This window comes from Artemia sp. Qi Xiang Cuo, chromosome 19 (assembly GCF_049724085.1).
Source record: "Artemia sp. Qi Xiang Cuo chromosome 19, ASM4972408v1, whole genome shotgun sequence".
Taxonomy (NCBI): domain Eukaryota; kingdom Metazoa; phylum Arthropoda; class Branchiopoda; order Anostraca; family Artemiidae; genus Artemia; species Artemia sp. Qi Xiang Cuo.
Genome location: NC_142812.1, coordinates 13824069 through 13896157, shown reverse-complemented (window position 1 = coordinate 13896157; position 72089 = coordinate 13824069). Strand labels below are relative to the sequence as shown.

The window sequence follows — 72089 nt, the reverse complement described above, 5'->3', positions numbered from 1 at the left end:
TACCTTAATAACATAAGAATATGTGTCCTTTTAAGCCCCTTATCGACCCAAAATTTCATCATGCTTAAAAAGGAAGAAAGATACACGCCGACGTCGAAATTTTATTTTTTCGCCATCCCTCCCCCCCCCCCCTCTTGGAGTTTTGCTTTCCAGATGCGTCAATGTTCTGTTACTGAAAATCTGATAGATGGTTAAGAGAGAGTTTTATAGATAAAGATAGTTTTTCATATTGTAGAATAAACTGCTTACCTCCTTCAAAGGTGATTTTTGAGATGGGGGTTGCTGCTCCGGTTTTCTAGCTTTTTAGCCAGTTGTCCTGTGACGAAAATGACTATGTGACTAAAAATATTTAGAGATAATATTTAAGTTTAACTTACTCAAATAATTGTTTTTTTTCAAGCATCATTAAATTCATTTGAATGATTTCATACTTTTTTTGAAATTTCTTCAAGTTTATTTTCATAACTCACAAACATTGTTTTGTTGGTTGTGTCCAACAGTTACCACTCTTGAATTGGATTCTATTCTGAAGAACATTGGATTTTACTCAGGGAAAGAGTTTGTTTACGTATATTTTTTACTCTCGTTTATTGGGGGCCGGGATTTGCCAGTAACCCATGATTTATGAGGTTTTGCTACAGCACTATAATATTGTTATTTTGTTACTTTCCTTTTTATTTCCTATAGTGAATAATAAAAAAAAAGTGACTGCACAATTAGAATTTCACCCCCCCCCCTTAGTCACGGCCAAACTGGAGGACTCTCGTGGAGGTAAAATATAAGGAAACGCAGTGACGAGGACCTATGCAGTCCCTGTGACTCTGTTCTGAATGCCTGTGAATAGTTTCTTTTTGTCACTTTCTGGATGGAAAAGACACTTAAACCAATTTCCTTGTGCATCTTGTTCCAGCCGACTCCTGCTATGGATTCTTTTTCTTTCTTTTCTTAGTATATAAAATTATCTCTGTCTCTTTAAATATTAAAATATAGCACGTATTATCATTATTAAAAAATAATGAAATGACCTATTTAAGTTTTCCCTCTTCAAATAGTAATTGATTTTAAAGCATTATTAAATTAAATATTGATAATAAAAAAATTTAACTGTTTTTTTTTTTTTTTTTTTTTTTTTTTTATATATCCTGAAATACCTCTAGGAAAGAACTTAGCCAAATTTACCACAAACAGAGATAATATTTAGGAAAGGCGTAACTTGCAGAAATGATTTTGAAAAAAAATATTAATATTTAAGGGTATGCCTTACACCTCTACTTGGAGTCTCTAATATGCATCCTTCGGTTCAAAATTCCTATCTTTTCTTTATAAAATTTGCTGTTATCAACAGTCACCCGTACCCATAGCTTCCTCACTTTTTATTTGAAAGTTTCAAGATGGGGTAAATATTTATCATACTCCTACCAAAGCGTATGCTACGTTAAATAGCAAAGGTACTCTGCCAGGAAGAAGTGGTGGGGGGGGTCAAAACTTTCTTATGTAAGATTAGTTTGTTTGAGTTTATCTAAAACCTAAATACTTAAAGTTTCATTAAGTTCAAAAATATGAGCTCAATTTGTAATTTCGTACAGAGTTTGTGCTGCAGTGCGTTGTGAATTTTGTGCTTTATTTTTTTAGAATAGCTGCAAATATTTTTTATGCCCGTTTGAATTGAAATGTTGTTTAATACCTAAATATCCGAAAATTTATTTTTATGTGGTGAATTTTTGTCACAAAGCATCTATTGTTTTTTGTTTTTTTTTTGCTTTTGAAAGAGTATTTTTTCTATAATTTTAATTATTTAATAAAAGCTTTTAAATTTTTGTATAACGAAAAAAAGGAAAGTCAGCCATCCTTCCCCCTCAAAGATATCTGTCTTCCTTTTTTGAACTTATTTACCATCAAATCATCGTCTTAAATCATAAAATCATCGTTTTAAATTTCTTATCTAAATTCGCCTTAAATTTTCTTTAGAACTTGATGATGCACTACCAAATGATGATAAGAGTCTGTTTGGAAGTATTAATCCTTCATTTATGCGTAAAGAGGAAGTTCTCATCCAGAAAAGTTTTACTAGAGACGGATGTGCAATGCCTGAACTAGATTGCCACCCTCTTAAATTAGAACCAAATAGTAATATGGACGATGGTATGTTTTTTGTATTTACTTACTCATATAATATATATATATATATATATATATATATATATATATATATATATATATATATATATATATATATATATATATATATATATATATATATATTCTATATATATATATTATATATATATATATATATATATATATATATATATATATATATATATATATATATATATATATATATATATATATATATATATATATATATATATATATATATATATATATATATATATATATATATATAACAAATTGCGTAAATACATGAAGTATATTTATTTGACTTAGGGGTTTCGGAGACAAAAGTAGTTGGTACATGTCATTTCTTTCTCGAAACTTGGTCTTTTGAAGTAAAACTAGCTAAAATGCTGAGACTATTTGTCTTATTTAAACTCTCTTATAATGTTTTGAAAACATATGATATAACTACAGTATAACCAAAAAAAAGACAAAATGTCTGGAACTGTCTCTTAATTTGAGGAGGGGTTCGCTCTCTACTAGGTAGTATTTTTTTCTTCAACCTTGATGAAAAAATATTTGATGAGACTTAGTAATTTCCAAAATTTCTTATGTTTGAAAATCTATCTCTTGCTAATTCCTATTATTCTTGCAAAGTTCCTTAATTTTCAAAATCATATCTTTTTCAAACCCTAAACTAATCTACGGATTTTCTATATAAAATTTCAAGACCTTCATAATGTTGTATAAATAGCAGACTTATTTTTCTTATACATGTTTTTAGGTTATTTTTATTGTTACTTTTGCAGAAACTGAACATGCCTCTTCAAATGATGATATAGTATATCTATATTGTCATACTATTCTTTATCCTATAATGTTCATGAAAGATACAGCCAATTTTTTGGTCAATTCCTATTGCATATCTGCTAATTGTAAATCTAATTGTCACCATCTTAAAACTAAGTCGAACATCAGTAATATCATTAGTATGCTTCATATAAACTGAGATTCTTCTGTTCATTTCATTATACAAAATGAGAAAATATATCCAACAATTCCCTTGAAATTATGGTCGGGCAGGAAGAATATGTTTTTTATTCGTTCAAGTAAAATGACTGTCTTTGAAGAAAGATGCCTCATCAATAAGAGTCCCGTATGCTTTCAATTATTAGGATATTTAATTTTGTAGCCTGGTGTAATCTATGAATAACAGGGAAAACTTAGTTTCATTTGGAATTCTTGTTTTTCTAAGAAAATGTTCTGCTCTTTGAAGAGCAGAATATTCCTCTTCAAATGCTAGCACAATATCAAAATACTGTCATATTAACAACTCACTGCAGCACTAAGGCACCTGAGGCCAAAATAGCTACGCATGCTTCTCCATTTAATTCTATTCCAATCCCCCCTCTTTACACCATCCCAAGAAGTTCCTATTTTCCTAAAATATTTTGTAACATCCTCAATCCAAACTGAGAATTACCTATTTTTTTGTGTGGTCCTAGACGGTTGTCCGACGAGGATGATCTGTGGCATTCTATCATCTTTCGTTAGCAGAAAATGTTCTATGCATCTCAACCTTTCTCTCATTGTAACCCTAGATAGCGACATTGACCCGATTTTTGGGGTCAACTTACTGTTTGAGATACAGTCAGTCAGTCCGATGACCAAAACAATCAGTGGACTGGATTTTCTCTGGAAAACATCTGGAATATCCTACTCCGTTTTTTGAAGATTCCACGCTTCAGAATCGTAGCTAACTACTACCATCACTGTTATTTTCATTATCAGAAATTTGATGATTAGATTTATCTTTCCAATCTTCCAAACTATTTTCAACTGTGAAAAAATATACCGGGCCTTGACTATTCTACTTTTAGCATATTCACTGCAACCCTGTCTTTACAAATAAAAGTACTTAGGTAAGTGAAGCTGCCAACTTGATTTATCTAATTGTTATCCAACATCACCTTTTCACCTTCACTCTTTCCTTGTATTAGCGACTTCGTCTTCTCACCATTAATTTTCAAACCTATTCTTCCAACTCAGAATTCTTGTACCTTAAACTCTGAAAACCTCATTCATTCTGATAACATTCTCAACTAGAATGTTTAAATCATCAGCATAAATTAATTCTTAGAAAATTTACTTCCCCAATTGAATCTGTATTCTCCCATTGCCTTGCTTTGTTTATTATTATTATGTTGCTCTCAATATGTTATCAATCTTATATTATTAATGAAAAATGAAGCCAAATTTTTGCAATTTCTAGTATATCTGCAGATTGTAAATCTCAATCTGACCATCCTTAACTGGAGTTGAACATCGATAGGGGCAAAGGCATGAATCATGTATGCTAAAATTCTTCTCAATATTTAAATATGCAAAATGAAAAGGCGTATCTTTCACTTCCCTTGAAATTGTAAAGGGGCGTGAAGGATATGGTTTTATTATTTTTGTGTTAAATGGTGGCATTTTAATAGTTATACTCTGCTGATAATTATCTTGGAGTGTTCCAATTATTAAGATCTAGGATTTTTAATGTCTAAATGAACTCCGTGATAAAGCGACAAACTTAAATTTATTTAAAACTCTTTTCAAACTTTTTATCTCTATACTCTCTTACTATTATCTCAATTTTAATTTTTCTAATTTTAAAAATATGAAATATCGCATTAACTTGTAGTGCAAGGATTTACTTATACTTGAAAGTAAATAGAGTATTAAATGATTACTTATATTTACTGGTATGTTTGCCTTTTATCTACTAATATTTGAATAAACCACTTTGTAGTCATATATTTTTTTACAAAAATGGAAACACATTAGTTTCTACTGATTTCAACAAATACAAAAAGCTAAAGATGGACCAATAATATTAGGGTTTAGCCAGATGCAAAACAGTAAAAATCAGGTGCATTAAGGCTAAGACTAGGGTGCAATGAGCCTTAATTTTATAAGGAGGATTTTAATAAAAACAGGGAGTGTTCAAAAATTTTTGTTTTTTTTATAAAAAAACTGGAGTGCAACCTGAACTTTACGTGGCCAGGATGTCTGACAGAGATTTGAATGCAAACGTTTGGTTATCTTCGCCAGTGGCTTAACCTTGCTCTGTAGTTTCTTTTATCGCCAAATTTGATGGAAGCCTTAGAATTAAGACAGGGAGGAAAAATTTTGGATGTTAGGATTGTAGATTTAGCAAAATGCATAATTTGGAGATGTTATGTTGTAGATAGATGGTATTCTCTGTGATTTTGTTTCGCTTTTTCTTTTTGGCAACTAGCATAAATTATGTGTTTGCTGTTTGATCACTGGAATTGACTTGAATTCTACCCAAAAAAGCTCAAACATATGGGTGGGGTGGGGGGCACACTAGGTCATCTTTTATGTACAACTAAGATAATTGAAAAATGCAAAACAAACGTGATTTTGGAAAATTTAACTTAAATGAGCTTCACTATAAATTTTTTATTTGCTTTAAAGATAAATGTTTGATTATTTTGACCACCCTTGGCTAAGTCTTTTGATATTATTTAGGAAAAATTCTTTTGATATTATACAACATTATTTAAAATATTATATACCATAAAGAAAATGTCAAAAATTGCTACAAGTCAGTATATGGTAATTATTCTGTGTGAACAAACTGTATTAATTGACTAAAATAGAGAGTTATGATAGTCCCTGAAAAGCATATAGTAATATCTAATAGGTGACCCCACTTTTAGGAAGATTAATTCCTAACATTAACAGCATAATTTTGAATGGGTGCTGTGTTTCACAAGTTATTCTTACACTGTTAGAAAAAAAAATATATTTTGGCTTTATTCAGTGTCAGATGAATAAAGAGTTCGTAGAGGAGTCACAAGTTTATTTCCACATATACATTTATAGACTAATCAAATGCTGGAGTGCCATTAAAATTATTTTTATCATTGTGTAAAGGAAAAATGCTTATAGTGAAGTGATTAATTCTGAAAGAAATGCATTATTTTTGTTCTTTCTGTAGCAGTGTCCTATGATAATGGTATCATGTGGAATCATGTGGAATGTGGAACATCTAGCATGCCTGGTCTGACAAGAATATGTCGAAAAACAGAAACGAATTTTTATTGTCAACGTGAGATAACAAGTAAGATTAGTGTATTTGCTGAAGATAATGTGGCAAAACATGAGGATTTTATTTGTGAAGAAAAATCTTTCAAGCGTAGCGTTTGTGAGAAAACATTCGGCCGAAAGTCCACCCTATCTTATCATCAGAAGACTCATACTGGAGATAAACAGTTCAAATGTGACTTCTGTAAGAAGCGTTTTAATTCCAGTTCCAATTTAAATATTCATCAGAGAACTCATTTTGGAGACTAACCTTTCAAATGTGATGTATGTAGGAAATGTTTTACTTCTGGATCGTATTTCAATTTACATCAGTGAATTCATACCGGAGACAAACCTTTCTAGTGTGTTTTATGTAAGAAATGTTTTACTTTTAATTCCAATTTAAATATACATCAAAGAACTCATACTAGAGAAAAACCTTTCTGCTGTGATGTGTGTAAGAAATGTTTTCCTTCTAGTGCCAATTTAAATTATCATCAGAGAACTCATACTGGAGAAAAACCTTTCAAATGTGACGTGTGTAAGAAATGTTTTACTACTAGTTCCGATTTAAATAGACATCGAAGAATTCATACTGGAGAAAAACCTTTCGAGTGTGATGTATGCAAGAGATGTTTTTCTTCAAATTACAATTTAAATAAACATCAAAGAACTCATACTGGAGAAAAACCTTTCAAATGCAATGTATGTGAGAAAGCATTCAGTCAGAAATGCAATCTATCAGTTCATCAAAGAAGTCATTCTAGAAAAAAATCTTTCAAATGCGATGTATGTGAGTAAGCGTTAAGTCAGAAATGCACACTATCAACTCATCAAAGAACTCATTACGGAAAAAAATCTTTCGAGTGCAACGTATGTGAGAAATGTTTTACTTCAAGATCCAATTTAAATGTACATCAAAGAACTCATTCTGGAGAAAAACCTTTCGAATATGATATATGTGAGAAAACATTCACTTCTAGATCCAATTTAACTATATCATCAAAGAACTCATTCTGGAGAACATCCGTTCAAATGTGATGTCTGTAAGAAATGTTTTACTTCTAGTTCCTATTTAAATATACATCAAAGAACTCATTCTGGAGAAAAACCTTTCGAATGTGACGTATGTAAGAAATGTTTTACTTCTAGTTCCTGTTTAAATTATCATCAGAGAACTCATACTTGAGAAAAAAACCTTTCGAATTTGTTAACAATCAATAAACAATCCTTTTAAAATCTGCTCTAGCTTATCATGATTAATCTCATTTTGGAGAAGAAGTTTTCGAATGTGACAAATATAAGGAACATTTAGAATTCATACGTGTTAAAAACCGATCGACTATGATCTTTGTATGTGAGAATCCTTTTGTTTCAAGCTGTAATTATAGTGAAGCAAATTGAGGGTTAGTCGTACAAGTCCATTCTTTGTATTTTCAATGTGAATTTTTTGTTGCATTCTATTGGACTATTTGCAGCTTACTGTGAAATTAACCAAATTTATAAATTTCAATTTTATTAGAAATTAATGAAAATGAAAAAAGACAGATATTCTATTTTCATTAATGCCGGTGAATCTGCTGAGAACGTTTTTTTTAATATATTTACTTCTAGCTGTAAAGTATGTTATAGTAAAAAAACTCAGGTTCAGTTGTATGAGTATATTATATGGCCATTTTCAGTGATTGGAATTTTGATGTTTACGAGAGGGCTTATTTGACGCTACTTGCAAATGTTATGACTGTGAGAATTAACCAAAGATTGAGTAAAGCTGTTGCATGCCTCGTGTTACCCATATAAAAAGATATAATTCTATAGTTCATTAATGCCGGTGAATCTGCTGAGAACGGTCCAGTAATTTATCTTTGGATGAAATGATCCCTTGTAATCTCAGTATAATGAATTAAAGTGTATTAGTTTGTTCACCGTACACACATAGTATACCTGATCGCGAAATATAAAATAGTTATTATTGAAAGTGGCATTTTGGTGTAGGAATGGTGTCCTTGAGCGTTATAAAGAAATTCCTGGGGTCTGATTTTCCATGGTAAGGTACTGGAAAAAATCTCCGGCCAATTTTATACAGTAAGCGTGAAAGGATTTCTTGTCAAAATTTGAAAAACAATCAGAAATTGTATTTGTAAAACAAAGATTTAAGCTTAAGAGAAGCGAGAGTTATTTTAAATATGAGTGGAGCTGCTCCTTTCTCAACCCTTGCTCTTTAAGCTAGTTAGTTTTCGTTATCGTTCTATGACTCGTTCCTTTAAGAATGAGTCATAGAACACTAGGGCCGTTGAATTTGAAGTATTTTTAAATAACTTGCTTTTTAGAGGAAGGATTGAGGATGAGGCTGTAACGGAATAACCTCTGATTCCATTTTAAGGTTTCCAACCTTGTGTAACTTCTATTACTTTCAGTGTTGAAAAAAGTTCAACTTTTTGTTATAACCTTAGTAAGACTTTGTTCTCAAATTATTATTAAAAATTGATTTACTGAGGGAGGAGAAATATATGTTATTTTATGAAAACATTTAATAAAGTATCAATAACGATATTAAATTATATAGTAGGGTAAAAGGAGTTTTTGTAAGTGGAATTAATTAGATTATTCAGAACAAATATACTTGTAATCGTTATTTTGAATAAAGTAAAAAAAAAAGCTAAATATAGTATTGGGCATAAGTTTGAATACAATATAACGAATTGGGTTTTTGAATGAAAGGAACGACAGTTATCAAATCATAAATTAACTAGAATTTTCTTGCAAATGAAAAGAGTCAGTTACAAACCTAAGCGTTTTATGATAGTTTGTTTTTCCCATTACGACTTTTTGTTATTCGTGTCATTTTAAAAAAATAAAATATGTGGTTTGTTTTGGAAGAGAATCAATTACCAGAATATTTTTAATCATAATTATTCTCAAATTCTCAACGTTGCAACTATAATCTACTTAATACATTTTTGACATTCAGCGTCTTGGATGGTTTTAAATTGTAAAAGTTCTTATACTGCTTTTGTTAAAGAAGTTTCGCTATGTTATTTTGGGATCTAATAAAATGGAAACATCATTTTTAAAATAAAAACTATCCATTGATAGAATTTCATTGCGATGCTAAATCTTCACTTATCCTTTGCCATAGCTATATTAAAGCTATATTTTGTAGTTTGGAATTTTATAAGATAAAAACAGTAGGTTCGAATAATTATACTGTTTTAGCTGATTTACTACTAATTGTTGTTGTTATCAACTAGTTTTTACTTTTACCTTAATCCAAAGAGCATGTTCTTGCATGTTCATTTTCTTCATAAATAACTTATTTATTTAACACAAAAATATAGAAAAATTATGTGGAGAATATTTGTTAGTTGGAAAATATCGATTGGACTATATTACAAAAAGATGTGTCTCTGTTTTGCTTTTTTATTCAAAACTATGTTTTTTTATTTACAGGAATGATGTTTATAGAAATAAAGTACCTGCCAAAAAAATATTCTGTTTTTTTTTGTTTTTTTTTTGAAAACATATTTATGAACATTTAGTTTGGCATCCAACGTAATTAACGTATAAAAAGACTATTTATATCGAATGAACAAATTTTTTGTCATATCTATAGTCTATTAGATGCTGGATATATACAAAAATTCATTTTCTTTTTAATTCCCACAATATTAAAAAAATTGAAATGGAAAAATATGGACTAAATTGCTTTGTTTCAACCTTTGATTCTATATCTGAATGTCTTCCTAAAAAGTATTTATGTTAGAAAAATAACCCTTATAGATGGCTTTTTTTACAAAACATTAAAACCACCCATTTCATTGATCGAATTTAATTTTTTTAATATTACAAATATATTTTTTTTGAACATATGATTTCCTAATTTGATTTTCCGTTTTGAAAGCTCATCTTTAAGCTAATAAATCAAAACTAAAATAATCAAAAAGCCAAAAAAACACAGCAGCTTCTTTATAGTCTTTTGCTAAGCAAATGACATCATCAAAAAAATGTGGAACTTATAAAATTTCAGATAATAATCTTTTACTACCGTCCTAGGAAACCTCTATTCATAATCATGCAATATTTCATTCTTCATTCATTCTTTCCAGTAATCATCCGTGATCTTTCTGAATTCCTATACTCTTAAAACATTGTTATTAATTTATTAATTGCTTCAATAGTATCAGAAACTAAATATAAGATTAGGTAAAAGTCTGAACACAACGCAGCGAAGTATATTTTTGATTTAAATTAACAACAGTTATCAAAACATAAATGAAGAGGGGTTGTCATTCAAACGAAAAGTGTTAGGGTTAAAAACTTCAAAGCTCTTTATGGTAGTGCTTTTTTCACTATAGGAATTTTAGTCATTAGTATCTGTTTTATACAAAATAGTTAGTGGCTTGTTTCAAATGAGAATCAATTAAAAGAACACTTTTAACCATAATTATCCTCAACTTTTCTATTGCTCTTTATTCAAAGCAACGAATCTGTAACCATCTAAAAAATATTACTTACTGATGTTATCGTAGGCTTGTGCTTTGACAAAAACGGAGCTTTGATGGAAACTAAACCCTCTCTCCCCAAAATACATGTTTTATTTTGCAGAATGTTTCTCAAGTAACCCATAGACAACAAAGACTAAATTGTAAAGTGACGATCTAATAGGGTTCTGTTTATTGTTTTTTTTTCTACAAAGATGTATTTTGGCATACGGGTGTAGAAACAGAAACTTTCATAATCCAGGTTATCATTTATTTATTTATAACGTAAACTACGAGTACTTTGAAATTCAAAAACGTATAATCTAGGAGAAACAGCAAGGACTGTCGCATTCCGCGCTGATATAATGTCATAAAAAAATTAGATACTTTTACGAATGAGCGAAATAAAACTTTTTTCTTATTTCTATCTCTTATTATTTTTCTATCAAAGTTCCTAATTCAAAAATTTTTTTCATACTGCGTCAACTTTTCCATAATATTATACGGAATTCATTGAGGGGGGTAACGCAAAAGTATATTGAAGCCTTGTGCCATTGACGGAAAGTTAGAGTAACTCAATAACCGTTTTGTATCCGCTTCTTTCTGTTGTAGAATTGTGTTTAATCTCATTACCTCTGTTTCACATTTTCATGGAAAAAAATGTATTCCTTAATGTTTATCATTGTAAGCGTGTGGATGACTATATATGAACTAAAGCACTATATCTGAACTGTTCTAAAAGTACGGAGAACATCAAACTTCAAGCATTCTTTCCTCCTTGGTTCCATCTTAGGTCTTATCAATCGTTTCCTTGGGTGGTTCCTTGAGACTTAGGCGGTTTCCTTTGGTGCATTATAATGTTTCCAACTGTTGGCACTGGGCTGTTTTAAAATTATTAAGGCTAGAATCCTTGCTTAATGTTTAACCAAACTAAAGTATTTTTAAGTAAATTAAGTCTTATTCAAACGAAAGCATTATTAGGAGAATTTTTCAAGCGGAATCGTCCGCAAGAAATTTTAAGGGGAGGATTTACAGAGAGGATATAATTGTCCGGAGGGAATTTTACGGGGGGGGGTGGTAGTTTACATGGGATAACTTTTCAAGAACAAGTTTCCCATGAATGAAGTGAATTTTTCATGGAGAGAAAACCAGATTTACCGGCATTATTTGAAAAATGATCAGAAACTTAATAAAAAAAGTAAGGAGCAGCCCTAAACTAGAAACAACGGAAAATTAGTTCATGTGTTAGTGATTTAAACTATTTGTCCCAACTTTTTATGAGTGACACCTGAAACCAAAAGCGTAAGATAAAATAAGATAAAGGATTTGGGACTAGAACCTTAAGGTCCAACCTGGCGGTGCTGATCTCCGTCTCAAGGCCCTTCAGCCAGGAAGTGCAATGGGGGGATGAAGGCCAAAAACAAATATCATAAATAGCAAGGTATCGAGGAGCAAGGTAAAGATCAAAGTTTCACCCCCCCCTTATTCATGGAATAATTCCTGTTTTATGGCACAGATAAAGGAATACCATTACAACTACCTCTTTATATGTTATAAATTCTTCATTTACAAAGAAGTTGAAGCTTAGAGTAATAAAACAGTGGAACTTGAACAGTAAATAAATTGGATCAAAGAAACAGGAATATTATATAGTTGATATGTCTTTCTTATAGTCAAATTTTATAGAACATAAAACATACGCATTTTTAAACGTTAATAAATAACTCTTATTATGACAATATTAATTAAATCTGCTTATTCCAAAAAGTTCATTAAGTGGACACACACGTTCGAAAGTATCATGGGATCTATCGTTTCATTGCTCTAGTTAATTATGGAGAAAAGAACTGTATAAATAATGCTTAAAGTTAGCTCCTTAGAATATATAACTTCTTAAAATAAAATCCTGACACGGTAAAAAAACGAACAAAGATATGATTAAGCCTGAAAACAAACAAAAATAAGCTGTACATGGTTTTTTCCCTTTAAATTGATAATAGAAAGATAAGAAGACGTAAACTCGTTGAGCTTGAAATGTGAAGGATTTTTTATAGTTAGGACTTGGGAAATTGTTGTCCCCTGGTTTTTCTGACCTCTCCGCTGTCTTATATTCTTTACCTAAATCACTATTTTCGGGGTGGCACAATGCAGTAGTTTCACTTCTATATGATATTTGGTACAAAAGGAAGATATGAACCTTCTCGTGGCACCGTATACTTTTTGCTTCTCACAAAAAAAGCTAGGCAGTTATTTTTCATTGATTGGCTTCAAAGTTATAGATAATAACGATCAGATTTTGATGTGCATTTGCCTCTACGAAAAAAAACCCTTGACTTTGACTCTTTGCGAATACAACCAAATTCCTCTTGTATTTAACATAAACAGGGACAAATATTTTTTTTTCGTTTGGTGAATAAAAGAATAAAATTAATTTCAAGAGGGTTTTTTTAACAGCTTTTTTAAAGGCTTGGGTTTCAACTCTTGAATCTAAATTTTTGTTTCGGAACGTGTCTTTGTTTTTTATGATAAAAATACTGTTGGAACATACCCTTGAAAAATTTATGTCGCAATTTTATATATACAAAAATACAAAATATCTTCGATACAAAAATCCCCATACAAAAATATCTTCGATTTTGAAGCAATTTTATTGAATATTATTACAATAATAATTCAATTTATTTTCCTCGATACTATTTCACTAGTGTATCTAATGTAACTTGAAGTCTATTCATGTGCACAATGTTCAGTTTCGCTAAAAACCATAATTACTCCTCTAATTTAACTTTGATAAATGATGTCACAAATCTTGCGTACATATCGCCTCATTCAAGGGTTAGTGTATATTTTACATCCTGTAATTTCCCATGTTATGCTTGTTCTTTTTGTCAATTTTTCAGTATTTCACTTTGCTTCCCCACCGAGCTCTAACAGTGTAGACGTACATCTCGTTTTCTTTGCTAATATCTTCTAATATAATAATAAACATGTCTCTCTCTGAAATTCTATTACTAGTATTAACTTCAATGAACATCACTTCTTATATTTGAATCCACTTACTACACTGATCAAATTAACGTATATGGAGTACCGTTAGTAGAAACATCTCTGATTGGCCCAGAAAATAGGTGTTGCCTCAGAAACCTGTCTGGTAAGGCATGTACCGTCTGTATCAATAGATGACTGCCCGTGGTAAGCCATGTACCGTTGAAACTGTAGACATATTCATGCTTCCGGCTTGTAGGTTTCCTTTTTGGGTTGAAACCCTGTACAAGCTTACTACTCACATATTATAAAGAGTGATTCAAAAATCTGTTAGTTCCAATTTTCTCTGCAAATAAAAAGAAAAAAATCTGTTAACTTTAAAGTTATACTCTGTGAAGTTCGATGGGTATCCATAGGCTTATGGTTAGGGGAGGGGGGCTTACTTGGTCTAAATGGCCCTACACTAGATGTATAATTAAATTAGAAATCCAAAATATTGTAATAAGGATGAAAGTACTGCCCAAGCAAAGAGTGATGTGGGTACAATATATTGTTGTGCTTTTTAGTCCAGGGCATTTGTTATTGAAAGAAATGTCATAGGAGCATTAAAACGAGCTCATGGAGGTAAACCAGTTATAGTTCTTTTTTTAATTATAGTGTTTGTTTTAGTGCTTTTTTACGAAATGGAATGTCAGTCAACATGATCGGAAGACACAAATCCCCCCCACACACACACACACAAACAGTGCGTTTTCCCGAAACGCATCGTATAGAATTTTAATATGGTTGTTTGTTGTCATATAAACTTCAAAAAAGACTTCAGAAAGGGACACTGGGCCTGTCAAACCCTCAAAATTATGTCAAACTAGAATCTTATAGAAAAAAACGGAAAGATATAAGAAAAAAATTTCATGAAAATGACCTTGTCAATAAAAAGCAAACAGAAATTCATCTGAAAAACTTTCCATAAAACAAGTTTTTCAAAGAAAACTAAAGAGCTCCATTAAGAAAAAAATGGGCAGAAATGAAGTCAAGTAATCCTCCAAGCGTAAAACTATCACAAATCACTACGTATAAATACCTGAAACTAAAAATGAACAGAAATTGGAATAAATAGCCGAGTCCAACTTGAAACGAGTAAAAATTAGCATCGATACGGCTGATAACCTCCATGCCCTCTCAAGACCAGAAAATAATTTGTGTTTCACAGAAAACAAAAGACGTTTACATGTTTTCACTTTTTTTTACTTACATAAGTAAAAAGACTTTTTTTTCACTTATTTCTGTTTACCTTTCTTTATTTTAAGGAATAAATATTGGTATTCGTATATCAAACTGACAATCCGAGGTTATTTTTTTTTCAGTAGAGTCTAATTTATGTTCTGTTCTTAAGAAGAAAAAAGGTTTGTCAGCACTAGTAATGTCAATTTTTGGTCGTGTTTAGTTTGATTAGACTATTTATTATAATTTCTGGTTATGTTTGCTTTAATTTATTTAATTATTTTTTGATGGTTATTTGTTGTAGTTTTTTGCCTGGAAGAATATTTGATTTTATTTCTGCCCATTTTTGAATTGTTAGAACTCTTTACTTTTCTCTAAAAACTTTTTTAATGGAAAGTTTTTTAAATGAACACTTATGTATGACACCGTCATTCAGCCAGGAGGGAGCTGGCGCCCCCCTCGCCCCCCTTATGGGCTCCCATGTAAATTGCTAATGAAAGAACTTCATATTAATGACTATTTGGCTGAGACAGAATGTCACAGAAAAGAATCATATTTGGCAACCGCAAACAGCAAGAGGAAATAAAATTCGCAAAAAAATTAAAAATTGTAAATGTTTATTCAGAGAGTAATTCAAGTAGAAAAATCTCCTTCTGAAAAGTATGTATATTCTAATAAAAATACAAAAAAACAGCAATAATATTACGACTAGGGGGTAAAATTCTAGTTTAGCTACTTTTTGCTGTCTTGGAAATAGGGGTTAGGAGGGCAACTAGGAGTGCTAGTAGGTTAGGAAAATGAAATTTACAGTGATGGGTCTACACACTGGCGTAGTTTTGTCAAAATCTTTGGGGGAAAGGGTAAAATTGGAGCCAATTTTCTAAAATCAAGTGAAAATGATAATAAAACCTAAAAATTGAGCCATTTGGCAAAATGCAAGTAATATAAAAGCACTGTAAGATATGATAAATTTCTACTGGGCTATATGATTTAGCTAATATGAAAATGTCATTTGGTGCCTTTTTGGTCAATATATACAAAATCATATTTTTGAGTTAGGACTAAAGTGAATACACCATCCGATGCCTTTTTTATGCTGATTGCAAATATAATAAGCATTTCTATCGGAAATGAATTTCAGCCCCCTCCCCCCTTTATAGGCAATACCTACCCTAACCCTGAATTGGCATATATAGGGGGGGCTGAAATTCATTTCTGATAGAAATGCTTATTATATTCCTAATCAGCATAAAAAAAGGCATTAAATGGTGTATTCACTTTAGTCCTAACTCAATAATATTATTTTGTATATATTAACTGCCTTTTTTATTCTTTTTCATCATTCAAGATTTGCTTCTGGTGCTAGTTGAATCTTGAGCCCTTCAAGGGATCCTAAAGATATTTTATTTAAATAACAAAACAGCTTTAAAAATGGACCAGTATAAATTTGGAACCAATACTGGTCATAAGGAGACAAGGGTGATCAAAGTCAATATCATTTGCATAGACCTTAAAAAGGCCTATTACAAAGTATCTCATTGTCACCTCTCATATAAACTCTACAACCTTGGTCTGGAAACCACAGTTGATTGGATTGAACAGTTTCTTATTGGAAGGTCTCAAACAGTATCAGTAGATAGAGTTTTAAGCACACTTGAAGTAGAGGTAATCAGTGGTGTTCCCCAGGGCTTGGTCCTTGGCCCTCTCTTATTTAACCTGTATCTCAATGATCTAGGCCTAGTAGAAGGCATCAACTCAGAGATTCTACTGTACACAGACAACACCAAGCTGTATAAAGTAATCAAAACTGCTGCCAATGCACAGTCTCCGCAAGAGGACCTCGACAAGCTTAATAGTAGGATGTCCAACTGGCTGATAGAAATCAATATCAACAAAAGCCATAAGCTAATGATAGGGAAACCTACATATCCACCATGAGTATAGAGTAAACTTACCAATCACATCATGCCAGGAGGAGTGCAACTTGGGAGTAGTCATTGACAGCAACCTCAACTTCCAGGCCCACTACAACAGCATTATTGGGAAACCAAATTGTGTTGCAGGAGTTTTAAGGCACAAATTCTCTTTTGGAAATGATAAGACCCTTTCCCTTCTCTACAAAGCTTTAGTACAGCCAATCTTTGAAAATGGTCATTGTAGTACATGTCCCTTTTACAACAAAGACATAAAGGCCCTTGAAAAAGTTCAAAGTTGAATAACAAGGTTTTTTCCAACTCTGAAAAACTTACCTTATAAAGATAGGTTCTGCAAGCTCAAGATTCTTTCAGTAGTTTATCAACTGTACCAAGGAAACCTGATAGAGGTTTACAACATTTGCTACAATATCTACAAAAACTTCCAGACTTCCAATGTTGTCAGCTTCAGCTGCACAAACTTTTGTGGTCACAACCTCAAGCTTCAAGAGGAGAGGTTCCAAAAGGACATTGGCCATTGGGCATTCAAGAACCAAGCAACACAACACTAGAACAAGCTCCCCTTTGAAGTCATCAATGCCAACTCATTAAACTTGTTCAAGCAGGAACTGGACAAATACTACAGTGAAATTGCCTGTAATTTTTTTCACTTTAAAAGATTTTGTAGAGTGGTGGATGTCCAACTGAGTATATACCCCCACCCCTGTATTGTGCAAATATATACCCAAAATTGCATTCTGAATCTAAATATTACCTTCATTTGCATCACAAATGAATTTTACCCCCATGATGTGGAAATATTTACCCTGATTTGGATATATTTAGGGGTTGAGGTAAAGTTCTTTTGTTTTTATTTAGATACAGAATTCAATTTTGGTTAAATATTTCCACAGTCAAAAGTGGGGGGCATAGGCTCTGTTAATATATAGGTTCTAATAAATTCCTAAATTTCATAGAACCATATTTTTACTGGCTAAAATTACTTAAGGATAGGTTGCATAGCTTTTTCATATTTTTTTTTTTTTTTTAGTTGGAAAATTAGGAACGATTTTAAGATAAATGTTCTTCCCTTGGAAAATATGTTGATTATATTAATTATATATTTTATAAAGCGAGAATTGTTCTCTTAACATCTCTCCTTATGACCAGTGGTAGTCCCAAGTTAATACCACAGCATCAAAGGATGTTTTAATTTTCATCCTAGCTATGTTATGTAGCCAACTTCAAATTTATCCACCCCCACCCCCTAAAGTGCAAATATATAACCTGAGTTAGATTACACTCTGAAGTGTCAACAACAATGTTTTGAATTGCAAAGTTAAATGCCATTTTGTTGACAGCATACAGAAAACTTGAAACAGTAGGAAAACAGTTTATATCTCACTTGCTTACTAGCCTAAACAAGGTTGGAATTTTTATTAACAGTTATTTTTGTAATATGTTACTCTTGAAACACTTATTCTTAAATTAGTGATATGTTTTTAACCACTTTTCAACAACTTAACTAGTGTTGTAACTTCTTTATGTGGTTACAAAAATTAAATACCTTTGGGACCCCTTTAAGGACTAAAGATGCAACTAGCCCCAGAAGCAATTCTTGAATTATGAAAGAGCATAAAAAGGCATCAAATGATGTTTTCACTTTCATCTTAGCTAAATTATATAGCCCACTAGAAATTTAACAAAGATAGCCTACTGTATAGCACTATAAAAGTAAATATATACTAAAGGGACATTGATTCATTTCTATTGATTCTTGAATTATCCAGGCTTATGTTAGTCTTGGCAAGATTTTTTAAACAAGTAAGTTTAAGCTGGAGAGGGGGGCAAAATAAGGTTTTGGGAGCAACCAAAGTCCGGGAAGGATAGTTGCCCCCCGGCCCCGAACTAGATTATTCTCCTGTGTCTAAAGGCTAACGTATGTCCTTGGAAGGTATTTTAAAGTACCTAAATCGACTCCTTCTACCTCTAGAGAAAGACATGATCTTTGATAACTTTTAAAAATGTTTGTTCTATAAAAGTTAATCCTTGCAAAATAGATATTCTTCTTAAATGAAGTACAACTAAACTTTTTTAGTTAAATATTAAGTAGTTGAAGTTATTGGCCTAAAAATAAAGTGAACATACCTCTAGATGCCCTTTTTTATGCTCTTTCTGAATATGATAATTGCTTTTCTAGCAAATTCAGTTTTAAGCCTTTTTTCTACCCTTGAAAATTATAATTTTTTTCTATGTTTTTTGTTGAATAAAGGGTTGAAACATTGGTATCAAAATTGCTATCCAATTAAAAAATCCATTATGTTAAAGTTTAAATATGGGGTAAATGTACCAATTATTTGACAGTTTTTGTAAAAAAAAAACCGTTTTTCTACCCCAGAACTTCTACTTAAAAGATTTCTTGTTTTAAAAGGGTTTAAGTAGGTATAAAAAACACCAAGGAATCTATTTGTTCGATTAGAAGTTTTATCTGAAAAGGGTATGAAACTCCAATTTCCAAAATTAGAGCATTTTCACCGACAAATTCAACACATCAAAAAAGTTACCTGTTTCTGACACAAGTTTAAACCCAATTCAAAACCTGTCAAAATGCTTGGGGAGTACCCGTGGGCAGAACCTGGTGTATTTGACCTGTGCTGAAATACTATGGGAATACTTTTGGGCAGAACCTGGTGTATTTGACATCTTCTTCTTCTTCTAATTCACAGCAGGCGGGCTATTCAGTTGGTACTATTTAGCCCTCTACTTTTTGCTTCACTCTGTGGGCTACAGAGCTACTGGCTTGGATGCTTCTTATTTATTCGATATTCTCAGATATCTTTCAGTAGATCTTTCGACTCAAGGAGTTCAACTATAAGATGATAGATATCGATTTCTGTGCTCTGTGTGCAGGTATAGTTGGCTAGGCTCTTGGCTGATAGTGAGATTTTGTGGTGTTTGAAGCATTTTAACAGTTTACAAAGCAAGGTATGTTGTGCAGATGTAAGCATATTACATTCAAATAGGCAATGGTTAATTGTTTCATTATTTATATTACAATGCCTGCAAGAGGGGACAGGGGAATTGAACTGCTTGAATTAGAAAACTTATATGAGAATGCAAGAAAATTTAGTTCATTTGTTCCAGAACGAATTCTGTGATAAATTTTAGAAAGATACTTATTGGGAAAGGGGGAAAGGATAGGATTAATCTTATTAAAATTAATATCTGATAGCCTCCATCGGTAAATATCTCTAATTGGGAAAAAGTGAGCAAGCTTTGGGGACGGGTGACTGTTGATAACAGCAAGTTTTATAAAGGAAAGATAGGAATTTAGAACCAAAGGATGAATATTAGAGACTCCAAGTAGAGATGTTAGGGATACCCTTAAACATTAATATTTTTTCAAAATCATTTCAGCAAGTTCTGCCTCTCCTAAATACTATCTCTTTTTGTGTTAAATTTGGTTGAGTTCTTTCCTAGAGGTATTTCAGAAAAAAAAAAAAAAAAAAAAAAAAAAAAAAAAAAAAAAAAAAAAAACTTACATTTTTTTATTATCAATATAGAATTCAAAAATGGTTGAAAATAAATTATTATTTGAAGCAGGAAAAGTTAAATAGACCGTTTAATTATTTTTCACTAATACTAATACATACTATATTTTAATATTTAAAGAGAGAGATAATTTTACATAATAAGAAAAGCAAGAAAAAGAATCCATAGTAGGAGTCGGCTGCAACAAGATGCGCAAGGAAACTGGTTTAGGCGCCTTTTCCATTCAGAAAGTGACAAAAAGAAACTATTCAGAACAGGCATTCAGAACAGAGTCACAGGGACTGCATAGGTCCTCGTCACTGTGTTTCCTTATATTTTACCTCCACGAGAGTCCTCCAGTTTGGCCGTGAGTAAGGGGGGGGGTAAATTCTAATATTGCATTCATTTTTTTTATTATTCACTATAAGAAGCAAAAAGGAAAGTAACAAGATAACAAGTTTATATTGCTGTAGCAAAACCTCATACATCATGGGTTACAGGCAAATCCCGGCCCACAATAACCGAGAGTAAAAATATGCTTAAACAAACTCTGTTCCTGAGTAAAATGCAATATTATTCAGAATAGAATCCGATTCAAGAGTGGTAACTGTTGGCCACATCCAATAAAACAATGTTTGGGAGTTACGAAAATAAACTTGCAGAAATTTCGAAAAAAGCCTGAAATCCTTCAAAATGAATTTAATGATGCTTGAAAAAAACCTATTATTTGAGGCGGTAAAACTTAAATAGGCCATCTAATTATTTTTCGTCACTTCGTCGTTTTCGTCACAGGACAACTCGTATTGTTCGTCACTTTCGTCACAGGGCAACTGGCTAAAAAGCTAGAAAACAGGAGTAGCAACCCCCATCTCAAAAATCACCTTTGAAGAAGGTAAGCAGTTTATTCTACAATATGAAAAAATATCTTTATCTATAAAACTCTCTCTTAACTTGGTTTCAGATTTTCAGTAACAGAAAATTGACGTATCTGGAAAGAAAAATTCCAAGGGGGGGGGGGGGAGGGATGGCAAAAAATTAAAAATTTCGACAAAGTAGTGTATCTTTCGTCCATTTTACGACTGAAGAATTTTGGGGTCGATAAAAGGCTTAAAAACATATTTTTATTTGTTTTACGGCACGAAGAGTATTTTCCACAATATTCACTTCTTCGATGCACATTTCAAGTAAGCAAATAATCTCAAAAAACAAAATGAACATTTATTATGCTGCAAAACGGCAAACTTTCTGAGTCTATCATTAAGGGTTGTAATTTTTTCTTTTTGCTCTGCAAGAAAAATTACAAAATATGACAGCCCAAAATAAAAGTGACAAAAAGTGAAAGGCCAAAATAAAAAGACAAAAAGTGATTTTAGTGACTGCGGTTGGCCCCTGCCATAGTTTGACTTAACATTTATATGTTGGGGAGAAATTTTCAACAGTTTTCAATTATATATGCCCTTTTCAAAGTCTGGACACACATAATATACTTTGAATTAGTTTTACACCTCCTTGAATTTCTATGAAATCTGAACTTGATACGTACAAGTGCTAATTTATTGTATAAATAATATTTTCTAAAAATAGATCTACTAAAACTTTTTTGAGTTAATTGAAATGAAAGAACAGAATTAGCAATAGAAGGGTAAAGGCACCGATGATTCGACAGTGCAATTTCGGAACCACTGTCGAAATTTTCCTTCAAAACGGGATAGCTCTGCTTCACCGTGACTTAGAGCGCCATCTCTTGAAGCCGTCGTTATATTTCGACGATGCAAAACGTGGACACTATATCCGGTACACCCAGATAAGAAAAAAACATCCAATTCGGTCAGATTCCTGTTTTTGACACGAAAGGAGCTCCCGACAATTTTTCAGGTATGCAATGTTCAAACTGTCATTACTTGGTTATTTATAGCAAGAAAAGTTGGGATACGCGCCAATGTACCGAGATACATCTGATCCTCTCTGAAATGTAGCCACATTAGCTTTTTCTTGATAAAATTAAATGAAAATGGCGACGGAAATTGTATTGTCGAAACTAGGTTCCAAGTGTCGAAAATTCTTGTTCGATGTAGTGGAATACCAGGCGGACTAAAAATGTTCCTTCAGCCGCATTCAAGCGTAAATATTGGCTTCTATCAAGAGACGTATTTCTTTGGCGAATATCTTGTAGTAACCTTGTCGAAATTTTGGACAGACAGCAACAGGCCCTGTCGAAATATAGGTGACTTTGTCGAAACTTCACTGAACATGTAAAACAGATGAGAAATAATACGTGTCGAAATTCCAGGATCCACTGACGAAACCATAGGCACCATAGCTGTCGAATTTACGGGTGCTTTCTGCGCAACGAGAGATTTTGATGATTATTATTTCTAATAATATTTCAGATGAAAGAACATTTAAACAAAAGGTTTTTTTTAACTTTGAAGTTTTACTTACAGACACTGGGTTTTTTCCATCATCTGAGGAACTGCCCCTTGGCCTCATACCATGCAGGGGCGTAAATTGCTATGGGGCCGGGGGGCAGTTGCCCCCCAGACCTCGTTTTGCCCCCCCCCCCCCAGACCTTATTTTGCCCCCCCCCCCCAGATTTTTTTAGATTATACCCTTATTTATCCTTCATCCGAATAAAAATACAAATTTTATTGAATACAAAATCTTATACAAAATGAAGCGTAGGCCTATGTTTTGGACGAAACTAAGAATCTGCATATGAAAATAAAATCCACTAAATCAAATAAACTTCTTAAATTTCTTGAAATCCACTCCCGTTTTCCTAGAGCCTATCCCTTCCGAAATGCTAGTGAAACAATTTTGTTATACTAAATTTGTTATACTAAATACTATTTGTATTCAATAATGTATATTAAAATTTTTTGTACCGATTTTGTTATACCAAATACTACATACTTGAAACAATTTTGTTAGTTTTATTACTTCTACTTTTTCCATAGTCTTTTATACATTAAATGAAGTTGAAGAAAAACAAAGAAACAAGAATATACGTGTCAAATACACCAGGTTCCGCCCAGAAGTATTCCCCAAGTATTTAGACGAGTGTCGAATTGGGTTCCGACTTGCGTCGAAAACAGGTAACTTTTTTGGTGTGTCGAATTTGTAGGTGAAAATGCTCTAATTTCGGAAAATTGGAGTTTTGTACCATTTCCAGACAAAACTTCAAACTACTCATCACACAGTTAGATTCCTAGATGTTTTTCCTACATACTGAAACCCTTTTCAAACTGAAAGTGTTTAAATTAAGACTTCTAGAGTAGAAAAACTGCTTTTTTACAAAAACTGTCGAATCATCAGTTTGACACCCAATACGGGTGTCGAATTGGGTTCCGACTTGCGTCGAGAACCGGTAACTTTTTTGTTGTGTCGTATTTGTAGGTGAAAATGCTCTAATTTCGAAAAATTGGAGTTGTGTACCCTTTCCAGACAAAACTTCAAACTTCTCATCAAACAGTTAGATCTCTAGATGTTTTTCCTACATACTGAAACCCTTTTCAAACCGAAAGTCTTTAAATTAAGACTTCTAGAGTAGAAAAACTGGTTTTTTTTTACAAAAATTGTCGAATCATCGGTGCCTTTACCCTAGTAGCTCTGAAAGTTTCAGTTCAATACTCTCAGACGTTTTTGAGGTATTGTTGAAACGTATTATTAGTAACTAACATACACACGGTGCCTTTTGATTCAGTTCTAAAGCAACATAAACTTTCCATGAAGAAGTATCATAAACAACAGACTGTGCTGCACATTTTCAAAATGTTAAAAGATAGTTTAGATAAAAACAATATAACTGTCCAATGAACTGTTACAGTATGAACTGCTCCTTCAAAGATCAAGTTTAGGCACAAAAATGTCCTTCCGCATATATGACCGGTAGATATATACATTTCAGTCTACCAACTTCAAGACTATGCACCGTACACATATTTCAATTTCTACCACATTTTCCCGACGAGTATGACATATAGAATTTTATCATGGCACGTAAATAAACGAGAATACGAGAACATACATCTTAGGTAGGGCAAAAGCACGGCCTAAGTAAAGAGTGAGGTGAGCACAATGAATCATTTATTTATTATTATTTTTTTTTTTGGTTTTAGACAAGGGCACGTCTTATCATAGTTGTCGTAGAAAATCCGAAAAAGCCTCAATCGACTGGAAAAACAATCAAAAGTGATTGACTGGCTACTAGCTCTCCACACACACCTATGATTTCCCCAAGCCCATCAAATGAAAATTTTTAGATAGCCATTCTTTTCACAATAGTTGTAAGGTTTGAAAATTAGGCATTTGAGGATGAAAACCCTTCTAAAGCCCTCAGGGCAAAGGTTGTAAGTTATGCCCTGGGAGCATGTAAGGTTAATAAGTAAAGGATGATCGTATAAACTTCGGAGGGAGCTCATTGGTTGGCTAAAAGAAGCTTCAGTGCCCTTCATGAGATTCAGATTGATGGGAGGGTGGATTTACCCCCCCCCCACACGCACAAGCCCCGTATTTTCCCAAAATGCATCTGATAGAGATTTTGAGATGGCCATTTGTTGTCGTAGAAACTTCGAAAAAGTCTCATTCTATTGGAAATTGAGGGGGCTAGTGCCCTTTTTAACAGTCGGAGGTGATTAGAGGGAAACTCCCCCCCTCCCATGCCCACCAATTTCCCAAATACATCCACTCACAAGTTTATATAGAAATTTTGTTCAACGTAAATAAAAGGTCCAGAAATTATGTCTTTGAGGATGACAACTCCTCCAGAGCCCTCAGGGCAAGGGTCGTAATTTATACCCTGGGGACATATAAGATATATACAGAAAGGGTGATAGTATAAACTTCGGATGAGGCTCATTGGATTGGTGATCAGAAGTTTTAGCGCCCTTTTAAAGATTAAAGTGACCAGAGGGTAGATACCCCACGCCCCCATATACCTCAGTATTCTACTGTAATGTATCTAACATACAGGTTTAGCTAGCCAATTTGCCTCATAGAAACTTCTAAAATAGCTCATTCGATTGGAAATTGAAAGGGCTAGGACCCGTTTTAGTAGTCGAAAAGGATTGGAGGGTGACTAACCCGTCCTACCACGCCAACTATTTAACCAAACACATTTGGAGATAGCCATTTTTTTAAACGTAATTGAAAGGTCGGGATATTATGTCTTCAAGGCTGTCACCCCCCCCAGAGCCGTCAGGGCACGGGTTGTGAGTTATGCCCTGGGGGCATATTAGGTCTGTACAGGAAGGGTGATCGCATAAACTGCATTTTAATTTGCATTTCACTGAAAAGAAAATGACTGTGGATTGTCTGTTTAGCATAAATATAATGATACATATTCCTTTAAGTTGTGATAATTTTTTATTTATTAAAATTTATTTAAGGTTGGAAAGATTAGAATGGTTTTTGAGTCTTCAACGGGACAGTGAATGCAAAATAGATATTTTGGTTTAAAAAACACATGACAAGTTTATTCTAAAATAAAATGAATAGCTGATATTTATATTTTTTTATGTTCTATTTTAATAAAATTTTGAGATAACCATTTTTTCAAAAGCAGTCCAAAGATCCCATAGCAAGGCCTTTAGGGTTGACACAACCCCCCAGGGTCTGGGGGCCCGGGTTGTAAGTTATACCCCGGGGGCATATAAGCGTTTTATGATAATTTTGGTTGTTTGAACTTTAGGGGAAGCTCATTTGATCGGAAATGTATAGTTCTAGTTCCCTTTTAAGAGTCACAATTAATGTAGTGCAACTAGACCCCCCCCCCGCCCTAACAACCCGTTTTCCCCAAAAACATCCAATAAAAACAGTGAGATAGCCATTTAGTTCACAATAGTCCAAAGAGCATATAACAATTGCTTCAAGAGGGACACAACCCTTCAGAGCCAAGGTGCAAGGGTGGTAAGTTATGCTCCGGGCATACAAGGAATATGTATCATTATAGATATACTAAACTGACAATCCACAGTCATTTTCTTTTCAGTGAAATGCAAATTAAAATGCAGTTTAAGCGATCACCCTTTCTGTACATACCTTATATGCCCCCAGGGCATAATGTACAACCCTTGCCCTGAAGGCATATAAGGTTCTTATGGAACGAATGATCGAATAAACTTCGGATCGGATCGGACGGTGCTCAATTATTTCCATAGTACTTCCAAACGTTTTAAGTACAAAAGTACTGAAATTTTACTTATAATTCATAACTCACCACTGTAATTGTGTATCTACTCAATTTTCCGGTAGATTCTGACAAAAATCATGCAAGGAAGCTGAATTGTAAGATATGCTACTCGTAGTTATCAGACAGGCTGAACTAGCAGAAAGCTTCCATGCTAATATTTACAAGAAGAACTCCTATGGCAATAGTACCATATAGTCTATGATGATGCTTTGTGCCAGTTGTCAGAAGTTAAATGCTTGTCCTCAGATATCTGATTCTGAACTCTTTCAAAAAGGTATCTAGCAAAGATAATATAAATTACTTTGATTACAAGATACAGCAGCTCTTAGACAATAGAAATGCCATTGATTTAAAATATGAGAATGCTAGATAGTAAAAACAATATCAAATGTAATATTCATCACTTAATGCAACATAACAATTTGATTGAATTTCCTACTTATTCTCTTCAATAGTAGCTTTTAAGACATAGCATTTCCAAGCATGTTCCGCTTTGGGGTAAAAATTCCTCTACCAATTAAAAACAGTCACTCTGCAGACAAAAGACAAAGCCAAATTTTCCTGAACTCTCATTACTCTTGGTAGTCATTTGCAGTTCTAGGCGTTTACCCCCCTCCCCCCCGTGGAAAATAAGGCTTTCCAAATTTGGTAAAATATTTTTGAGTTTTTTTTATTTACGTAGGGGGAAGGTATTTTGGTTCGTGTTTATTAATCACCACTCACTCAAGATAGCAGTATTTAAAATTCTAAAACAAACCAGTTGTTTCTATTTTTTTTTATTTACTTTATAATTACGTTCGGGATTTATTTTTGCACATTAGGGGGGGGGTGATAATGAAACGCGGGGCGTCATGAAAATTTTTTTCTGGACAATTATTCTGCAAATTATATATGTATAAAAATAATTGAGTTTGAAAGCCAAATATATGAACATGAACACAGTTAAATAACATACATGAATATAGTGAATGGGGGATGTTTTACCTCCCGAAAATACCCCCCCGCGGAAAATCCCCCCCCCCCGACGGAAACCAACCCCCGTGGAAAATATCCCTTCCTTGGAAACTACCCTCGCGGAAAATACCCTGCACTCCCCCTGTGGGAATTAGGTTTTCTAATTTTGAGAATTTAATTCGAGTTTTTTTTTCATTTTTTTGGAAAAGTGAGATTAATTTAAACAACATAATTATATTAAAAACTTAAAAAAAAAAATAAATTTTTATTTAAAAGAATTACATATTAAATTATGCAATTTTGGCAGTAGTGGGTTCCAAATTAAAAAAAAAGAAATTGAAGAAGCAAAAAAAAACATAGGTAAACAAAACTACAAACTCATCTACATTATCTGGCACCGAAAAATTTAAGATGGTTTGTCCATCCTTGGAAAGGATAATTTGCTTTGGGAACCAACAAACTAAATTGTTGAAGTTTTTATGGACAAGAGCGCTCTCGAATTCTACGAGTTTGTGTTTCTTATCTTCCAAGTGTAAGACTACAAAAAATCACCGTTAACAAATAACTGAAACCCAAAACGAACAGAAATTACTATATATAGCCTAGTCAAACTCAAAACGATCAAAAATTCACGGGAGTAGGGCTGACAACACCCATGTCTCCTTCAAACCAGACAATAATTTTCAATTTATTTAAAAAAAATATAACGGTGTAATGACTGTTTTATATACATATCCTAATAAATATTCATTATAGTCTTAATACTTCTTTATTTGTTAGAGTACGGTAATAAAAGTGAAAAAAATTAAAATGTATTTTGTTTGTACTAAAGGTCAAATTATGTTTATACAGGGATAATAAAATAATGAAACAAGTGGTGTTCTAGAATTATAAACAGCGTAAACTTGAGTGAGTGGCGCACAATACACAAATACTAGAATCCCCCCCCCCCTCAGAAAAAAAACTCAAATAAAATTCTCAAATTTGTAAAGCCTTATTTTCCATGGGGGGTATTTACCAGGGGGAGTGTTTTCTGGAGGGTATTTTCAGTGGGGGGTATTTTCCGGGGGAGGGGGGCGTAAACGCCAGCCACCTCTTTTTGCATGGTTTGCTCTCTTTCTCTATGAGTCACAAAGTATTTTCATTGTTATCATATTTCTCTGAATTGTAAGCTATAGTTTCATTGTAACCATTGTTTAAGTATATCATCACCAGAAAGATAGCTAGCTCTACATATTAACCTCACCTTCAGGTGTTTATGAAAATTTATTGCGGCATGGTTTCGGTTATTCAGAACATTCATTGGACAACTTTAGAACACAGCTCAAAGGGTATATTTTTTATATATTTGTATTTTAATCTAAAAAAAAACTGCCTATTAAATAAGAAACTCTAGTACACTGACTTTCTATTTTACTTGTTTAAAACAACTGCAATTTTTAGATTATGTAAGTACCATCACTAAAGCTTGGAAACCAAAGGTTAATCCCCAAACTTTTCGAATTTAATATAAGCTAACCTACACAGAAACAAGTTTGTTTGTTCTAGCTATAGTTTTGTTTTTTGCCAGGTAGTGAGTCTAGAAAATACCTGACAACCATTAGTTACAAATCAACCAAAAGTAGGGATAAGTTCAATAAGAAAAATTTGGCCATCTCTATAACCTAATTTTTGCTCTTCATGTATTCTTTTCAGTCACTATTTGGAAGTCACTGGTTCTGAATGGAAAAAAATTTATTTGTAATTTTTCAGATTTTGTAAATATATTATTTGTATTCTGATTTGGACCAATGACAGACATATCAAGATGTTATAGATCTTTAAAATTCGCAAGAAAAATGGATAATATCGGTGCTAAATTCATAGTTAAATACAAGTCAGTAGTCGATTTCCCCCTAACGGCATTTCATTGATGTGAATCATTCAAAATTTTTTAATTCTTATGTGTGGTTATTTGTGCTAACTTGTGAGTGTCTCTCTAGTGAGATGATTCATATTTGTTTATTTAATTTGTTTTTCTATTTTTTATTTTGATATAAATTATAAATAAAGATCTATATACAATGTATTCTATACAATATGTATAGAATATGAAACCATATTAGGTATCCTTACATCTGAGGATTTTGAGTTACAGTAGGCTATGTAAAGCTTATATTAGGATTTATTAAGGTATTTTCTATTATGTGTGAAATGCTAGATGTCATTTTTTATGCTCTTTCTGAACATAATAATTGCTTTTCTTGAAAATTCAATTTTAAGCCTTTTTAGAACCCATGAAAATAATAAATTCTTTCAATAGTTTTTTGAATAGAGAAATGGGTTATAACATTTGTTGGTAAAAGCCTAGGGTTCCAGCAGTACATAAGGAAAAAAGTTAAGAAAACAATTCTTACTTCATAATATTCAGGATTATCCTAGTTAACACATTTTGCAGAGAAGGGGACCTTTAGTTTCACTTCTTTCACAGTTGTAAAATTTTTTTAAAATAAAAATCTAAAAAAAAAAACGTATTCGACTGTATTTCTACATTTTCAAATGATATATATGTTCAATCAAAAGCCATCAGTGTTATATAAAGATTTATCACAAAAACAAATTAATAGACAAATACTGATAAATTGGGTTAAGGTAAGATTAGTTAGATGGCATTTGGGTGTTCATTTATAAACAATATTCAAAACTTAGAGAATAAACAAATATTGGAAAATCTAGTAAAAAACTGAAAATACAAGGGAGATAGTGAAGATAAAGGTTCTCCTGCAAAATATGTTAACGAGGATTATTCTGTATATTGTGAAGTAAGAATTATTTTCTAGACATGTTTTCTAAACATGTTTCCTTATACACTACTGGAACCCTCGGCTTATACCTGTTTGTTTCAAACTTACCATTTCATTATAAATCCATTTTGTAAAAGTTGTTAAATACACAAACATTGATTTGTCAAAATTAAGTTGATTAAAAAATAAATACCAAAGAAATCCACCATGTTTTCTTCTTTTTCCATTAGGCCACTTAAAACTGCAATTTAATATATATTTTGAAAAATATCAAAGCTGAAAGAACCATGGCAGATAAAAAAATGAGAAATTGTTCTGAATTTTTTATCCAACATAATTGTGACAAATCAATGCTTGCAGTTTACATAACTTTAACAAAATGGATTTTATAATGAAATAGTAAGTTTGAAAATTTTTTTTAACCCTTTTTATACCAAAAAAAATAAAAACTCCCCTAAGAGGTATGCATATATTAAACCAAAAAAAAATATCAGTATTAACAGCAACCCCAAAAAGTAAAAAAAACTATCCAAAGGGCTGGCAACAATACATTAAAAAATAATATGGGAATAAATAAACTATTAAAACCTAATAAAAATTACACATCCCAATCACCATTAAAAACCTTAAAAAAAAACAAAACAAAATAGATTCTAACTTTAAAATAATAATCCAATCGTCCCACAAACCAACAACCATTCTTTTTTTGCAGCCCCCCCCCCCCGAAAAAAAGATTTAAATTTCATACTTAATAAAAAGGATTTTCTTTAATTGTACTATTACACTTACAAATATCACTCATATTTTTAATTCTCTGAAAAATATGATTCTAACTTCTAATCCTACTTTGACTCAAAGAAAATATTGACCACAATGAAACAAACAATGAAGTGTTACTCTATACGAGATATAAAGTCTGGTAATTCTGGATCATGGATCTTCAAATTAACTAAGCAATCAAAACATTAAAGATTTGTACCATGTTAAAGCCTAAAAATAGACAAAACACAACTCTCACAGTCCAAAAGCTGGCAGTATCCTTATTTGCTCACAGATGTTCCATTCTGAACCCTGAGTTTGCAGGCCAACCAAAAAATGAACAGTGTTATTTTGAAGAACTTGTACAGATCTGAGAACAGAATCAGATGTACAAAGTAAAAGACTACTTCAAAATATCAATACTTCCAGTTTAGTGTAAACGTACGGATGATTTGAAAGTGAAATGTTGGAAAGTCTGTCAAAACTTTCCTTCACAATGTAATAACTATGCTTAGCTATGATTTGGAGCAACACATCTTGAAGCTGCTTTTGTATTCCAATGATAGGAAACGTTGGAACAATAACCAGTACGTCCAGATAAGGAAAGAACATTTAATAGTCAGTTTCCTGTTTTTGACAAGAAAGGATCTCTTGACAATTTTTCAGGTATGCAACGTTCCAACGTTACTTGTATATTTATTGCAAAAAAAAGTTGTGATTAGCACCAATGCATCCAGATACATCTGATTTCATCTGAAATCTAGTCACATTAGCTTTTCATCACTAAAATTTAATTAAAATGGCAACCAATATTACATTTTCGAAACTAGGTTCCAAGTGTCAAAAATTAATGTTTAATATAGTGGAATACCAGACGCACTAAAAATATTTCTTTAGTCAGATTCAAACATAGATAATGGCTTCTATAAATTGATTTATTTCTCTTCTGAATATCTTGTAGTAACCTTGTCGAAATTTTGACAGACAGCAACAGGCCCTACCAAACTATAGTTCACTCTGTCAAAACTTCACTGAACATTTAAAACAAATGAGAAATAATTGGTGTTGAAATTCCAGGGTCCACTGACAAAAATATAGCTGTCAAATTTAAGGGTTCCCCCTACTGCCAAAAATTGTAGAGGTTTGCATGAAAGTCATTGTTCCCTTTCCTTAGCACTTATCAATGAAACTAAATAAAAATTCCTCAAATTTGGGTTGGAAGTTGAACTGCAGCTTGACAAATACTATGCCATTTTTTTAGTGACAAAAAAAGCAAGGTGCCATATTTTGTTGGCATGATTCTAGCCTTTCTTGACAAAGGACAGCTGAAACTAAAAATTTTCAAGTGGATTAAAATCTCAGATCACACTTTGAAATGGCCAAATGTTGATAACATTTACACTGTCAACAATTAAAAAACCTTTGCTGGGCCATTAAAACTGACAGGCAGTGTGCAGTTTCCGATAGCATTTGGAGATGCTATTCCTGTGGCACATATAGAACACTTAGAAAAAAGAAGATTTATGTGATCTAGGTAAAAATATTGCACTCCTTATGATTAGCTGATTTTGTTTAAACTAAATACTACATACCTGAAACAATTTTGTTAGCTTTATTACTTCTACTTTTTGGATAGTTTTTTATACTTTTATACAATAAATGAAGATGAAGAAAATTAAAAAAACAAGAATATACATGTCAAATACACACGGTTCCATCCACAGGTAGTCCCCAAGTATTTTGACAGGTGTTGAGTTGGGTTCTGACTTGTCAAAAACAGGTAACTTTTTTGTTGTCAAATTTGTTAGTGAAAATGCTCTAATTGTAAACATTGGAGTTTTGTACCCTTTTTCAGATAGAACTTCAAACTTCTCATTAAACAATTAGATTCCTAGGTGTTTTTCCTACATACTGAAACCCTTTTCAAAACAGAAATCTTTAAATTAGGACTCCTGGAGTAGAAAAATTGTTTTGTTACAAAAAATGCCAAATCATTAGTACATTTACCCTATAAAACTTTAACATAATGGATTTTTTAATGGGATAGTAAGTTTGATACAAATGTTTTAACCCTTTTCATACCAAAAAAACATAGAAAAAAATTATAATTTTTAAGGGTAGAAAAAAGGCTTAAAACTGAATTTGCTAGAAAAGCAATTATCATATTCAGAAAGGGTATAAAAAATGGCATCTAGTGGTATGTTCACTTTATTTGTAGGTCAATAATATCAACTGCTCAATATTTAACAAATACAGTTTTATTGTACTTCATTTAAGCAGAATATCTATTTTGCAAGGTTTCACTTTTATAAAACAAACATTTTTAAAGGTCATCAAAGATCAGGGCCTTCTAGAGGTAGAAGGAGTGGAGTTAGGTACTTCAAAATGCCTTTCCAGGACATACTTTAGCCTGTAGACCCAGGGGCATAATCAACTACAGGGCAGGGGGACAACTGTCCTTCCAGACCTTGGTTCCCACCCTCCCAGCTTAAATTTAATTGTTTCAAAAATCTTGTCAAAACTAACATAACCCTGGATAATTCAAGGACCAAGAAACATGAAAAAATGTCCCTTTAGTATATATTCACTTTTATAGTGTGATACAGTAGGCTATCTTTGTTTAAATTTCTATGGGCTATATAATTTAGCTAGGATGAAAATGAAAACATCATTTGATGAACTTTATTATACTCTTTCATAATTCAAGAATTGCTTCTGGGGCTAGTTGCATCTTTAGTCCTTAAAGGGGCCCCAGAGGTATTTAATTTTTGTAACCACATGAAGAAGTTACAACACTAGTTAAGTTATTGAAAAGTGGTTAAAAACATATCAATAATTTAATAATAAGTTGTTAAGAGTAACATATTAAAAAAACGTTTAGATATAAAAATTCTATCATAATTCACAAGTAAAATAACTTATAATTTATTCATATTTTTTATAGTTTTTTGTATGATATAAATACAATTATAAATTAATTCTAAAATTAAAAAAAGTGCTGCGGAAAATTTTGAGTTTAATAACATTTAGTGTATATATTTTAAAATTGAGGGGGGGGATAATTTGTCCTGGTAACATAAAATAGATCTAGAAGTAAAGATACCAAAAACGTTTATGGTTTGGAACAACCTTGCGACCACTACTGGTCATAAGGAGACATGATAAGAAAACAATTCTTACTTTATGATATCTATAATGAACCTAGTTAACATATTTTCCAAGGGCAGAACCTTTATCCTCACTTCTTTCCTCTTTTTCAAACTAAAAAAAAATATTTTTTTTTGAAAAAGCCATTAGGCCTACCTTAAATTACCTTAAATCGCACTTGCTAGCAGTGTTGCCACTCGACCGGTACCGCTCTGTGGCGCCTTTCTGGTCAAAAAGCGGCATTTCTGCGGCATCCTTGAACCAAAATGCGGTAAAAACCGCGGCATGCCCGAAATTCTCGGAAAAGCTGTGTTTTGTATTTTTGAGAGAGAATGGGTGAAAAATCTCGTTTTAATATGAATGTTGATTCAGTGTCAAGTGAAAGTGTGGTGAAGATGTCATAAATTTGAGAAAACACGTGCTTCCTGTCCTTTTTTTCAGCGGTCAAGCATGGTCAGCTCAGTCCGTGAATAGAAATTTGTCGTTCATCGTTTTTGTCAAGCACGCAACAGAAGTAAAAGTGCAGAGCACTAGAGCACTAGCTCTAGCACTGACTTACCCGAATCAAGCCCTCCTTTAGAATTGCGCTTAAGGCCACACTTGGTTTTCAGTGTTGCCGAAAGATCCACTGCACTCAGTCGGTTTCGCTTATCGGTTTTCGCTTCCTTGAGCAAACTGAAGAGACACTCGGCAATAACGTTTGAGAAAGGGAGTGGGAAAAAGTACTGAACCATTTTCCCGACATTTGGTGACGACATCCGACTACCATTTGGTGATCTCGTTTGCAAGATGTGCCGCCAGTAAACGACAATGTCCATGTTATTTACGTCAGAAAGATCGACAGTACTAGGTAGAGCTACCCTCGTCATAGACCGCCATTCCTGCTCTAGCTTTGCTTTATTCCAAAGTGCAGAATCGTAGTAGTAGAAGAACTGACGAAGACTGGGAACTTTCAGTTCATAACTTTAGCTTGGGGTAAGCAAGTATACCAAGTCGTAGATCTTTTCAGAGAATGGAAAACGGTCAAGAATTTGTTGAACAGCTTTGACGTAGAAATTCCTCGCGGAGCGAAGAATTCGGAGACTTTCCGCTACAAAACGGCCACTGGTAACATCTCTCGTTTCAAGCCCCACAAGGAAATCGTAACCTTTGTAGCCGATATAGGCATTTTTGTCGGGAAGATAGTTCACTTCGTCATGCGGATTGATGTCAAAAGGGTTGACTGTTCTAACATATGAACGCTTCATAAAGTTCATGGCTAATGTCCGAAGAAGTTTTTCCACCGAGGAGGTTTTCATGAGGTGAAGAGGTTTCCGAAGAGGTTTTCATGAGGTGAAATAGGGGTTTTTCAGACTAGAAGATGGTGTTGATCTCATTCAGCTTTCTCAAAACGTACTCGACAAAAAACATCATCCACGAACCAAACATTCACCCCCCCCCAAAAAAATTGTCGGCCAGTCTTTAAAATGTAGTCGAGTCAATGCACAGCGCCGCTATTTTTCGTGAAAACAGTCAATTTTTTATTTGTAAACAGTAGATTTTTATTTAATAAAGTCGGTTTCTTCTTAAAAATAGTTATTTTTATTAAATTCAGCCTACTGTTTGTAAAGACAGTCTTTTTTTCTAAAAAAAATTATTTTTAGTCTGCATTAAACAGTCGGTAAAAACGACCAGCCAGTCGATAAATACCCTCCCCCCATATTTTGGCTAATAACGGTTCTTACGACACCTAGGCTACTGAAATATAGTTACTACATACCATCAATACCATAAGACAATCCTGTGAAATAAGACAAGTCTGTTTGGTCCTTATTGCTAACTTGAAAACACTTGGGTTGAGCTGACAGAGGTCATGAAGTCATGAGATGAACTTAGAAACTCAAACTTCAAAGTTTCGTCAAACCCGCAAAACTAACTCAACCCCCTTTGAACACACTGGCCTCCGAGGGGACAAGCTACCGACCGCCGACGGGTAATTAATTAAAGTCCGTAGTTGACTTCCACGAAACGAGTCGGACGTGTCTTTGAAATCCCCATTTTATGCAACAAAGACATTTGCAAAAGATAAGAAACTTTAAGTTGGACAAATTTTACATACGGGAACAAATGTGGTATAAACAGCCATATCGCGGCATAATCGCGGCGTGCGGCATAATGAAAATTTTATGCGGCATTTCTCTCAGAATCGCGGCATAATGCCGCGAAATGTGGCATAAGTGGCAACACAGCTTGCTAGCGATAGGACGAATCCTGTGTCCGCCAGCTTCAGTGATGATAGTTAATCATCATCTGTGGCGTCCCAAATGGTGCACCACGGTTTGTTGAGCCACTCCCTATCCACTGATGACTTGAACGCATCCAAGCTGGTAGAGGTTACTGTTTTTTCACTAAGGGAGTTCCACAAGGTGACAACTCTATTTGAGAAGAACTTGTTCCTTAGTGTGGTGTTGGCTCGTTTCCGGAAAAGCTTTTGAGAATGACCACGAGGTCTGTTTGAATTGTCCGGGTGGAAAAGGCCAGGAATGGTATCCTCAGCATTTAGGAGCTTGTATGCTGTTATCACATCGCCTCGTTTGTGACGATATGTTAGAGATGGTATTCTAAGCTTACGGAGACGGGATGGATAAGGGACATCATAGAGGTCTCTAATACATTTTGCTGCCCTCCTCTGGACTTATTCTAGAGCTGCTTGGTATGTCTTATTGATTGAGCATGCGATACACATTCCAAACTCTAGCCTTGGTCGAACTAGACTCTTGTATAGCTTGGTCATAACAGTTGGAGATCTGCTAGTGAACGTTCTTTTGAGCTATTCTTAAATAGGTTTAGCCATAATTAAAAATATGGTTCTACAAAATTCATGAATTTCTTAGAACCTATATAACAACAGAGTACACACCCCCAGCCCCCTAATGTGCAAATATATAACCAAAATTGTACTCTGAATATAACCATAAGCAGATGAACTTCAACTCCGCCCCTAGATAGATCCGACTACGAGTAATGTTCCATATCATGGGGGGGGGGGTCAAATAAATTTATTATAAAAATTAAGTAAACAATTATATTTAGGATTAATTTCTGGTTTTACATCTTCGCAATTGGGGGTGGGGGTAATCACTCAGTTGGACATCCATCACTCTACAAAAATCTTTTAAAGTGAAAAAAATTATAAGCGATTTCACTATAGTATTTTTCCAGTTCCTGCTTGAATAGGTTTAATGAGTTGGCATTAATGACTTCAAAGTGGAGCTTGTTCTAGTATTGTGTTACTTGGTTCTTGAATGCCCAACCGCCAGTCCTTTTGGAACCTTTCCTCTTGAAGCTTGAGGTTGTGACAACAAAGATTTGTGTCACTGAAGCTGAGAACATTGGTAGCCTGGATGTTTTTTTTAGCTATTGTAGCAAAGCTTGTATAACTCAATGAAGTCTCCTTGGTGCAGTGAATAAGCTACTGAAGGACGTTTGAGATTGCTGAGCCTATCTTTGTAAGGTAAGTTTCTTAGAATAGGACAGAACTTTGTTAATTGTCTTTGAACTTTTTTAAGAGCTTTGATGTCTTTGTGGTAAAAGGGACTTATACTGCAATGACCATATTCAAGGATTAGCTGTACTAAAGTTTTGTAGAGAAGAGAAAGGGTTTCATCATTTCCAAAAATGAAGTTTTGCCTTAAAACTCCTGCAAAACGATTTTCTTTCCTAAGAATGCTGTTGTAGTGGCCCTGGAAGTTGAGGTTGCTGCCAATGACTACTACCAGGTTTAACTCCTCCTGGCATGATGTGATCAGTAAGTCTCCTAGTCTATACTCATAGTGGATAGTAGGTTTCTCTATCATTAGCTTATGACTTTTGTTGATATTGATTTCCATCAGCCAGTTGTACATCCAACTATTGAGCTTGTCAAGGTCCTCTTGCAGAGATTGTGCATTGACAACTGTTTTGGTTACTTTATACAGCTTGGTGTTGTCTGTGTACAGTAGAATCTCTGAGCTGATTCTTTCTACTAGATCATTGAGATACAGGTTAAATAAGAGAGGGCCAAGGACCAAGCCCTGGGGAACACCACAGATTACCTTTACTTCAAGTGTGCTCAATGACTTTGACTTGACCACCCTTAACTTGTCTCCTTAGGACCAGTACTGGTCCGAAATTTATAATAGTGCTTTTTAAAGCTCTTTTGTTATTTATATAAAATATCTTTGGGGCCCCTTTTAAGGGCTCAAGATACAACTAGCACCAGAAGCAATTCTTGAATGATGAAAGAGAATAAAAATGGCACCAAATGATATTTTCTTACTAGCTAAATTATATAGCCCACTAGAAATTTACAATATCTTACAGTGCTTTTATATTAGGCCTACTTGCATTGTGCCAAATGGCTCATTTTGCAGTTTTATCATCATTTTCACTTGATTTTGGAAAATTAGCTCCATTTTTGCCCCTTCCCCCAGGATTTCGACAAATTTACGCCACTGAGAAAACCCATCACTGTCAATTTTATTTTTCTAACCTACCCCCTTTCCAATACAGCAAGAAGTAGAAAAAATACAATTTGACCCCTTACGTGTGATATTATTGCTATTTTTTTGTAATTATTAGAAAATACATAGTTTTCAGAAGAATATTTGTCTATATCAATTGATCTCTTAATAAATGTTTACAATTGTCAATTATCTGGTAGATTTTATTTAATTTTTCTGTTCCAAATATGAGTATTTTTCAATAACATTTTTTTTCAGTAAAATAGTCGTCAATATTCAGTTATTTTGTCAGCACTTTATCTGTGAAACCATAAGAGGGGGAGGGTGAGGGGGCCCCAGGGTCCCTGGACTGAATTACAGGGTAACAAATTTTTATTAATTCAAAAATCTCTTTCCACCAAAAAATTTTTCAAAGAAAGGTAAAGAGTTAGATTAAGTAATAAATTAACCGAAATAAATAAACGTGATCTTTCAAGCGCAAAGCAACCACAATTCTATATAACGATTAACTGAAACTTAAAACAACCAGAAACTGTAATAAATAGCCTAGTTAAATTACAAAACGAGTAAGCATTGAAATTGCTAAATCTAATAACCCCCATCCCTTCTAAAAACCATAACATAAATTAGGGTCTACTGAAAAAAAATAACTGTGGATGTTCAGCTCAATATAAATATACAGATATTAACTCCTTAAAATAAAGAATAGTAAAAAGAAATGAGTGAAAAAAAGTCTCTATAATTAAATAAGTGAAAAAAAAAGTTAAAATTTTTTAAAATATTTTTATGTAATTTAAAATAAAATCGTTTTCTAGTTATGAAAAGGCATGGGGTTTATTAGCCCGACCACGATGTTTGATCGTTTCGAGTTTGACTTGGCGGTTCATTCTCATTTGTGTTAATTTCCAGTTACATTTATTTATTGATAGTGGTTGGTGATAATTTTATGCTTGAAGGATGACTTTACTTCATTTCTGCCCATTTTTTGATTAATGAAGCTCTTTAATTCTCATAGAAAAACTTATTTACTTGAAAAAGTTTTTTAAATTAGTATATGTTCGTTTTTATTGAAAAGGTTATTTTCATGAAAATTTTGTATTATATATTTTTAGGTCTTTGTTCTATAAGACTCTGGTATGAAATGCCTAATATACCTTAAGAAATAGTTGCTGGACCATTCTACCATCCTGCAGACAACAATTGCCTCAGATTTTTGACGAAATGTTCATAGGAAATGAACTGGCTTAAAAAACAGACTGATCGCCCTCCAATTTCTTTTTAGTCTTAGAAAGAAACCTAGAACTTTTAATTTTGAATCAAATTAGCTTCTTTATATTTTTCAAATATATTTCTACATATTACAGAGTGGTGCTACCTATGATATTTCTTACATATCATTTTGAAAACCTGCGAGTTTATCTATTTAATTGAAACGCCCCCTAAACACTTCCTAAAAGTTCTATATTAATATTCTTGGTGTCATAAATTGAAGTAATTGTAGTTCTTGCACTAAAATCATACATATAGTGCCTTCTTATCCCCGGAAAGATCAAAATCCCCGGTAAAATACTCTTAGAGATCTAATTGCCTAATATAAGTTGTTTGTTAGATATTGTTTTGCCGCCTGTTTGAGAGTCCACATAATCATAGTTTGTTTTGATGTAGTTAAACTTCTTGTATAAATATTTATTATATTTGTTTAATTAATATAATGTTATTTTTTGTTTGGACTATTTGCTACAAATTAGCTTTATCACAATTTTGGTCGAATGTATTAGGGGAAAATAGTTCTCAGAGGGGGGGGGGGGCTATTTTATCGGTATCAAGCTTGACTCTTAAAATGTAAATATAAATAAGCATTTAAATTCAAACGAGCCTCCTCTTAAGTTAACAAGACCACCTCTTCCTAAAAAACTTATGCCTCCCCCTCTACCCAAGGCATAACTGAACACCCTTACCTCCATACTCTAGAGGGTTGTGTCAACCCCAAAGACCATGTTATGAGATCTTTGGACTATTTTTACAAATAATCATTTTAAAATTTCTATGGGATGCATTTAATGAAAATATGACGTGGGGTGGGGGCATGGCTTTCCTCCGATAAATTTGACTCTTAAAAATGACTCTTCAACTTCTAATTTCCAATGCAATGAGCCCACTCAGAAGTTTTTACGAACAAAAACATTAACAGTCCTCGGGAAATACCTAGAAACTCGTGCCCTATGGACTTTGAGGTTGTTCTCCTGCTCAAATTCACGTTTCGTGTACTTTTAAACTCCGTCAAACAAATTAACTATCTCAAAATTTTAACTGGAAGTGTTCGGGGAAATGATTGGCATAGGAGGGGGGATAACTACCCTCTTATCACTTTCGACTGTTAAAGAGGGCACGAGCCCTATTAAATACCACCCGCTTGAGCCCTGTTTGAAATGTCTATGACCATAAACGGCTATCTTACAACTTCGATCCGGTGCGTTTCGGGACCATCCACCTGGCGGACGTGTATGGAGGGGGGGGGGGTATGTGCCATCGGATCACTTTGACTCTTAAAAAAGCACTATAACTAACACTATAACTTAAAAATGAACTATAACTGATTGCCCTCCATTAACTCTTTTTGAAGTTCCTATGACATTTCATTCTATACAGTATAAGAAACAGCTGCCCTGACAAGAAAAAAAAATATCCTTGTCCCACATCGCTCTTGACGTAGGCAGTACTCTCGTGCTACTATTAATATTTTGGCTTTATATTTCAATTATTCCGTAAGTTAATTGACGGTTCTACCCTGTAGACCCCCCCCCTAAAATTAAGCTTATGGGCGCCCATGGGAATTTACCAACTAGAATTTTGAAGTGAACAGAGTTTTTTCTTTATATTTGCAGAGGAAATTGGAACTAAGAGATTTTTGAGTCACTCTTTATATGATGTAAGGAGTTAGCTTGTTTAAGGTTTCAACCCTAGAAGGAAACCTACAAACCTGTAGCATGAATATGTGTGTAGTTTCAACGGTACATGGCTTACCACGGCTAGTAATCGACTGATACAGACGGTTCATGCCTTACCAGGCAGGTTTCTGAGGCAACACCTATTTTCTGGGCCAATCAGAGATGTTTCTATTAACGGGGCTCCATATACGGTAACTTGTTTAGTTTAGTAATTGGATTCAAATCTAAGGAGTGATTTTCTTTGTAGTTCATACTAGTAAGAGAAATAAATTCAGAGAGAGAACAGTTTATTATTATTTAAGAAGATATCAGCAAAAATATGGGGGGTAAGTTTATACTATTGGAGCTTCATGGTGGAGCAGGTAGTAATAATGGCTCAATAATCAGAGTACCAAACATGGCAGTGGAAATTACCCGAGGATGTATACTAAGCTTTGAATGAGACACCATGAACGCAAAATAAGTGATATCATTGATTACATTTAAATTTGAGGAGCGTTCATGCTTTGCAGCAAAACTGAACATTGTGCCAATAAATAGACTTCAAGTTACGTTGAATACAGTAGTGAAATATATCGAGGAAAATAAATTGAATCAGTCATTATCATTATTGTAATAATATTGATAGAAATTGTTTATAAATCAGGCATGTTTTCTTTAGTAAGTTTGAGTGTATATTTGAAGTAGAAAAAAGAATCCTGGTTAGTCTGAAGTTTGTTGTGAGAGTGTTAGAACTCTAAAAATGGATAGATTTGAGAAAGAGAAAATCATAGGGTATCTTTTGTTTATGGAAAAACTTTTGAATCTAGATGATGATTTTCCCTCATTAGATTATTGCATGAAGCTTTTGCATCGTGATCCATAAAACAATTAATTGAAATATTAATCACGACAAGGCAAAATAATATTTCGGATTTGCTTTTAAACTTAAACTAGCTTAGAAATTTAAGACTATGATTTTTTCACGAGAAAGATGTTGTTCAAAGAGGGTTTACTCCTCTCTTTCTCTTTATCCTGCTCAATTTGTTGATCGTAGTTCAGTTTTATTTCGGCGGTGAGAGTGTTAACACATGAAAAAAATGTTCCATATGTGTCCACTATGCATGTATACACTGGGCAGCTGGTCATCATGTGAGAATTGTACAATGATTGATGAGAACGGTGAAAAGAGCAGATTATGTGACCCGTGTAAATTGTATAGAGGATATGCCGTACAAATTAAAGGTTGTAATTTCTGTCTTGAAGGGAAGTCTCATCCTAAAGGACACCTATGCTCTAATTGCCACTATGATAAATGTAATCAGTGGGAGAACACATATCCTGGTTTGATCGGTAAGAACCCTAAACGTGATTTTAGTTTATTGCTAAGAGATTAGTATCCTCGTGGCTTTAGATTGTTTTAGGAGGAGCCTGGTCTAAGATTCGACTGTTGCAACAACAAAAGAATTTGGTTTCTACCTCATCGTTGTGAAGACAATGGCTACTATGATTATAAGCCTTCTGATTTTTATTTGGCTGTTACGGAATGTGCTTTACCATTTGAGGACACTGTATGAGACATTGCTTCAAATAAGCAAATTGAAACATGTGAATTTTACAAAATGAATGAAAATAGTATCATTGACTATACAAAAATATATAATAAGAGTGAAGTTACATTACACTGTAGAAAATATGACCCTGGCATCGCAGCACATCATGATCAGTATACAGTGAATTGAGATGATCTACGTGCTTTAGTTTTTCTTGACATACACCTATACGTATTAAAAGAAGAAATCAAAAGAGTAGAAAAGCCGTTTTGATCATGTATATCAAATATTTTTATAAATAAAAAATTTTAAATACATTTTTAGAATATTTTATTCGTAGGGCACTAAATTAAATATGAATCACACTTGAAAGGATATTTCTCACTAGAAAGTAGTTCAATCTAGCAAAGTCAGCATCAAAGCTGGAAAACTGGCTGCAGGTATAGTCACGACATCTGAACATCAAAAAGATTAGCACATGAAATCCGCATGTCTTAGTCGTTAAATCCTGTACTCTCCTCTGATTTTGAACCATAGTTTTCCCACTGCTCTGAATAAAGTTGCTGATACGTGGAGTGTAGAATTTATATGATAGACCATGAGGATCACAAAATTCGATATTCTTCATTGTTTGAAAGATGCATAGCCAATGACCTGTCTTCAAAGTCGATGGACTGCTATTAACAATGATTAGGGTTTTGTTAACACATGGAATTTGTTCAATGAAATCCGATGGTATGCAATAGAACTTGTACTGGGACATGTATAAATCCATATTAAATACGCTGATTATTTTGTGCTCATGGTGCTAGGTCTAGTAAAACACTACTGTCGCGGGTGATTTCCCAATAGGCTTCAAACTGACTCAATGATATTAGCGTTATACTCTCAGTCAAAGCATTGGGAAATGTGCACTCTAATCGTATATTCCCTGTTCGCACTATGCTCATATCTTGAGTGCCAGACAAGTTCGAAACAATTACACCATGGTTTTTTGAGGAAATTGAATCGATTATTCCATTTTCAAATAGTTTAATCATGATCTAGGGATTGCATGGTCAACTCATAGAGAGTTCGATTTGATTTTTCTATCAAATGAGAGAGTGTGCAGTGAAATTCGATTAACATTGTACACAAGACAAGATAGACGGAAAAAATATAAATCGTTGGGGGATGTAGTCCAGAATCTAACAGCACTGAAAATCTTCAGAAACACACATGTGAGTTTTAATGGGATATATCCATTGATAAATGATGAATCAGTATAACTAAAAGAGCCAGTCGTAATGTGACGTTGATTGGTGATCGTAAAGGGGACAAGAAATTTAATGTTGTTACAGTTGGTTCTTAGTTTTTCTACTGCCAGTACAACAGACTTCATAATCCGTTGTTTCCGAACATGAAGAATAACTGAGGTGATAATGGTATTTGCATCAGGTGCTGAAGTAAGTGTTTGTCTCAAAATGAAATTCGATGGAGTTATTTGTAACTTTATGTCAATCTTTAGATTGGGAGGCCATTGGGACCATTGGGATGTATTGAATGTCTTAGGATCTAATAAAACAACTAGATGATACTCCTAGATCGCTGCAACTGTTAACTCACCGTCAGTATCAAAACCCGATCTATACTCAAAGCCCAATGCCTGTCCTCTCAAATCCTTATACGCTTTTGGTGTCATCATTATAAATTGATAATTTATGATGATATTGCTAGTGCTCACCAATGTTCCATTAATGAATACATTAATGTATTTGAATAAGTTATGCAGGATACAGTTTTCATTGGACAGGCCATCAGCAGCAGTGGGAGTTGTATTGTCTGACTTTTTCCTCACCGCAACATTTAAATCAATAAATGTTGATGATAAATCAGTGACATAGTCTTCATTGGAAAATATCTGAAAGAATATATTTTCCGAGAGGCGTTGTTGAGGATGAAATTGCTCATAGTAGACGTACTTGACACTCACATCAACATTTTCAGCATTGAATAGATTCAATGAGGAGCTGATCGATGGATGCGATTCTTTGTGGGGGAGATAGGTCATATTAAGAGAAGAAATCCATCTTTGATTTAGCAATATTTTGTTCTTCTTCTTCGTCTACTTATTGGTCTTCTTTATTTTATTCCCCATAGTCATGTTTGATTTCCTTCGCTTCCTGCCTGGGGAGATACTGATGAGTGACTGATGACATAGCACCCTTTTTGACCCCTTCACATGTTGCTGATATTTTAAATGCTCGCCAACGGCTCTTGCTGAAGATCTAATATTTTCTTTAACACTCTCATTGATATTTTTACCCAGCCCTCAGCCCTGTGGTTTTTAGGCAGCAAAATTTGATGCAGCAGGTACCAGATATTTTCTGGCAAGGGGTAGTGCAGAACGAAATAGCCAAGCAAACCAGCTACCAAGACCACAGCCAGACATTTTAGTAAGCCCTTTGTAATAGTAAAACCCACTACCTATTTGAAGAGGACTCAGAGCAGCAACATAGCAGTTGATGTCAGCACAGACAAATGGAATTCTTCTATTGTTCATCTTAGGCAGTGATGATGGGTCGAAAATGACATGTAATCACAGCTAAATCTTTTATTATTGCTAGAGGATCACCTAATTCAGTTCTTAGTGTTAACTGACAGAGTTCCAAATATGAAGTATTTGCAGGGATATAGTGAAGGTGCCTTATGTTGTAATGATGAATATGATCTTGATTGGTTTTTTGTTCAAGAACTCGTAAGAGAGGGACATTACTATTGCCAAATCTGGATGTTTCAACAAACAAGGCATGGAGAAATATACAAGTGTCCGAGGAGAAGGCTGGTGGATACTTAGCAAAAATAATATTAGTGTTTCCGGCACTTTTATCATGGATTATATTAAGTTTAAAGCCAAGAACATCTTTTAGATTATCATTAAGAACAACCTTTTCGTATATCCTCCCCTCTTTCTTTGAATAGTTAAAATGAAAAGCTCCTTTTTTACAAGCAGAAACTCTTTTACTGATAGAACGACATAAATTATTCATACAAGTGAGTTCCTCGTATGGTAATTCAACATATAGATCTTTTGAATCTTTTGAATTTTATGTTGTTCGCTAACGGCTGGTGGCCAATATTGTGGTCTAATTTCTATATTATATTTGCAATCTTTCCTCAGGATATCATAGGTATTTCTGAGAATAAAATCGACAAGAGCCACTTCATACACACTGTCAAATTTAATGGCGGGGGAGAGCTTCGTCTAAAAATCACTTATTTTAATGAACTCAGTGTAGAGAGGATCGGAGACGTTGGAAATAAATGTTACATACAAATCATTGGGCATTGTAAATGTCACCACCACCGATTCAAGAATCAAAATTAGAGCTGTATCCTGGCCACAGAACAAATAACTGTTTCTTGCCCCTGCGAGTTCAAGTCTTTAATATCATTTCTATTTGATAAATGTAGCTAGTGTTTTTAACTTTTCTTTGTTGATAGTCATAGAAACCGTCAAGACTCTCTACAAATTTGATGTCTCGTAGACAATAAGTTATAGGTTTGGTGTCTAGCATTTTTGCCACTTTCAACAGTTTAGTGGACCACAAGTAATTACCTTTTTTAAAAACATTAGTTGTTCTATTAATTCGAACAGTATCATAAACATTGAATTTTTTGCTTCACAATCATTATTTTAATATTGGTTAAGAAATGTATCCGTTAAAAGAAAACTTTCGTTGGGGTTGAGTTGGACAATGATCGTCGGGGTCGTTGATTATAAATGAACAAGATTTTACCTAAATCATGAATAAAAGCAGGTGTATTTTTTTATGTGCAATAATTATCTTGAAATTAAAAGCCGAATAGTTCTTATTAATCATTCGGCCAATGCAGCCTTTATAGGACTATGATAGAGCATTGTATTATATTTCATTAGTAATTTTTCGACATGTGGATTAACTAATTCACTCCCGCGATCTCTTTTAATTTTTTTATATGAATCTTGTTCGAGAATACTTCCTATAGCTTGAGCAGCCTCAACACCTCTCTTTTTGCGCACTGGACTGGAGTATGCTAAGCGACTAAAACACTGATTGCAAGTAGATTGTCCTTGTACGGTGTTTTGTGACGCCGTTGCATCTCATCTAAGGTTAAGAGATCTGCTTGCATTATGTGCAGTGGGGAAAAGGCTTTAGTTTTTCGGTGATGATTAGCACGAAGCCTATGATTTCTATGCAGAGTGCAACTTGCTTCATTTTGAAGATAGTCTTGTAGACTTTTAGTGGGAAGACCAGTGACTTTGGAAAGCGCGGTGGGGGAACTTAAACTTCAAGCTTTACCAATATTTTCATAAACACGTTTCAGAACTTCAACCATTTTGACTATAAAAACGTAGTGTAACATCCACTACTCTTTTGTAGACGAGCGGTTGTTGGTGGTTGTGACGTTGAGCTGTTATAAATACGTGTTAACTATTGTTTGGCTATCAGAGGTGTACTACTGCTCAGTGTCAAATCAATGCTTCCACTCGATCTGCTGTTTTTTTCCAAGATGGATTTAAAATCCTCCTCCTCTTCTTCATCCAGTTTTAATGAATGTTGACGACGAAAACGGAGTATGATCATTTGATTTCTTAGAATTTGCCTATTGCTAATAAGGCTTTCGGGGAAGTTTAATGTATTTAGAAAGTTGTATAGATGAGTATCAAATGATAAAAATCCTTTTTGCTTTGTAACCATATCATAGATTAAATCAAGTTGATTATAGCTCTTCCTTTGGATTATATTCCTTTCCCATTTCTATCAACTTGAAAATGATCTTGACATCTCTCCATGAGATATGTTATGAGTCGTTTAATTTGCTCACGATATGAGTTTGGCATTTGATTTACAATGCTCGACAATATTTAATACAAATACTCCTTCTTTAATTGTGATCCAGCAGTAGCAGAAGAATCCTGAGGAGATGTTCCTTTTTTGTGATCAATGACACTTAGATTGACTGGTCTAGCACGATAAGGCTTATGTTTGTCCACTTGGCAAAGTGCATCTTGAAGTAAAAGTAGTTTTTTTTGTCAATATTCTCATTCTCAATGAATTTACTCAGATTGTTCTCAAAGTGTTCCTAGGCTGAAAGAGCGAGTTCTATTGGCGTCAATTTATAGAGTTTAGCCACTAAAGAAAACTGTTCACAAGTCCTGCAATTACTGGCAGTAAAAGTGTAAAAAAGCTACCGCCCGTTTGAAATAGATGTTTCCTTTTAAAGTTGTTCCTTTCCTTTTACAGGCCAATCCACGTACAATAGAACGATGTTACTTTGCCTGTTACTTAACTACTTCTAGGACTTGAACATTGCCCTCGGTTAAATTTAAACAAAGTTCAGATATTAGATTAATGAAATCGTTGTCAATGCCATGTTGAGTATGGCTTTTCTAAATGGGGGTTTTGAAGTGCTTAGAACGGAAAATAAACGTTTATTTTCATGTAGTTTCTTGTGTCATGATGGCAACTAAAAGCATTTTTTACTGTTCATGGGGAGATATACTGTGATCTCATTGTCAAAAATATCTTTGGCGACACATAAATCCTCGGGTGTATTTTGGTTAAGATCAAATAGGATGTAGCCGTAGGCTTTATTAGTTGCCTGATTGTATGCTGATAGTAGAAATTTAGGGGCCCTGGGGTATATTTCTTTATTGAGAGTTATTAGTGAGCTAGAATCACAAATAACTCTGTAGATGATATAGTAGGTACAGGTCAAAGCAGGTCAAAGAAAGTGTTTGCATACATTTGCTCTGATGAAAGAGATTGTGTAGAACTAGAGTAACGATAAATAAAAGTTCAAATAGGGATAAAATCCTTTTAATAGACAGTGATGATAGAAATTCACAGAAATACCAGATATTTCGGTCACATATACAATGACCGTCATCCGTAGTAAAACTAAAATAAAACAATTTAAAACAAAAGTTTATATACTAAATCAAATAACACTACATATTGTTTTAATAGAAGAAAATCCTGTTGGTTGATAACATTTGCATGTTTTTTCTGAGTGTTTATATATTTACCCACAATTTTGGTCAAATCATCCCCATAAATATGACGTAGATAATTTGAGAGACCACACTTCCTTTCCATGACGATAAGTGAAAGCTCAAATAGGGACAAAATCATTTTAATAGACAGTGATGATAGAAATTCACAAAAATACCAGATATTTCGGTCACGTATACAGTGACTGTCATCAGTAGTAAAACTAAAATAAAACAATTTAAAACAAAAGTTTATATAACATTTGCATGTTTTTTCTGAGTGTTTATATATTTACCCACAATTTTGGTCAAATCATCCCCATAAATATGACGTAGATAATTTCGGAGACCACACTGTCTTTCCATGACGATAAATAAAAGTTCAAATAGGGATAAAATCCTTTTAATAGACAGTGATGATAGAAATTCACAAAAATACCAGATATTTCGGTCACATATACAATGACCGTCATCAGTAGTAAAACTAAAATAAAACAATTTAAAACAAAATTTTATATACTAAATCAAATAACACTACATATTGTTTGAATAGAAGAAAATCCTGTTGGTTGATAACATTTGCATGTTTTTTCTGAGTGTTTATATATTTATCCACAATTTTGGTCAAATCATCCCCATAAATATGACATAGATAATTTCGGAGACCACACTTCCTTTCCATGACGATAAATAAAAGTTCAAATGGGGATAAAATCCTTTTAATAGACAGTGATGTAATCGAAATTCACATAAATACCAGATATTTCGGTCACATATACAGTGACCGTCATCCGTAGTAAAACTAAAATAAAACAATTTAAAACAAAAGTTTATATACTAAATCAAATAACACTACATATTGTTTGAATAGAAGAAAATCCTGTTGGTTGATAACATTTGCATGTTTTTTCTGAGTGTTTATATATTTACCCACAATTTTGGTCAAATCATCCCCATAAATATGACGTAGCGATGGACATGAGCTTGTTTGGGACCCCATTGTGAAAATGGAAAACAAAAAACAAAAATATATTGTTGGTATGTGTGTAGAGCATGGCATAGTTACCGCTAGGGCAACAGTCTAACCGTTGACGGTTTTAGCTACCCGTGAATAAGTTCTAAGGCGAGAGTGGAAGTTGGGACAAATTTTTGGAGGTGCCCACCTCACCTGCACAGAGTCTCAGGCAAGTGACCCTAAATTTGAAAAAGTGGAAATTGGCTCAGATTTTCTAAACTGAGCTGAGACAATGAATAGATACTATTGGGAAAGTGATTGGAGACGCTGGGCATCCTTGAACAAGTGCTAAATTGAGAGAGGAATTTGGGACAATATTTGGGGGCGCCCACCCACCCAGAGTCTCCGGCAGGTGACCTAAAAATTTAAAAAACACACAGAGACGACAGAGACAAAGAGACCAAACAGAGTCATAGTAAGAGAGATATCCAAAAAGTTGGGTTGATCTAGGTTCACTTAGAGTGGCGTGTCACTCTAAGCTAAAACCGTCAACGGTTAGACTGTTGCCCTATCTGTAACCATGCTATGCTCTACACACATACCAACAATATATTTTTGTTTTTTGTTTTCAATTTTCACAATGGGGTCCCAAACAAGCTCATGTATATCACTTAGCATTCAGGCCTTGACAAATAAAGCCCAGATAGTCGGACCCCAACGCTCCAATCTGAACACTGACTAAGACCCCAATTCTGAGCTAGTGAATCTCAACCATTCAGGCTGGTGGACTAAGACCCCAATTCTGAGCTAGTGAATTTCCAACATTAAGGCTGGTGGACTTAGACCCCAATTCTGAGCTAGTGAATTTCCACTATTCAGGCTGGTGGACTGAGACCCCAATACTGAGCTAGTAGATTTCGACCATTCAGGCTGGTGGACTGGGACCCCTCTTCTGAGCAAGTGGATTTCAACCATTCTGGCTGGTGGACTGAGACCCCACTTCTGAGCTAGTGGATTTCAACCATTCTGACTGGTGGACTGAGACCTCACTTCTGAGCTAGTGGATTTCAACCATTATGGCACTTTGACTTTTCATTCCAAATTAAATTAAAAAATAAGCATTTTCAACTAGAAATAAGGAGCATCGTTAAAAACTAAGACGAATGGAAATTATCCCGTATATGAAGTTAGTCGTCTCTGTCTGTGTGTGTGTTGTCTCTATGCATGTTGTCTTTGTGTGCGTGTGTCGTCTCTGTGCGTGTCTCGTAACTGTGCGTGTGTTGTCTCTGTGTTTGTTGTCTTTGTGTGTGCGTGTGTCGTCTCTATGTGAGCGTGTCGTCTCTGTTTTTGTGTCTTCTCTGTATGTTTGTCGTCTATATGTGTGTGTCTCCTCTGTGTATGTGTCGTCTCTGTGTGTTTCGTCTCTGTGTGTGTGTCGTATCTGTGTCTGTGTTGTCTCTGTGTGTGTGTTTCATCTCTCTGTGTGTGTCGATTCTGTGTGTTTGTCCTCTCTGTGTGTGAGTCGTCTCTTTGTGTTTGTCGTCTCTGTGTGTTTGTCCTCTCTGTGCGTGAGTTGGCTCTGTATGTGTGTGTGTCGTCTCTGTGCGTGTGTCGTCTCTATGTGTGTTTCGTATCTGTGCGTGTGTGTGTCGTCTCTTTGTGTGTGTGTTGTCTCTGTGTGTTTGTCGTCTCTGTGTGTGTGTGTGTGTGTCGTCTCTCTATGTGTCTCGACTCTGTGTGTTTGTCTTCTCTCTATGTGTGTGTGTGTGTGTGTCGTCTCTATGTGTAAAACGTCACTTTGAGTATGTCGTCTCTGTGTGTGTGTCGTCTCTGTGTGTGTGTCGTCTCTGTATGGGTGTCGTCTCTGTGTGTGTGTCGTCTCTATGAATGTGTCGTCTCTATGTGTGTTTTGTATCTGTGTGTGTGTGTTCTCTCCGTGTGCGTGTTGTCTTCAGTGTCCTTACTAAAAAAAACTACCGTATTAAAAAAAAAATCAAATTGATCATACGACATAAATTATTTCATCAGATACGCCATTTCTCGTTTCTCTATTTGCATTGGCTCTGTGTGTGTGTGTATAGTCTCTGTGCATATTTCGTCTCTATGTGTCGTTTCTGTGTGTTTGTGCTCTCTGTGTGTGATTCGTCTCTTTGTGTCTGTCGTCTCTGTATGTTTGTCCTCTCTGTGTGTGAGTGGACTCTGTGTTTGTGTGTCGTCTCTGTGCATGTGTCGTCTCTGTGGGTGTTTCGTATCTGTTTGTGTGTTGTCTCTGTGTGTTTGTCTTCTCTGTGTGCGTGTCGTCTCTCTATGTGTTGTCGTCTCTGTGTCTGTGTCGTCTCTGTGTTGTCTCTATGTGTGTGTCGTCTCTGTGTGTGTGTGTGTGTGTGTGTGTCGTTTCTGTGTGTTTGTCGTCTGTGTGTATGTGTGTCGTCTCTATGTGTAAGTAGTCACTTTGAGTGTGTCGACCTAAATTATACGACCTAATACGATCATAAGACCTAAATTATTTCGCCGGATGCAGCATTTGTCGTCTCTCTGTGTGTGTTGACTAGTTCCGTGTGTATCAGATAGCTCGCCATATTGTGTCTCTTTTTCGTGTCTTTCTGATTTTACTCGCTGTGCGTGTTTCGTCTATTTTTTTAGGTTTTAGCAGTAACGTTGTCATCTCTGTGTGTGAGTGGACTATCTGTGTGTGTGTCGTCTCTGTGCATGTGTCGTCTCTGTGGGTGTTTCGTATCTGATTGTGTGTTGTCTCTGTGTGTTTTTCGTCTCTGTGTGCGTGTTGTCTCTCTGTGTGGTGTCGACTTTGAGAAGCCTATGTGTTTGTGTCGTCACTATGTGTGTTTAGTCTCTCTGTGTGTGTGTGTCGTTTCTGTGTGTTTGTCATCTCTGTGTGTGTGTCGTCTCTATGTTTAAGTCGTCACTTTGAGTGTGTTGTCTCTGTGTGTGTGTCGTCTCTGTGTGTGTGTCGTCTCAAAGTGTGTGTTGTCCCTGTGTGTGTGTTGTCTCTATGGTTCTTTCGTCTCTATGTGTGTTTAGTCTCTGTGTTTGTGACGTATCTGTGTGTGTGTCGTCTCTTTGTGTGTTTGTTTTTTCTGTGTGTGTGTGTGTCTAGTCTCTCTGTATGTGCTGACTCAGTGTGTGTGTATAGTCTCTGTGAATGAATCGTCTCTATGTGTCGTTTCTGTGTGTTTGTCCTCTCTGTGTGTGATTCGTCTCTTTGTGTCTGTCGTCTCTGTGTGTTTGTCCTCTCTGTGTGTGAGTGGACTATGTGTGTGTGTGTTGTCTCTTTGCAGGTGTCGTCTCTGTGGGTGTTTCGTATCTGTGTGACTGTCATCTCTCTGTCTGTGTTGTCTCTATGTGTGGATCGTCTGTGTGTGTGTGTGTGTCGTTTCTGCGTGTTTGTCCTCTCTGTGCGTGTGTAGTCTCTTTGTATGTTTCGTATCTGTGTGTGTGTTGTGTCTGTGTGTTTGTCGACTCTGCGTGCGTGTCGTCTCTCTTTGTGTGTCGTCTCTGTGTGTTTGTCGTCTCTGTGTGTTTGTCGTCTCTGTGTGTGTGTCGTCTCTAAGCGTAAGTCATCACTCTGAGTGTGTCGTCTTTGTGTGTGTGTCGTCTCTGTGTGTTTGTCATCTCTGTGTGTGTGTCGTATCTATGTGTAAGTCGTCACTTTGAGTGTGTCGTCTCTGTGTGTGTGTCGTCTCTGTGTGGATGTTGTCTCTGTGTGCTTGTCGTCTCTGTGTGTGTGTTGTCTCTATGTGTAAGTCGTCACTTTGAGTGTGTCGTCTCTGTGTGTGCGTGTCGTGTCTGTGTGGTTGTTGTCTCTGTGTGTGTGTGTTGTCTCTATGTGTGTGTCGTCTCTATGTGTGTTTCGTATCTGTGTGTGTGTGACGTCTCTTTGTGTGTGATTCGTCTCTTTGTGTCTGTCGTCTCTGTCTGTTTTTTAAATTTTTGGGTCACCTGCCGGAGACTCTGGGCGGGTGGGCGCCCCCAAATATTGTCCCAAATTCCTCTCTCAATTTAGCACTTGTTCATGGATGCCCAGCGTCTCCAATCACTTTCCCAATAGTATCTATTCATTGTCTGAGCTCAGTTTAGAAAATCTGAGCCAATTTCAACTTTTTCAAATTTAGGGTCACTTGCCTGAGACTCTGGGCAGGTGAGGTGGGGCACCTCCAAAAATTTGTCCCAACTTCCACTCTCGCCTTAGAACTTATTCACGGATACCTAAAACCGTCAACGGTTAGACTGTTGCCCTAGCGGTAACCATGCCATGCTCTACACACATACCAACAATATACTTTTGTTTTTTGTTTTCCATTTTCACAATGGGGTCCCAATCTAGCTCATGTCCATTGCTTAGCATTCAGGCCTTGACAAATAAAGCCCAGATAGTCGGACCCCAACGATCCAATCTGAACACTGACTAAGACCCCAATTCTGAGCTAGTGAATTTCAACCATTCAGGCTGGTGGACTAAGACCCCAATTCTGAGCTAGTGAATTTCCACCATTCAGGCTGTTGGACTAAGACCACAATTCTGAGCTAGTGAATTTCCACCATTCAGGCTGGTGGACTGAGACCCCAATATTGAGCTAGTGGATTTCCACCATTCAGGCTGGTGGACTAAGACCCCAGTACTGAGCTAGTGGATTTCCACCATTCAGGCTGGTGGACTAAGACCCCAATTCTGAGCTAGTGGATTTCAACCATTCTGACTGGTGGAATGAGACCCCACTTCTGAGCTAGTGGATTTCAAACATTCTAGCACTTTGACTTTTCATTCCCAATTAAATTAAAAAATAAGCATTTTCAACTAGAAATAAGGAGCATCGTTAAAAACTAAGACGAATGGAAATTATCCCGTATATGAAGTTAGCTACCCCCTCCAAAATACCTTGTTCTTTATGTTAGAATTTGACTTTTCATTCCCAATTAAATTGAAAAATAAGCACTTTGAACTAGAAACAAGGAGCATCGTTAAAAACTAAGACGAATGGAAATTATCTTCGATTCTGAGCATTTTTGTTTCCCCTCCAAAATTGACCCCCCCCCCCCCCGGCCCTCAGAAATGGGGGAACGAAGGGCCTCTGCGCCGTCCCCTGGAGGCCGATACCATTTATTTTCGATTGTGCGTATTTTTAGTTTTCCCTCCAAAATTGACCCCACCCCCTCCCCTGCCCTCAGAAATGGGGGGGGGGGGGGAACGAAGGGCCTCTGAGCCTTCCCCTTGCGGCAGATCCCATTTATTTTCGATTCTGCGTATTTTTGGTTTTCCCAAAAAAATTGACCCCCCCCACCCCTGCCCTCAGAAATGGGGGAACGAAGGGCCTCTGAGCCTTTCCCTTGAGGCAGATCCCATTTATTTTCGATTCTGAGTATTTTTGGTTTTCCATCCAAAATTGACCCCCCCGTCCCCTGCCCTGCACACTTCTGTCTCAAGTGTGCAACAAAAGTACTAAAAAAAGTATTAAGAAAATGGGGCGGGACCAAAAAGTTGGAGGGGGACCCTTCTGTGTCTCAAGCGCGCAAAAAAAGTGTAAAAAATGGGGAGGGGCAAAAAAGTGGGGGGGAGGGGGGTCCTTGGGGGTTTGGGTAGGGGACCTTACAACACTGTTCAAAAGGAACTTGTGTATTATAACGACCACAGAGTTTCACCCCAAATCATCCTCTAAATCTTCTAAAATGTCTCAAACTGTTTCACCCAAAAAATCCCTAAAATTATGATTATTTTGTTTTCACCCAAATAATCCCCTAAAATTAATTTCAGAATGTTCCTTTTGTTTTGGCCTTCTTTTTCCGATGTCACATTTAAAATACCCAAAAACCAATTCCCGCTTTAAACATATTCAAAATGTCTTGTATCTCGTTTGAATTTCTGAAAAATCTAAGGTGTTCCTAGTTACACTATTAAGGTTTCGAAAGAATATTAATTTAACTCTGACACTAAAGACCAGAGAAGCCATATTTAAAAATAGAATTTAAATCTATCTATGGCACTAAAGTAAAGAAGCAATATTTCTTCCTAATTCCCTCATGATGTATTAAATTTTCTAGTTAATTTTGCCAATTGATTCTCCGGAACTCCGTTTCGTTTCTTAAATCAATAAAATTCTTAAAGTCAGTACGCATGCGCTAACAGTATACTGAAGTCAACAGTGGGTTCATACCAATGACTAGGAGGTAAACCCACTCATATACGGAATATTTTCTGTTTTTTTAAAGTTTCCATATTGCTCCTTACTTTCAGTTGGAAAAATTGTTTTTTTTACTTATTTTCTTTTTGTTTTTCGGTTGTTCGACCATGCCTGGGATGGAACCCTTTCCAACGACTAGCCTTAGTCCCAAAAGCCCCCCCCCTGGACTGCTCTCGTTGACTTATACATGGCAAAATCTCAAAGAAACGAGACACAAGGAATAAATTCTGCTCATTTTGGTGTTGAGTGTTACTCTTTATTTTCTTAGCAACATTGCACACCAGAAATGTCCCCAAAAATAATAAGGGATTAGATATCAATTTGAGACTTATTTTTTTTTTGTTTCTGTTGCCCTCCCCCCCCAAAAAAATATCCTGGTTACGGCCCTGGAGATTATACTTCAACCTTCATCCTTCTCTCGTCTCTACCTTAGAACTAATTCTGTATTTATCTGGTGGCTCAATGTGACTTTGAGGTATCTCCCTCCCTCCCAAACTACAAAACAATCAGACGATTGTGGAAGATCAAGTGCCTTTTTAAGTTGTGTAATTTGTCCATTTCTTACATAGTATTTGTTATTGGGAAACAAAGACCCAATTTTCGAGGAAGTTTTCCAGAGGGGGATGGAGTTGTCTGGGAAAATTTTCAGTGGGTAGTAAAATTTTTGGAATAATTTTTCTTCAGTGAAGATGTATTTTCTGAGGATATTCTCCTCAGAAAATAAGGAATGACAAGTGAATTCGAGTAAAAAGTAACGAAGTTTTTTCAGTACTTGTGTAGAATCTGGGTACACACGAACGAAAGACCACATCGAAATCTCAAGGCCATCATTGAAAAACAGGTTTGTGAGGTGTTGCTCACTCCATGACTAAGGTTTAAACTTTAGTTTTTCAGGGCTTAGGGAAATAAATCACAGTTTTTCGGCTTGTCAGTTTCTTTCAGCTTAGACAAAGAAAAAGACAAGTGACAGAGTAGATGGAAAATACATAATTTGGGCTATAGATTTGCACATAAAGGAGGGGGGGTAGAGTATTTGGACAGTTTGAAGTCAGAAAACAATTATTACTTCATTAATAGATAATAATAGTACCTAACACATTTTGCGTGCTTACCCGCTTTACTTTGCCCCCTCCCCCCTAATGTGCAAATCTATAGCCCAAATTTGCTCCTAAGTTACCGAAAAAATCAACTTGTTTTAGAATTTTACAAATCATAAACTTGAGCGAATGGCACATAATACAAAAGTACCGGATTTTGTGTATAATACTCAACAGCCCATAGTAACCAAATGGTAAAACCACTTTTTAGAAAAAAGCTTCCTAGTGAAAAAAATTGCCATATAAAACTGAATCAAGAATGGTAACTATTATTTTGGTTCGTCCTAAAAGTAAAAGTTTATTGCGAAACGAAATTTATGGTTGTTTGAAATTTTTAAATAAAAAGCCGATCTTGAAATCTAAAAAGCTAGTGATAGTCATTTGGGAATAAATGGGTATATTCAGCTTAATAGCTAACTCTGTTTCCGTGAGTTTGGAAACTTCTGGCGTTGATTAGCTTATTCCCCCTAGGGTGTATCGTTTCAACGTTTTCTTTGACAGAGGAAGGCTGAGCAAATTTTCTGTTCTAAATTCTAATTCAAAACTAAAACGAGAAACATATTTTATAAGATTGTTTAAAAATAGTCACATTTTGTGTATACCTTAAAACCTGGAATACTAGAAGTTGGAAATTCTTTTCAGTATTTTTTAATTACTACACCGGTAGTATTGGCTTTTATACTGATTCAAGGTATATAAGATCATTTCACTTTATTGGTTCACACCCAAAACCCAAAATATGGGAAATGAGCCTAATTTTTGAACAAGGGGACCTCCCCCCCAAAAAAAAAGCACAAGAGTAAAAATGACCCTATAACTCCCACGAGAACACCATATTTGGGCATAGAAAGCTATCTTATAGTCCCGTACTAACCACGTGATTTATGGTTTTTCTCACTGAGAATGAAAAAACAGGATTTTTCTCACTTGAAAAAATAGGAATTTTCTCACTTTTATGGATGTTTCTTGGACGGTTATGTGTGTCGGTCAATTTATTTGTTGTTTTTCATGGATGTCAACATCAATTTATGTCTGTTTTATGGTTTTTGTCAGTGAGAATGGAAAAACAGGATTTTTATCACTTTGATGGATGTTTTCTGGACATTCCAAGGTCGATTTATTTGTTGTTGTTGTTTGGCCAAGTGCACACTAGGGGCGAATGTTAAGATCCAGGAATAGGAAACAGTATTTGTTGTTGTTGTTTGGCCAAGTGCACGCTAGGGGCGAATGTTATGATCCAGGAATAATAAACAGGATCACGTGTTCCCTTCTAGACCAATCAGCGAGTCGGTTACATCTCCTTCTAGACCAATCAGAGGCTCGCTTACATATGGTTTTCCCCATTACATCGCAATTCGCCCTTGAGATTTCATATATAACGGAAATGCATTGTGATTAAATTATCAGAAGGTATTGTGACACAATGGAATTATTGTTGATCTTGAAACACTGGCAGCCTCAATTTACAATGTAAACTCTATTTTAGTATATTTTCAATTTTTATTTTCAAAATAAAATTATTTTCCTTGGTCACCCTCCAGTATATTTAAGTAAGTCCCACCTCCCCCGCCCCCTCTAATTCAAACTCCTCCACCATGCTATTTTTATACTCGCTAGAAAACATAAAATATATTCTTTTTACTACCTAAACCCCCCTCGAAACCCTCCACTGTTTTTTTACAACGATAATTTTTCCAATAGAAATAAATTTATTCTTTTTGTAAGCCTATCTAAAAGTGACAGTCAACTTTATATCAATCCCTTAGCCATTAAGCCGCTAAATTAACAAAACATTTCCGCAAGATTATAATTAGCTGACACCCCACAATTGCACTTTCTGCATGTCAACCCTTACATTAGTGGTTTAGCCAAAGGTTCCACAGATCAAAAAAGAATTGTTTTTCCAGTCAAATTAAAAACACTTTCACGCAAAAAGAGATTGCTATTTATTAAGCTTGTGGATTCGCAACCTGTATGGAAGAGTGAAACGGGTTATTTCCAAAAATAATTGCTAACAATATTTTTAGGACATTGGTGAAAGGGGGGGGGGAGGGAAGGGGCAATACCTCAAGTCTAACACCCTCATTGAAAAATGAAAACAAAGTGTTTCTTTGCGTGAAAAGTAAGGGGCTGGGATGTCTATGAATAAGCTTTTTTAATTAATTAAAATAGCATTTGATTTCTGAGCTCAGTATATTTTTACTTTTTGCTTTACTGAAAAGGGGAGGGGGAGAGGGACATGCTAGGCTAACAATCTTTTTCTATTTTTAAAAGCCTATAGACGGGAAACATTAAAAAAATTTTCTCAGCAAGGTAAAAAATAGGAGCATTTCTCGCAAATTTTACCTTTTGCTTTACTGAAAAAGGGTGGAGGAGGGGGCTTCTTAGTGATAAATGCTTTTCTAGACAAAATTATGGGGAGTACTAATTTTCCTTCTTTAAAAAGGGGGAAATTATTTCATTACTAACTTTTTTCTCTTCTTTTAAGGCCAAGTATGAAGAATGTGTACCCCCTCCATCCAAGAAAGCTAGAGGCATCGAGACAACCCTTGTACAACGGAGGGAGATGGCTGGGGCATCCAAAACCGTATCCTCTGCGCAACCTTCGAGGCCTGTGGTCATAAGACATGCTGGTCCCACTCAAACCGCAAACCAATCTACCCAAGCCCGTGATATCGCTGGCCAATCCACTAGCAGGAAAATCAAAAGTGAATGGGCAGCTTCCTACATGATGGCGAGTCCCGCTCCAGGTAAAGTCGCTGCCCCGCCAACACAAGGTCCGCCGATGGTACAGCATGCTTCGCCTGGGCATTCGGACACTCAAATACAACCAGAATTTGCAAATGTGAGCATTTTTTCTTACCTATCTTATAGAAATATCTAAAAACAAAACTATTTTTCAACCTAATATAAACTTGTCTCAGTCTCATCTTGTCTCATCAAAGTGAGAAAAATTCTGTTTTTCCATTCTCACTGACAAAAACCATAAAACCAGACATAAATTACTGTTGACATCCGAGAAAAACATCAATAAAATTGACCAACACTCATAACCGTCCAAGAAACATCCATCAATGTGAGAAAAATCATGTTTTTTCAATTGATAAAAATCCTGTTTTTTCATTCTCAGTGAGAAAAACCATAAACCACGTGGTTAGTACGGGACTCTAAAATAGCTTTCTATGCCCAAATATGTGGTCTTCGTGGGAGTTATAGGGTCATTTCTACTACTCACAAGATCTTACTGAAAATATATTTATCAGATACATCATATCAGAGAACCCTACCTTGGAGGTTTCAAGCTCCAGTTTAAAAGTATGAATAACTATATTTTAGATTATCCAGTTGTAAAAGAAGTAATGGCACACGGAGGCAGTACTGGATTCAATCAAGTTGATTCGCTTTATTTGTAATGCAATTAGGCTATGTTTGGCGATATGTGTTTACGTATCAGCTAAAATGAGGGAGGGGCCGAGTCAATGTTTAGGTGGGGGTAGGTACGGTGGTTTCATATACGTCCAAAAATTAAATAAAAAACAAGTTTTTTTAATTGAAAGTAAGGAGAGACATTAAAACTTAAAACAAACAGAAATTTTTCCTAATTAGAAAGGGACTGTTTGCTCCTCAACGTCTTGCTCTTTGCGCTAAAATTTTTTATTGTTTTAAAAAAAGTTGTGAGAAATATTTATGGATATATTTTGTTTATTTCCATATATTCTGTTACTTGTCTTTGTCTGGTCTCGCGCTAAGCTGAAAAAAAAACGGAGAAACCAGTTTGTTCTCGAGTTTTACAAAGCGTAAACTTGAGTGAATTGCTCATTATACACAAGTACCAAAACTTCTTTCCCCTACGGAAAAAAAACTCAAATAAAATTCTCAAATTTGGAAAGCCTTATTATCCACGGGGGGGGGGGGAGGGTATTTTCCAGGGGGTATTTTTCACGTCGGGTATTTTCCGGGGGAATATTTTTCGAGGAGGGGGGGTTTAGCTGGGGGTCTTTTCCGCAGGGGTATTTTCCGGGGGAAGGGGGTATCTTCCAGGGAGGGTATTTTCTGGAGGAGATTTTTTCTGGGGTTAAACGCCTAAAACCGTTGAGAGGGAGGCTGAACAAAATCAAAACACTGTGGGCTTGTTGGTTGTGAATAGAGAATATCAGCAATATGTAAGGAACAGCTCAGGATATTAAGTTGAAACTTTCGTAGGAAAGTGACGTGGGAAGTGGCCTAGTTACCATCCCATTTTTATAGTCTCAAAAAGAGCACAAAAACTTTTCATTTCAATTAGACTGAGCTCAATCCTGACTTCCTAGACCTACATTTTCAATACGATCACCTCTGGGGAAAAAAACAAAACAAAAAGCCAAATAAACAGGCGTCTAAGATTTTTCTTCTTGTAAAAATTCTAAAATTACACATTTTTTCAGATATGAGCTTGAAACATCCACAGTGGTGTTCTTTGATACGCTGAATCTGATGGTTTGCTTTTCATTAAAAATTATATTACTTCAAGGGGGTCTCTCCCCCTTTTTCCGAAAATCAGACAAAGTTTCTCTGACCCGTAGCTTTTAATGGGTATGACTAAATTTAATGAAACTAATATATTTGGAATCAGCATAGTAAGTCAGTTCTTTTAATACACCTGTTGGTATCAAAGTTAAGTTTTTCAGGAGTTTTGGTGACTATTGAGCCAGGTCTTTGTAAGTAAGTTACAGATCGATAACAATATCTGTTCGATTACCCATCAAAATCCAAACATTATTGCCACAAGTATTGCATTCGTAAAACTTTACAGGTTCACGAAATTTAGTAAACAAATAGAAAAGGTTTTTAACTAAAGTCAGGAGCAAGTTTCGAATCTGTTCCTTACTTTCAGTTGATAATCTCTGTCTTTCATTTATTTGCTTATTGTTTTCCAAATCATATCCAGGCCTAAACAAGATATGCTTTCAGGTACGGGCATATCAATAGTACTATTGTACGATTAAATTTGTAATTTCAATTATGGAGAGATTTGTAATGCCCACCAACATTTCTTAGGATTATAAACAATGTAATTTGCCTTTTTTTACATCCAGGATTTACCATTACAAAAAGGACGCATATATCTGCAATATCTCAAGAACGGTTAAGGGTATAAACTTAGAGGACTAGTTGACATAGATGCTAAAAAGTTATCCGAAGGCAACCACTTTCTCTCTCATTCCCTTTTTAGACGTCCTCTCCCAAAGATAGCTGATTCAAATTTTGGGATCGCCTTCTTCTTCATATTAGTCAAAAAGGCCAAACATCTGTGCCTCCTGGGATATCAAAAATACTCAGTAGTCCCTGGGACAATCGTTGTAATCTATATAATTGATTCGATGTTTACATTCAAGATACGAGTTGACTGGGACAATGGGCATGTTTGGTCCTATTACATGCAGGGACGGTTTTCAAACAGATACAGAAGCAGTATCTAAGGAACAGCTGGTATAAAACCTATCGTGGTATACATTAGTAACTTGAGTGATGTGACAATAGGGTGACAACAGGGACACAGTGACAATAGGGTGATTTTAGACATGAATTTTATACTGAAAAATAACAATCAAAGTAAGGATTAATTTAAAATATAATCATTCTCGAACCAAAACTTTTTTTTTCTATACTATTGCCAAATGGGTTTTCACTAGTTAACAACTTTGTACTTCTGACTCCACTCTGGCTAAGCACGATGAATCTCTTTATATTGAATCGTCTGCCTAGTTTGTCCACGGTATTCTAGAGGTAATATACAGTAGCAAAAAGTCCTATACTCCATTGAAGATTATTTAGTTGTCGGTAAGTTTTAGCCCATTTTTTCATATCACCTAAACAAACCCCAGGTAGCACTAGTGGGCCAAGGAAGGGTCTTTCCTGCTCTGTGCAAAAATTGTTTGCACGCATCACATACTTTTTCAAACAAAATAAAACCGAAAGCACAGCAGTATGATACTTCTTGGTCAAGTTGCAACCGACCCAAGCGCCATAAATATTCTCTGGGCCACAGTTCTCACTGACAGTTTGCAAAAAACCGCATATGAAATAAAAACACAATGATATAAAAACAGGTAAGGAGGGACAATTTTGCCATAACTGAGAAACTAATTCTTTCCGTTGATAAGCTTGCAAAAAATATATATTAATGGTAAGCTTGTGACTTTTGGAACGCCAAATAACCTATAAGAATTTGAAACATCAAAAAAAAATTCTATATAACAAAGCACCGCCTTCCTACGAACATTTCCCCAAGTGTGGCTTAAAGTAGTACAATTCGTGCAATACAGTTAAATATTTAACTAGTATCTCCTCTTTCTACAGCTAGGCTTTTCTAGTCCTACTTCCTGGAGAGACCGACTTAACATGATGCTTACCAAGGAAAGCACATATGGAGTATACAATTATTTAAATTTCTTAGTTTTCTTCAAACCAAATAACCAAAAGAAACAAATAAAAATACAACTTGTTTAAAACGTATAGAAACAGTTTTATTAGCCAAGCTCTAGCTAATATAAACAACACCTTTCTATCCCGAGTCCATATATGCAAATATAATCACTTATTAAGGTTCATTAGCTATTGGCTTTAATATAATTATTTTTAATATTCAAAAATGCTGGATTATTTAGTTGTTTATAAATTTTAGACCAGTTACTCATATCACCCCAACAAAACCCAGGTAGCACAAGTGGTACAAGGAAGTGTCTTTCCTGCTCTTAGCACAAATTGTTTTCACGCATGACATACTTTTTCAAACACAATAATAATACCCAAACACAGAGCAAAATGCCCGATAATTTAGACGTCGGTTAATTTTAGCCCATTTTGTCGAATAACCCCAACAAAACCCAGGTAGCACTAGTGGTAGCTCGATTATTAGGTAGCACTTAATGCCCAATAGCATTATTTTATCGTACCAAAAAATTGTAAGGAAACTGATCTTATTCATTTTTATGAACATGTTGCTGTTTGAGAAAGGGAAGAGCAACTAGCTGTTTTGGATTGAAAGATGTCAAATTTGAAGCAAAATTTGAAGCAGAATTTGGCTTGTCAAGAGCGTCAAAATGTTGAGATTTGCCCAAGAAATGGCCTTTCAAATGGAGTTTCAAAAGTATTCCTACTTTTGATAAGGGCAAGTCCACCTTTTTTTATACTTTAAAACAGCTTTGTCACGAAGTTGATTATATCGTGCCAATTTTTTTTTATTTTTTTTTGGCATCGAAGGTATATGAACCGTCTCCCGAGCTTATAAGATCACAGTTTCGATTCGGTCACCCTTGGGGAAGAAATTAAAGAAACAATAACATGCATTCGTGATCTTTCTTGTGGTAAAAATGTAAAATTCTGTATTTTTGTATATAGGGCCTTGAATCTTATAAAGGAGGGTTATCTGAGATGCTGAATATGATGGTGTAATTTTTATTAAGATCACCTGTTTGTGTCGTTTTCCCTCTTTCAGATATAGGACAAATTTTTACTGGCTCTTAGCTTTTAATGGGTATCATTAAACTTAATGAGCCTTATATTTTTCCAATCAACATGAATATTCAAATCTCTGTTGAATTTATTGTTATCAAATTTTTTTCTTAGAATTTGGGTTAAGATTGAGCCGTTTCACTCGGTACTTACAGCCCTTTACTATGAGTAGTTTGCTATAACAGAGACAGCGAGCAATAGTTTTTCGAAATTTTCTCCATTTTGCTTTTAATTTTTAAGGATAAAAATGAATAATTTTGTATTTTATGTCAATGTTGTTCTAGTAGTTCGTATTATAAGAAAATTATTGGTTTGTATTTTATGACCATTTAATTTTGAGTTGACATTACGACTAGCTTGTTAAATGGCCATCCTGTGTGGTTTTGCTTCAGATTAAAAATACCAGTTACCTTAATAATGAATTCTCGTTTTGCCTTTGCGACATAAGTTTTTCAGGGGTAAGTTCCAACAGTATTTCTATCATAAAAAACAGATACGTTCCGAAAAAAAATTTAGACTCAAAAGAGTTGAAACCCTAGCCTTTAAGAAAGCTGTTAAAAAAAGCACTCTGGAAATTACTTTTATTCTTTTATTCACCAAACGAAAAAAAATATTTGTCCCTGTTTATGTTAAATACAAGAGGAATTTGGTTGTATTCGCAAAGAGCCAAAGTCAAGGGGTTTTTTCGTAGAGGCAAATGCACATCAAAATCTGATCGTTATTATCTATAACTTTGAAGCCAATCAATGAAAATAACTGCCTAGCTTTTTTTGTGAGAAGCCAGAAGTGAACGGTGCCACCAGAGGGGTCATATCCTCCTTTTGTACCAATGATAATATAGAAGTAAAACTACTGCATGGTACCACACCGAAAATAGTGATTTAGGTAAAGATTAGAAGACAGAGGAGATGTCAGAAAAACCAGGGGACAACCTTTTCCTAAGTCCTAACTATAAAAAATCCTTCACATTTCCAGATCAACGAGTTTATGTCTTCTTATCTTTCTAATAACAATTCTAAGGGAAAAAACCCTGTACAGCTTATTTTTGTTTGTTTTCAGGCTTAATCATATCTTTGTTCGTTTTTTTACCGTGTAAGGATTTTATTTTAAGAAGTTATATATTCTAAGGAGCTAACTTTAAGCATTATTTATGCAGTTCTTTTCTCCATAATTAACTACAGCAATGAAACAATAGATCCCACGATGCTTTCAAAAGCGTGTGTACACTTAATGAACTTTTTGGAATAAGCAGATTTAATTAATATTGGCATATTAAGTTATTTATTAACATTTAAAAATGCGTATGTTTTATGTTCTATAAAAGTTGACTATAAGAAAGACATACCAACTTTATAATATTGCTGTTTCTTTGATCCAATTTCTTTACTGTTCAAGTTCCACTGTTTTATTACTCTAAGCTTCAACTTCTTTGTAAATGAAGAATTTATAACATATCAAGAGGTAGTTGTAATGCTAGTAATGGTATTCTTTTATCTGTGCTATAAAACATTGCTAACAAAAAAAAACATTCAACTCAATTCTATCAGATTTAATTAATGTTGATGAAAGCGTCAACAGGCATAGGAATAAGGCTTTTCTTTTAATTTTACAAATTGTACTATTGATTACATAGCAATTAGATAACAGCTACCTATTGTGTCAATTGTTATCGTCTTCCAAAGATCCAAAAAGCAATATTGTATAGGTTTGGTGTAGTAGGTCAACAGTAAGTGGCTTATTGACGTCAAGCAATACAGCCTAAATGTATTGCAAGGTATATTCAATGATGTTTAACATTTGCAGCAATTATAATTTTGAAGTCCCCCCGTCCCCAAGACCAAGTTAATATTAACTTTGGTGCTCTTATAAACACGAGGTTTTCTTTGCCAAAAATACCCGATAGGTCAAGGAATCCTTCATCTTCAATACTAGCTGTAAGGATACTTACTTATTCAAGCTATTGCTCTCTAAATTGTTCACATAATTGCCGTTGTTCTAAAAGTTGGTTGTCAAACAAGTACAATACATGGACATATTCAAAGACTCAGTTTCTAGTTTGTGCTTATTTTTATTCTATGAACTGTCCATTCTTTTTTGTATAAATTAAATTAAAAAAAAGTTTTTTCAATTAAAAATTAGGATCAGCATTAGGACTAAAACCGAACAGGAATTATTCCATGAATAAGGGGGGGGGGGTGAAAATGGGATATTGACCTTGTTCCTCGAGACCTCGCTATTTATGATATTTGTTTTTGGTCCTTTTAAAAGATCTTTTTATCCTAATTAAATACCCTTTGGGTTCCTAACCGAGTAGATTTATGCGCTAGATTTCGGATTCTTTGTCCGAGAGGGTGAGGATTCGAATCCTAGTGTGGTTAATTATTTGGTTTGGGATGGGGATTAGTAGCGTCACTCTGTAAGCTCGGCCAGAGATAACCAAGCACTAAATGGATACCTAGAAAAATCTGGAGAGGGTAAACAGAACATAATGTGGGGAAGCACGGGATGGATAGCCGTCATCCCCCCCCCATTGCACTTACTGGCTGAAGAGTTTTGAGATGGTGATCAGCACCACCGGATTGGACCTTAAGGTTCTACTCCCACATCCTTTATCTTATTTTATCTTACGCTTTTAGTTGCGGGTGTCACTCTTAAAAAGTTGGGACAAATAGTTAAAGTCACTAACGTATGAACCAATTTTCAGTTGTTTTCAGTTTATGGCTGGTCCTTACTTTTTTTTATTTAAGATTCTGATAATTTTTTAAATAATGCCGGTAAATCTGGTTTTCTCTCCATGACCAATTCACTTAATTCACGGTAAACTTTTTCTTGAAAAGATATCCTATGCACACTACCACACCCCCCCCCCGTAAAATTACCTCCGAACAATTATATCCTCTCTATAAATCCTCCCCTTAAAATTCCTTGCGGACGATTCTGCTTGAAAAATTCTCCTAATAATGCTTTCGTTTGAATAAGACTTAATTTACTTAAAAATACTGCGCTTGGTGAGGCATTAAACATGGATAACCTTGATAATTTTATAACAACCCAAAGCAAACCGTAGAGACAATTATAATGCACCCACGGAAACCGCCTAAGTCCCAAGGAACCACCCAAAAAAACCACTGATTAGACCTAAGATGGAACCGGGGAGGAAAAAAGCTTGAAGTTTGATGTTGTTCGTACTTTAAGATTAGATCAGATATAGCACTTTGGTTCAGATACAGTCATCCACACTCTTATAATGTTAAATATTAAGGAATACATTTTTTTGCATGAAAATGTGAAACAGAGGTAATGAGATTAAACACAATTTTACAACAGAAAGAAGCGGATACAAAACGGTTACTGAGTTACTCTAACTTTCCGTCAATGATATAATATCTAAATATACTTGTGCGTTACCCCCCTCAATGAAATACGTATAATATTATGGAAAAGTATGACGCAGTATGAAAAACAATTTTGAATTAGGAACTTTGATAGAAAAATAATCAGAGATAGAAATAAGAAAAAAGTTTTATTTCGCTCATTCGTAAAAGTATTTAATTTTTTTATGACATTATATCATCGCGGAATGCGACAGTCCTTGCTGTTTCTCCTAGATTATACGTTTTTGAATTTCAAAGTAGTTGTAGTTTACGTTAAAAATAAATAAATGATAACCTGGATTATGAGAATTTCTGTCTATACGCCCTTATGCCAAAATACATCTTAGTAGAAAAAAATAAAAATAAACAGAACACTATTAGATCGTCACTTTACTATTTAGTCTTTGTTGTCTATGGGTTACTTCACAAACATTCTGCAAAATAAAATGTATATTTTGGGGAGAGAGGGTTTTGGTTTCCATTAAAGCTCCGTCTTTGTCTAAGTACAAGTATACGAAAACATCAGTAGTTATTTTTTTTTAGATAGTTATAGATTCGTTGCTTGGGCTAGAGAGCAATAGAAAATTTGAGAATAATTATGATTACAAATGTTCTGGTAATTGATTCTCCTTCAAAATGAACCACAAACAGTATTGTTTAACAGACATGAATAACAAAAAGTCCTATTGGAAAAAACGAACTACCATAAAGAGCTTTAAGGATTGTAACCATAACCCTTTTCATTTGAAAGACAACCCCTCTTCATTTATGTTTTGATAACCGTTGTTTATTAAAATTAAAAATATACTTGGCTATATTGTGTTCAGACTTTTACCTTATCTTATATTTAGGTTATCATAATATTGAATCAATTAATAAATTAATAACAATTTTTTCAAAGTACTATAAAGAAGCGGCGCGTTTTTTGCTTTTTTATTAGTTTTTTTTTTATTTATTTTCTTAAATATGAGATTTAAAAACGGAACAAAAAAATATTAAATCAAATTTTAAAAAAAAATATATTTTTCATCTTAACAAAAGTAAATTCGATCAATGAAATGGGTGGGTTTAATGTTTTGTAAAAAAAGCCATCTATAAGGGTTATTTTTCAAATATAAATATTTTTAGGAAGACATTCAGATATAGAATCACAGGTTGAAACAAAGCAATTTTGTCCATATTTTTGCATTTCAATTCTTTTCATATTGTGGGAATTAAAAATAAAATGAATTTTTGTATATCCCCAGTATCTAATAAAACTTAGATCTGACAAAAAATTTGTTGCATTCAATAGAAATAGCCTTTTTATAAGGTAATGACGTTGGATGCCAAATTAAATGTTCCAAAATACGTGTTCAAAAAAAAAAACAGAATATTTTTTGTCACGTACTTAATTTCTCTTAACATTATTCATTTAAATTAAAAAAACATAGTTGTAAATAAACAAGCAAAGCAGAGACAAATCTTCGTAATATTACTACTCCAATCGATATTTTCCGACTTACAAATATTCTCCGTATAATTTTTCTATATTTTGTGTAAATTAAATAAGTTATTTATGAAGAAAATGAACATGCAAGGGCATGCTCTTTGGATTAAAGTAACTGTAGAAACTAGTTGATTACAACAACAATTAGCTGTAAATAAGCTAAACAGCATAATGATTCGAACCTACTGTTTATCTTATAAAATGCCAAGGTGCTAAAGATAGCTTTAATATAGCTATGTCAAAGGATAAGTGAAGTTTTGTCATCGCAATGAAATTCTATCAATGGATCGTTTTTATTTTATAAAGAATGTTTCCATTTTTTTAGCTCCCAAAACAACATAGCAAAACTTCTTTAAAAAAAGAAGCATAAGAACTTCCAAAAATTAAAAACATCCAATATGCTGAACGACAAAAATGTGTTGAGAAGATTAAAGTTGTAACATTGAGAAAAATTATGATTACAAATTTTGTGATAAGTGATTCTGCTCCAAAAAGAACTAAGAATTTTATTTTTTAAAACTGTCACGAATAATAAAAAGACTTAATGGGAAAGAAATATCAAAAAAAGCTTAGAGGTTTGTATCTGACTTTTTTCATTTACAAGAAAATCCTAGTTCATTTATGATTTGATAAGCGTCGTTCCTTTCATTCAAAAATCCACTTCGTTATATTGTATTCAGACTTATGACTCATATTCTGTTTAGCTTTTTTTTAATTTATTAAAACTTATGATGACAAATATTTTGGTTTTAAAGAAGCTCATTACTTCCACTTACAAAACTCACTTTTCCCCTATTATATAATTCAATATCGTTATTGATACTTTTTTCAAGGTTGTCTTAAAATAATAGATATTTCACCTCCCTCAATAAACCAATCTTTACTAATAATTTGAGAGCAAAGTCTTACTTAAGGTTATAACAAAAATTGAACTTTTTCTAATTATCCGTTTTAGCCTTCAAGTATAACGTTTTTCACAATTCCTGCCATACTGCAGCTTTTAAAAACACAAGGACAGAAAGTAAGATTCAGCGAGCCTTATAATAAGCTTAGTCACCCCCCCCCCACCTACACTTGCTATTCATCTGAAGCATCTCAAATAGGAAATTTAATCATGTGGCCCAAATGACGACTCAGGTACTATACCCTCAAATTTGAACTCCACAGCACTTCAAATTATAATTTGGCGTCAGTAACCGGTTGGTTTTATTAAATAAAAAAATAAAAAGACAACTTTTTTCAACTGAAAATAAAGAGCAAGGTTGAAACTTAAAATAAACATAGTTTATTCTGTTACAGCCTCATCCTCAACCCTTGCTCTTTGCTCTAAAAAGCATGTCATATGAAAATACTTCAAAATCAACGACCGAAGTGTTCTATGACTCAGTTCTAAAATAACAAGTCATAGACCGACAACGAAAACTAACTGGATCATAGAAAACGGGTTGAAATAGGAGACACTCCACTCATATTTAAAGTGGTTCTCGCTTCTCTTAAGCTTAAATGTTCGTTCACTAGATGGAATATCTAATTGTTTTTCGAATTTTGACAAGAATTCTTTTCCCGCTTTCTGTGTAAAATTTGCCAGAGAAATTTCCCAGTATCTTACCATGGAAAATTATTACCCCGGAAGTTCTTTATAACGCTCAAGGACCCCCTTCCCACACAAAAATGCCACTTCCAATAATTAAATTTTTATATTCTGCGATAAGAAATACTATGTGTACGGTGGGCAAACTACGTAACTTGTGGTTCATTCTTCTGGACCTATACGGGATCATTTCCTCCCCAAAAATGAATTATTGGACATTTTTACTGTTTAAATCCAGTAAATATATCCAAATTTTGACCCGTTATAATATGTGTAAAAAGAGGCGTGGACCAGATGCTGGCTCACCTCCAATCCTTTGCGATTCTTAAAGGTCACTAATATTCGGGATTAGTGATCATACAAGCCATCTCCTGATCTTCGAGGTTTTGTTCGCTAAAACTGGGTATGGGGAACGAAACATATAAACCCGTATCACTTCTAGTAAAAAATTCAAGATTTTAGAAAGAAAATAGAAGTTAGAAACTTCTACACTTGGGCTCTCTAATTTGCTGAATATTAACGTGCTTTACATTTCAATGCTGTTTCCTCCTTTGTCAAAAATAAGGGAAATTACATCAGGCCTTTGGATCTTGAGGAATGAATTTCATTTTTTTTTTCAATTACGGTTGGACCGAGTCAATCTTTCCTTGCAGACCACTAACACAAAATACTTGTTATTTAAATACATTCTAAGACCACACTGGCCAAATATGACATGAAACTCACGAAAGGAAAGAAAAT

The 72089-nt window shown here is 34.4% G+C and overlaps 1 protein-coding gene across 1 annotated transcript; it reads right to left on the bottom strand.

Moving 5' to 3' along the window:
- Positions 1-37569: 37569 nt before the first annotated feature.
- LOC148940521 (uncharacterized) lies at positions 37570-44819 on the bottom strand. The gene is made up of 2 exons (XM_089105007.1): positions 44744-44819; positions 37570-38180 (listed from the first exon to the last, which is right to left on the bottom strand). The coding sequence occupies exons 1-2, from the start codon at positions 44817-44819 to the stop codon at positions 37570-37572; spliced, it is 687 nt and encodes a 228-aa protein (XP_088961133.1).
- Positions 44820-72089: the final 27270 nt, after the last annotated feature.

Bases quoted from the DNA above. Each gene is read 5' to 3' on its own strand.
- LOC148940521 (XM_089105007.1), bottom strand. From the start codon at position 44,819: ATGACACCAAAAGCGTATAAGGATTTGAGAGGACAGGCATTGGGCTTT. The intron at 38,181-44,743 runs GTGAGTTAACAG...TCAATGATCTAG, and splicing joins ATCGGGTTTTGATACTGACG to TAGAAAGAATCAGCTCAGAG.